Below are 55,749 nucleotides of genomic sequence, written 5' to 3'. Positions count from 1 at the left end.
ATTTGTGTGTCGTCGTGTGTGAATCTTCTCATGTCCGTGTGTTCCTCCTGGTACTTTGGTACCTGTTCACATCTCAGCATGCAGAAGGTGTATTGGCTACTTTAAACTGCTCCTGTGCCCTCTGGCAAGTTGTACTGGACCCACTGTGACCCTGACCAGGATTAAGCACTAAGCGAAAAAGAATAAAGTTAATGTGTGGAGAAAAATATAACAATAACATAATAATAATAAATATAATAATAATAATAATAATAATAATAACAATAATAATAATAATAATAATAATAATGTAATAATAAATAATTCTAATAGTAATATAATTACAACAATAGAATAAACATAATAATAATACCTATAAATATATTAATAATAACAATGTATTCATGTAATTATAAATATTAATAGTAATATAAATATTATAAATACAATAATAATAATAATAATAACAGTAATAACATAATAAATATAAATATAATAATAATAATAATTATTATTATTATTATTATTATAAAAAAGAAGAATTTGCATATATATATATAAACTCTCTTACTCTCTTACTCACTCATTCACACCTAGGCACAGTGTAGAGCAGCTAATCCACCTTTTGCATGTTTTTAACAGTGAGCAGGAACAGGAGTATCTGTAGGGTTAGGGTTAGGGTTAATAAACTACTTTCCTTTGAGCTAAACGTGTGATTTATGCACTGTTTTTAATTAAACAGTAATCCACAGTTCCACAAGAAATCCCTGCTCACTGGTTAAACTGGTCCGTTAAAGACGCACTCTGTCTTTCCCATTCCTCCCAGCTCAGCTCGCTGTGGATGAAGCCACTAAACTGGCGTCTCTTCATGGCCGGTAATGAGGGTATTATAGAGCGAGTTCTCACTCCTCCGTAAACGCACCATCATCCACCGGGAGATTTAAAATTCTAATGAAGCTCCATCAGCCCCTCGGTCCTCTCCAGTTCTCTGTACGCTCCACATCTCCTCCAGTTCCTCATCCTGAAGAGCTCAGCGCTGCACCGCGCCCGCTGATTACATTAACATGTAGATCCATGCGGCCGCCGCCATCGTGTATTCAGTTCTCTGTCAGGTCCACGTGAACGAGACCGAAACTGGACTTTCTTTATAAATAAATAAATAATATTTTAAATTTTCAGGTCTCAGTGTTCATTTTGGCAGCAAAAATACACACAGACTTGGACTGCTGACCGTGAGCTTGTTGGACTTCATGGTCCAAATCGCCGGACACCGTGATGACGCTATAATAGGGAATATCAGACCAGAAGACCTGGCTGGCTCGTCACTATGCTTGTTCCAATTCGTCCCAAACGTTTGCGATGGGTTTGAGGCCAAGGTTTCAACACTGGTGTTCCTCCACACCAAACTGGTCAAATCACGTCTTTATGGACCTCACATTGTGCACAGGTGGATATTCATGCTGGAACAGGAAAGGGCCCTTCCCTAAACTGTTGTTGCAAAATGGGAAGCATAGAATGTATCATATTTAGATTTACATTTGTGGCATTTAGCAGACGCTTTTATCCAAAGTGACTTACATTTATGACTAAATATAGTTTGAGCAGTTCATGTTTAGGGGCCTCACTCAGGGGTCCAACAGTGGCAACCTGGTTGTAGTGGGGCTTGAACCGGCAACCTTATGATTACTAGTCCAGTACCTTAACTGCTGAGCTACAACAAATATTTAATTGATTTGAGAAGACTTTGAAGTACCTCTGTGGGAACTTGTGCCCGTTCAGTCAAAATGAATGAGCATTTCTATGGCTGGGGCACTGATGTTGGTCGAGAAAGCCTCCGTTGATGTTCCAGTTCATTCCAGAGCACAGAGACGCAGAAAGGACCTTCCCTAAACTACTGTTGACACAAAATAGGAAGCATATAATTTATCATATTTACATGTGACATTTAGCAGAAGCTTTTATCTAAAGCGACTTACATTCATGACTGAATACAGTTTATGCAATTGAGGATCAAGGGCCTCGCTCAGGGGCCCGACAGTGGCAACTTGGCAGCAGCGGGGCTTGAACCAGCAGCCTTCTGATTACTAGTCCAGATCTCATTGAGGGTGAGGGATGTTCAGCACACGGCTCTTCTGAGAAAGCCTTTTACAAAACAAGGTTTTGAAGTTCGTCTGTGGGAATTTGTGCCCGTTCAGTGAAAATATGACAGCGTTTGTGCTGCTAAGGGGCGCTGATAACTTCTGTTGATGTTCCAGTTCATTCCACAGGGAAACAGTCATGCTGGAACCGGGAAGGACCTTCCCTAAACCGTTGTGAGGTTAAAAGCATATTTATTACACCTGTTAGCAATTGTGGGCGTCCCAATACTTTTGTCCGTATCGCTGTAGTCCATCACGTGGTAAAAATGCCTACGTCACCAGGGGGAGTGCGGCCAGGCGTCGAAATCTCGCCGTAATTGCTGGGAAAATTCGAACCAGTAAATCATCGTGATTGGGGAGCATTCATGCCGATGACCGTTATCCTAATATTTACACTGGTCCCAGTCACACCCAGCATGGGCGTATTAAAACCCCCATCTATAAACGCTTAGCACCCAGCGACGTGAGCGTCTCATAAACCATCTGAACAAAATAACATGAGCCTGAAGGATGTGCGCTCCCGGGGCGTCTCCTCCTCGCTTCACTTCCCCTCTAAATCATTATGGAAATGCTTTTGGGGGGTTTTTGGCGTGCGCTCTGGTACCCGGCGCTGACATAATTACCCACATGCACCCTGATGTTAAATAGTCCTGTGGTTCGGAGGATGGGATTTGGGGAAAAGGGGGGAGGAGGGTAAAATCAGAGGTTTGAGATGCTCCTCTATACAGAGCAGAACTGATATATGGGTGATCGAGAGCCACAGCTGGAAACTGAACACCAACATCTGGACTGTAATGAGCCAAGAGGAACGGTTCTGACCCTCCGAGAGATCTGGAGGAGTCCCTGTGGTTCATGGTACTTGGATGGTACCAGCCGGTCCTTCAGCTCCTGTGTATCTTGAGGTGGATGGTCCTCGAGTGCACCCTGGCGCACCTCTTCCACGGGTAAACGGTGCACACGTGCCCGGCCGTCCACATGATCGTGGAAAAAATGAATTCGCTGGACAAGTTGACCTTCTTGCATTACTGTGCTACCCGGTTCTGTACCCATGTCCCCATTATAGGTGCTATATTGCAACAACAGACAGTGGTTGAACCAGAGGGGATTAATCATAACTGCTGCGATTATGACCTCTGCTGGCTGATCGATTGTGCTGCACAGAGACGGGGGGATTCTGGGAATTAGGTGCATGACTCTCTGTGCGCGATACGGATCTCCGTATGAACCGGATGTGCCAAATTTCGCCACCACAGATCTGTCCGTGCACTTCCAGTCCCAGATGGATCATCTCCATGGTTTCAGTCCGGGCTTCGACCTGCTGATCAGCCGAACAATTACGCTAGCTGTGCATATCTGCCAGCGGTGAATTACCTCTATTAGCCTCGACGTTTCTCCAGCCTGTTCTCAGATGGACCGCTCAGATCCAGCAGAGGAACGATGATGAGGTTCGACAGATCGAGATGAATAAGCTCCGACCTGTGGCACTTTGTGCCGCTTCCTACACCGCTAATGATGGCATGACCTGCAATTTACGCTCCTGAGAAGAGGGCGTGTCTAAATTCTTAAATCACTTAAAATGCTCCTACTGAGGCGCCTTAATTCTGAGTGATGATCTGACTGAATGACGAGGGAGCGTCCGACACCTTCTCAGTGGCACGACTTTTCTCACAAAAAACTACAAACGTGGTGGACGAATAATATGGTGGAGCAACTAACAGAGTTCTTTTCAAATGTAAATAAATTCTCATTGATGTTTTATCTGTATAAAGCTGTAATTATACAGTTTGTAAATTGGGGCGTCAGGGACAGGGAGCGTTTTCGGTACACAGAGGGAGACGTTAGTAGAGCATCTAAATAATCTGATTATGAGCTCCAGGTCTTATTAGAATCTACCGAGGAGCTGATCAGGTAGGTAGTAGGGAGCAGGGCGGGTCACCAGGTTTTACATGCTGAAAATAAAATCTGAATCAGGCACTTTTCAGTACGTGTGTACGCAGCATATGCGCCGTATGAGGAAGACGGGCTCGGTTTAGACGTCCCTCACGTGCCGGAACACCTCACATCCTGACGTCTGAGGTCCGCGTGATAGAAACGTCCCTGTATGACGGGTCGATCCGGCTCGGACAAAACATCTTCATTTCACAGCAGCACTGAGGAAATCTACGAGGGCGTCGGCTGTCGGGAAGATGGATGGAGGGCATTACGGGTGCGTCAACTTCACCACGATGCCTCTTCGGGTTCTGTCTCCCGCGGAGAAAAATGTCACCGGCGGAAGGTCGAGTCTGGAGGTCGAGTCTGAAGGTTTTGTGACCTTTTTCCACGTGGTGTTCTGTTCTGTGATTGTTGTGCAGTGACTACAGAGTAAGCTGTAGTAACCACTTCATTCTGATCAGGGTTGTGGTGGGCTCTGTGCCACCCTGGATGCAGGGTAGAAATACACCTCAAATACGGAGGCGAAGCACCTGGGGGCAGATAAAGCAACCAACCCACCTTCTGTCATATTTTTATATATTTTTTAATGCATTTCACGTTTAGTTTAGTCGTATCCTATTCCTCGAATGTATTTCCCCTTTTCTGTTGCAGAGTCCTCCTGACCCGAGGAGGGGCAAAACTAACACACACCCCCTCCGACACGTGCGCAGTAGCCAACCACTTCTTTTCACCTGCACCAGAAGGGTTCATTAACATTTATATTTTCAAAGCGACATTTTATCCAAAGCAACTTACACGTTAAGCAATTGATGGTTAAGGGCCTTGCTCAAGGGCCCAACAGTGGCAAACTGACAGTGGTGAGGTTTGAACCAGCAACCTTTTGCTTACTAGTCCAGTACCTTAATCGCTAGGCTACATTTGCCTCATATAGAGATCTGTATAACGCACACAGGCACTGATATCCATTATTCCCCGTCTCTGTGCAGTGCCATCAATCAGCCAGCGGAGGTCGCAATTCACTCAGACGAGCCAATCGTTGTTCGTAGCAGAGATGAGATTCGAACCCAGACAATGTTCAGGGTTTTGGAACGTCGTGTTCAACAAGCTCAAGATCAGGTGTCCACATACTTTTGACCACATTTTAAACGTTGAACATGTTGGTGCTGCTACAGGAATGGATGTGAATGAGTTTACTGAGTGAGATGCTAAACATCGTGCTCACACACACACATTTACGACAGCCCTCGTCTTTTCTTTTAGGTGCATCAATCAAACGGCGCTCAATCTTCAGGAGAAAGCAGGAGCTGATGGATCCCTGAATGGGATCATTGACTCCTCGGAGCAGTTTGGGAAGCTAAATGCTTTCTCGTCGCTATGGAGCCGAAGCGGCGTCTTTGTTTCACCGTTCCCTCGGTCCTCGGGCGAGACGGATGCCTATTCACCCCCCGCGGCGGACGTGTCGACATAAATCACGGAGAAGTAGGCCAAACAGGAGGCGCTGGCTTCGACCCGATGGGAAAAATACATTACTCAGGACTGGAGTGGGAAACGGACGCTAATGGACTTGTTTTAACGCCGTTACTCACCGGCAAATAAAAAAAACGCTTGATTATGATAAAAGTGTCTTTACACGGGATCGAAAGAGCAAAAATTAATAAATAAACATTAATATAGATACGATATACGGACAAAAGTATTGGGTCGCCTTTTCTAGGTAATATATTCATGTGTTTCAGCCACAACAGTTCCTAACAGGTAAAATAAACTAATTATATAAATTATTCTAAATTACATGCATTTAACTTTACAGCAACTGTTTAGGGAAGGCTCTTTCTTGTGCACAAAGCAAGACATGAAGAAAAGCATCTGGGATGAACCGGAAGACCGACTGATCCGTCAGTGCCCAGACATACAAATGCTGTCATCTTCTGACCGAACGGGCACAAATTCCCACAGATGTACTTTAAAGCCATGTGAGAAGTGGCTGTTGTTCCAGCTGAGAAGATCGTACAGACGTCGCTTAATACCTTTTAATAAGTTTTAATAAGTGTCCAACAAGCTCATGATCAGGTGTCCAAATACTTTTGGCCATGTACTCACTCACTCACTTTCTTAACCGCTTATCGGGGGGTGCTGGAGCCTATCCCAGCTTTTCAATGGGCGCAAGGCACACAGTAACACCCTGGACACACACTCATTCACCTATAGGGCAATTCAGTGTCTCCAATTAACCTGACTGCATGTTTTTTTGGACTGTAGGAGGAAAACGGAGCTCGCGGAGGAAACCCACACAGACACGAGGAGAACATGCAAACTAAGCACAGAAAGAATCGAACCCAGGACCTTCTTGCTGTGAGGCGACAGTGCTACCCACCGAGCCACCGTGCCTCCCTCTTTTGGTAATATGATGTGTAATAAATAACAAAAACAAAAGTGCATACATTTTAGGGGACCCTCTTCCTTTAGGTGACAGAATCTGGACCTGAAAAACCGGACCGTCCACCCTAAAGCCGGACACACGGACACCCCAGTCTGTTCTGTTTTTCCTGAGCTCATCATGTTTTGGGTTGCTATTTTCTCCCCTTGGTGCTTTTCACTTCCCTCTTAGCTGCAGATTTTTCTCAAAAAAAAGAAAATCAAAGGACGGATTTGATTTGAGCCTCTTTTATACCCCCCGGTCCTCTCCCGTACCCCCCGGTCCCCCCCCCCGGCTCGGTCCTCCGCGGTTCCTCTCTCAAGGTGCTGAGTGTGATAAAGAGAACCGGACGCTGATGGGTTTGCGGGATTTGCATAAATTGTGTGATCAGTGGAGCGGCTAAACACTGCCACACCCCGGACAAACCGGGGAATTACACACACACGCACACACACACACACACACACATTCACACGCACACACACTCACTTACTCACACATACACACTTACACAAACATACACACACACACACATGCACGCACACGCACATACACACACACACACTTACACATACACACACACACACTTACACAAACACATACACACACACACACGCACACACACTCACACATACACACTTACACAAACACATACACACACACACTCACTTACACACACTCACACATACACACTTACACAAACACATACACACACACATGCACACACACTCACACACTTACACATACACACTTACACAAACACATATATACACACACATGCACACACACACACTCACTTACACACTTACACATACACACTTACACAAACACATACACACACACACACACACACATGTACACACACACACACACTCACTTACACACACTCACACATACACAAACACATACACACACACATGCACGCACACACACACACTCACACATACACACACACACATGCACACACACACTCACTTACACACACTCACACATACACACTTACACAAACACATACACACACATGCACACACACACTCACTTACACAAACACATACACACACAAACACACATTCACACACACACACACATACACACAGAGACACACACACACACTCAAACACACATACTCACACACAAACACACACATACACACACTTACTTACACACACTCACACTTACACAAACACTCATTCACAAACACACTCACTCACACACGCAGACAATGTTTAATAAAAATCCTGCCTGGAAGGATGCTGCTGTTGCTTTTGTCGTATCACATCCAGAAATTTCTACAGATCCAGTTTGGGCTGATAAGCTCAGGCTGGATGTGTGTAAACACGAACGCGCCCTCAGCCACCGTGGTGAGGACTCGCTGAGGGCCGTAACAAATACAATTAGCCGTGTTTAGTCAGCATAAGGTCAGCGGGCATCCTTTTAAAAACAGGCGTACGTAATGAGCGTAGCTTCAGGTTAAACGCTGGACTGTTTTATGCATAATGCAGTGATTCTAAACGGTTGTTTTCCAGTGACCTTATTTTAAAAGGTTGACCATTTTTCACAATCCCACCTCGAACCCTGGTCCTTTTTTTATTCCTGCCTAGTACGTGTTCTGTGGTTCATCTGTCCTCCAGGGGGCGCCGGACTCACCTGTATATCCGTCCAGAAGCTGTTTATATTCTCAGTTGATGATAAAAATATCGCTTTTCCATGACGGGCCGGAGAAAAACACTCTCACACTCGGAACATAGCAGAAGCAATACAGCCAGTACAACCAGCACAGCGCCATCACACCAACTCACACCAGCAATGTGTCGTCAATTCTGTCCTAAATTAAGTTCCACTCACGTATTCGATTATTTCTAGACTTGCCGTTGGTACCATGTCAATATTTATCTAATAAATCCACTTTTGTTCACCACGTTTCTAAAGAAAATCTTCCGCGACCCGATCCGCACCTCCCACGTCACTCCAAGCTTCAGAACCACAGACGTGACGCCTGACGTTTGTTCGTAATTCAACGTTTAAATAAAGTCAACGTTCGGCGAATGATTCCCTCGACACGACAGAATCAGCCGGAAATTTAGTCGCAGGAACTCGTTCGTCTGACTGGCGTTATCTGTTCCATCGATCTGCTCGCTCATTAGGTTTCTACAGAACCGAACCCAAAACCATCAGATAACATTCCTGCACCTCCAGCTCCATTATAAACAACGATGGAGGAACAGACAAAAGGACAGAGAGACTGGAGGGAAGATTTAAAGACTACTAAATAAGTACTAAAGTACTAAATAAGAACAAAATTGTTAGAATATATTTAGTTCTTTAGTTAACTTTATAGCCATGAGTTTTATTACAACCATATGTATGTGTTCGCACCCTGGAACTTCCTACCGTCCCTTTGATCAATGTTACTTCAACATCCTGAAAGTATTCACACATTGTACAACAGCTGCCTGCTTTCAGTGTCTACCAACAACCCCTTTTCTTTAAGTATTTATTCTTGTTAATTCCCCGAATAAAGTTAGAAGATCTTTGGTACTCGGCCGTGTCTGTGTCTCTGTGCCTGTGCCAGGACCGAGCTCAGTAAAGAAACCAAGAGGAATCTATCAAATGGTGGAGAATATTCCAATTAATTAAGAAATGAAGAAGTTGATGCAGGAACGGAGGGAAGGACGAGATAAGAACAAATGAAAGGATGAGAAGAACAGTGGGGTGAAGAACCTGGTGAAGCATGATGGGAAGCAGATGGAACGACAGAGGAAACGATAAGAAGAAGGATAGGAGAGCTGAAGACGGATGGAGGAACATACAGAGGAACGGGTGAAGGGAAGAACGGGCGTGGGGGGGGGGTGCAGGGTGGCACAGAGGGACGGAGGGGAGGACAGAACTCCATCATGTAAAGTAAAGCAAGGGCTTCTGGGTAAAACAGATGTTATGTAACTCCGGCTCCTCCTCACGTGGGCGACTGAGTGACTTCCGAACACCAGAGAGAGGATCAGACCCGAGGGCGGGGTGAGGTGGTGAGGGGGCACAGCAGGGGGGTGGAGACAGAGGAGGGGTAATAAATGAAGGGGTTTTTTTGGGGAGGGGGGTGAGATGTTCTGTCTGATGTGTAAACTGAAGGGACCTTAAAAGCTCTCTGAGGACGTCATGAAGCCGAACGTCTTCATTCAGCCGTAGTTAGTAGGCTCATGTGATTCATGCTGGTCAGGGTCAAGGTGGGTCTGGAGCCACCAGGAAATGAGCTGGACTCAAAGTGGATGCAAGGCGAAACTCTCCCACACGTTAAAAACTCGTTGCTCACTCCACCTCCTGCATGATTACGGCAGGCTGGAAGAAAATTGCAGTACCAATACCCAAAGGAAAACCATGCTGGGCCGTGGAGAACATGTTAAACTCATCGCAGGCGGTGGCCAAAAGCGAAGATCAAACCCAGGTTGCTATTGAGCATTCGTTTCACAAAGCTATGCTGCCCACATGTGGTGAATAAAGAAAAATCCATTATATATTTTCAATGAGGATTTTTAATGAGGTCATCCTGGCTAGGATCGTGGTGGGTCCTGTGCCATCCAGAAACCCTGGACCCAGGGCAGAAGTGCAACCCATGCAGGGTGACAATCCATGGCAGGGCAAATTTGAGCCCGGGGGAAATTCAGTCAATCCTAGGAAACTGGTTATTTAAACGGAAACCACAGAGACATGAGGAGAACATGCCAAACTTATCAAAGCCAATGATAAAAGACAAGGATCTCAGGTCTCCAGGGCACAAGCCAATGTAACAACCTTTCCATTTGGACACAGCTGGCAGAGTGTGCACCACATAGGAACCCACCTTAGGTCTGTCTGGAGTTTCACATGTTCTCCCTGCGTCCATGAGAAACATGCAGATGGTGGATTAGTTGCTTTTCATTTTTGCACTGCATGTGCTCCTGGACCACCTGCTATCCTGACCAGGATTCAACACAGTTTTACAAAGAATATGTAATTAAAGGGTGGCACAGTGGCACAGTGGGTGCTGCAGAGCAACGTGGGTCCTGATGTCCTGGGTTTGAATCGTAAACCTCCCACTGAAGTGCAGAAGATGGACTGGCTGCTCTAAATGACCTCTAGTTATGAGTGAGGGAGTGTAGGTGATGGCCTGAGATGAATTGGTACCTTGTCCTGGCTACGTTTCTGTTTAGTGTTGCTGGATGCCACAGTACCCACTGCGACTCTGACCAGACTAAAGTGGTAAGGAATAAATAAATCACAGTGGTGCTGTAGTTCACAAATCAGCCGCTAGATGTCAGCATTTTTCCTAATATAAAGCTCTGAGGGCTGAATAAGGGAAGCTGCGTATATACCGTCCATGCCGTGTTACATACACAGATTTTGGAACACGTCTGCAGGGATTTACTTCCATACAGCCAGAGGAATCTAAATCAAGCCTTGAAACCTAAAGGTGTTAAGTGCCGCACAGCAACGTGAGTCTGGAGACCTGGAATCAAATCAGTCCTGTCCAGACCAGGTCACTCCCTATTTTTGTCTCCATAAAATGTGCCGAGGGTGGATTAGTAGCTTTAAATTGCCCCATAATATCCTGTGTCCTATGTTTCTAGGAGGTGTTGGACCACTAACCAGAGATGTTCACAAGTCACAAATACGAGTCCGAGTCAAGTCACGAGTCAATATAATCTACACAAAACATATATTATAAATGTAGCATAGAAATAAAGAAATAATCTGTAAATTCAGATAAAAAACAACAAGAGATTAGCGAGTGTATTTAGCCATTTTACTTCGTGCCTTTACTTTCCTAGGTTCCAGTTAAAAGCTTCAACTGACGTTTTGTTTTCATTGCAAAAAATCCATAACCACTGCTTACCTTAGCTTGTGTATCTATTGCGTGTGTTGTGGGTTAACATGGCCGGAGCGAGCCGCTCAGGTGGCGCAGCGGTGAAGTATGCTAGCACACCAGAGTTGGGTTTCTAGATACATCGTATCGAAACTCAGCTCTGCCTTTCCGACCGGGTTGGGCGGCAGTATGAACAACGTTTGGCTGTTGTTCAGGGGCTTAGAGGTAGAGTCGGAGCATAGGTCCTCATAACTGGTACGACTGCGGCCCCTGCTGGTTGACTGACGGCGCATGCACAGGGCTAAGGAATAACATTGACGGGGGTGTGACCCTCCGTGCGCAGTGTCTCTCGGTGTATGAACTCGGCTCGTGCAGGTGAAAAATGCAGGCTGTACTGATTGCGTGCCGGAGGGGGCGCAAGTCAGTTGAGTGGCGTCCTCAGTCAGCAGCAAAAGGGTCGAATCAGTATAGAGGACACAATCAGGGTAATTGGACACGACTAGAATAGAAATAAAAATTGGTGGAAAAAAGTGAGAACAAATAGACAATAAAAAATAAAAAAAACATTGCCGGAGCGTTATTATTATTATTATTAGAGAGCAGGACATGACACGATCAGAATGATGTCAGATCATATATACAGTATATATATATATAAAATTGTCACAAGTAACTTATGTTGCTGACTTGTCCAAAAGTAATTTTTTGAGTCAGGAGTCAAGTCCGAGTCATTTGAAAGGAGTCCAAGTCCATCTCTGTCCAGGAACAAGTTCCATTCTGTTGTTTCTAAAGGCTTGGACAGAAAAAAGTGTAACACATTGCTCAGATCAGTCAGAACTGGTCTTCTGTGCTTCTGATAAATAGAGTTTTACGAAGGTTTTTAGATAAATTTTGGGTTTTATATTTACGTCCACGTGGAGATTTATCAAACCTGGACTTGCACATGCTGCACCTGTGAGTCACTGAGGACGTTCCGTGTGAATTTAATCCATATTTCATGACATTCTGTGAATAGTATGTAATGAAGCTTCGCTCCACCCACGTCGATTCATGCCCTGCTGTGAGGACTATTCTGGCTGGCGGAGGAAGCACGGCGTCACGCCATGACCTGTCATTCTGAGCTCAAATGCGCTCAAAGTGGAAGGTTTTCTATAAATATCACTATTTCACAATTTTCTTTTGAAGTCATGATGCTGAATCGCTCGGTCCACTGATCGCTCGGTCCACTGATCGCTCGGTCTTCACTGATGCAGAATGGTCTGTTGTTTCTGTGTTTAGAGACGCCCTGTTTACCATCCACTTTCATTGTTCCTTTATTCCGATTTTATTATTTGAAAGGCTCGCTCTTGAGTGCTGAATGTTGAATTATCTGTGTATGGATTCTATTCTATTCTATTCTATTCAGGCTGTGTGGGGATTGATGTGGTTCAGGAGCTCCTTTTTGTTCTGGCCATCTCGTGCACTCGCTCAGTGGTTGTCATCTTCCTCAGTGAGACTTTCTGACTCGCTTGTCCTCTAAAGCCGGGTTCTAGGCTTCGTATTCGTACGTGGCTACCAGCCAGACCGAGGTTTTAATCAGTCGTAGCTTGGCGCTGGTGCTAATTGACTTTTCGTCCGTGCGTCCTCAAATTATGCAAATAATAAAGTGAGTAAGTTTGTGACCGCTGCCAAATCAAATCCAGAGTGCTTAATGTTTGAATATTAACTGCTGGACATTTTCCTCATTATGTGTTTATGTGTCAGAGTCGAGGATGGCACTCATGCCCACTCTATTCACACGTTTGGGCACTTTTTTGGCAGCATGTGGACAAGTGTTCGAATCAACTGGTCCTTTTTGTTCACGGTGAAAATTGGATGGAAAATTGACTCTCGTCTGCACACTTTTGCCACACCGAGCTCCCGGTGTCCTCGGGGACGGAGCGGCGGCGCCATTGTCGTGAAGTCATTACAGTTCTGTAAACTTGGCACTAATTGGACCAGCTGGCACTGCGGCACCTGATTTGCATTTTGGAACCAAACTGTGGTTTGTTGAATATTTGTCGAGCACATTTGACAAAGTTTAAAGACGTGTTCATGAAACAGGGACTCGCTGGTGGTGCACAGATCATGAGACCTGGGTTCGAGCCTCTGGGTTGGAGCTGATGTCTGGCTGATCTGGTTTAGCCACACCAAGGGGCAAAATAATCCACCTGCTAACCAAAGAGAACATGCCAAACTGACAAACAGGGAATAGAGGCAAGAATAAAACCCAGGTCTCCAGGACAAGTTATGGTGCAACATGTGGGTGAGTGAGTGAGTAAGTGTAAGTAAGTGAGCGAATGATTAAGTGAATGAGTGAGTGTGTGTGTGTGTGTGAGTGAATGAGTGAGTGAGTGAGGAACTGAATGAGTGAGTGAGTGAGTGAATGATGAGTGAATGAATAAAGGAGTGAATGAATGAGTGAATAAAGGAGTGAGTGAGTGAGAAACTGAATAAGTGAGTGAGTGAGTGAATGAATAAAGGAGTGAATAAGTGAGTGAGTGAATAAATAAAGGAGTGAGTGAGTGAGTGAGTGCGAGTGAATTACTTTTAAATGCTGAAGTGTGATTGAAGGAATGAGTGAGTGAGTGAATGAGTGAGAGTGATTGAATGACTTATTAAATGTGGGAGTGTGATTGAAGTAATGAGTGAGTGAGTGAGTGAATGAATGAATGAATGAATGAATGTGTGAGATGAGTTATCACACTGTCCTTGCCCTCGTACCTGTGATTTTAGATTTCGTCTGACCTTTCGTAACCCCGACCAGGATGAAGAGATTAGTGTAAATGACTGGATGAATAAATGAATGAATGAATGAACTGAAGGATAATTAACGATACTTGTACCATTATGTGAAGCTTCGGTTTCTGATCGCTCCCCCTCTGATCTGATCTGTTTTCATAACACAGGTTGATTTGACAAACACATCAAAGCGACGGACTGATTGCCCTCCGGGCGTCCGGGAACAAACAGTGTTGAAAATCAGGCTAATTTCATTCGAGAGGGCGTCTGGGGGGGGGGTTGTGGCGAAAGAGGCACCAATTATTCAGCAGAAGCTTCAGATACTTGATTATGGAACGTCCGAGAGCCGGAGCTCCTTTATCTCTCTTCAGATCAAACACGATATGGTCAGATCTGCTAAATTAGACCCTCGTATCTCGGCGTCCGGAAGGGCACCACGCCGCGCAGGGTGACACATTGCGATTCAAGAGCTAACCCGATTCATTAAGCCTCGGCGCTCCCACGCAATGCATGCTGGGAGAGTAAACCAGCCTGGATGAAGGGCCCAGGTTTCATTATGCCGCGTTTATTTTCCGATCTTCCGATTACACAGAAGGATCCGACTCATGACTGGTGCAATTACGACCTCTGCTGGCTGATTGATGGTGTCTGCTGAGAAAAGAGTGCTCTCAGGGTGTGTCTCTCCGTACACAGTGCTGAACTGCATGCTAAATCAGGAGAGAAAATGGAGAGGAAATCCATATAAACATCAGTAATGCGCCTTCTGATGCCGCTTGAGTGTCACAGCGGTTAAAACAAAACACTCTGAGATAAGAAGATCTGGAGTTCGAATCTCAGCTCTGCTATCAGCCGGCCGGGCGCTTGCACAGACACACGATCGGCTGTGCGTCTGTAGGGGGAGGGACGACGACTGAAACAGGGTTCCTTGTCGCTGGAGCAATAGCGGCCTCCGGTCGAGGAACAGCATGTGGGCAGGCAGTGAAAAGAAGCGATCGGCTGGAGCGCGAGTGTCCTCGATCGGCGAGGACGCCCCCTCTTGGCAGCTGCAAAACATTAATATCACCCACACCACCCCAAAAAAAGGATATAAAGAGCAACCAGGCATAAAAAATGGACACCTGAGCACTGGCCGAAGGTCAGCTGGTCCAAACAATCCTGTTTTCTTTAAGAACACGTGGACATCCAGACACGTGAGGAATGTATATAAATAAATAAACATACGTCTATACCTGCTGATGGATTCAATGGAGTACATCAAGTGCGATCACACACACACTCACACACACACACACACACACACACTCACACGCGCGCGCACTCACGCAGAAACCTCTCGCACACACACGCGCGCGTACTGGAGCGCTTGTGCGTCTGGAGCGCTCGTCGCTCATCAGTCTGCACGGTAAGTTTATTTATATTCATTCTATCATCGTGTTCTGTCATTAACTGACTGATGAATGAATGAGTGAATGAGTGAATGAATGATTGAGTGAGTGAGTGAGTGAGTGAATGAGTGAGTGAGTGAATGATTGAAGGTGCTGTTGAGTTCTTTGCGCGATCTGGAGCGCAGTTTGTTTCAGCGTTTTGCTCCACAGGTGGTTCAGACCTGCAGACGCAGGAAGCTTCCACCACAAGTTTCATTTTCTTTACAAGATTTAAACCCTGGACTTGTTGCTCATGGTCCAGCATGTGGACACCAGACCGTAAGCTGGTTGGACATCCTGTTCCAAAACCATGGACACCTTCACACACCCCTGTTTCTCCTAGAACGGCACTTTCTCTTCCGGGAAGATTTTTGGAGTAAGGCTGTAGGAATCTGTGCCCTTTTGATCGGAATTAAGGTTCTTGAGGTGCATCTGACGTTCTTGAGGCTGTTGGGGTGCATCTGTGGGAATCTGCCGTTTTAGTTAAAATTAAGCTTCTAGAGGTGCATCCAGTTATTTTAATTCGTTTATATGTCTCACTATTAAATAAAGGTATAAATGACGGTTATATTTAAAGTAGGTACATATATATATACAGTATATATATATATATACAGTATATATATATATATATATATATATATATATATGTGTGTGTGTGTGTGTGTGTGTGTTTGCTCCAATCCGAAGATTTTTGGACTGTGGCTGTAGGAATCTGCGCCCTTTTAGTTAAAATTGAGGTTCTTGAGGTGCGTCCAATTATTTCAATTTGCTTTATATGTCTCACTATTTAATAAATCAATGTTTTTATTGATGTAATAATAATAGAAGAATAAATAACGTTTATTTTTAAACAGTAATCTGGGTTTGATCCTTGGAGTTTGGTATGTTCTTCTTTTGTCTGCATGACTTTCCTTACACTTTTCCACTACATGTTAGAGGCATGTGTGAATGAGTGAATGGGTGGATGTTTTTCTCGGGGTGCGTTGCTGTTTTGAGCTCAGTGTTTCCGGGTGACACCAGACCCACTCCAGTCCAAAGATTTTTGGAGTGTGGCTGTAGGAATCTGTGCCTTTTTGGTCATAATTGAAGTTCTTGAGGTGCGTCTCCCAGACATGAAGAGAACATTCAAATCCACACAGAAAGGACCCGGACCGCTCCACCTGGGAATCGAACCCTGACCCTTCCTGCTGTAAGGCAACAGTGCTAGCCACCGAGCCACTGTGCCGTTTTCCTTTCCCCGCAGGCACAGCCGACCCTGCCTGTGCAAAGTGACTTGTGTGTGATCTTTTCGGCTCTAACAACAGCCGCTCTTCTGCCTGGTCATTGTACAGTAGTTGTTCCAATTCATCCCAAAGGTGTGAGATGGGGTTGAAGCCAGGGTGCCGGTGTAGGCACCCGGCCAGGTTTATAGCTCCACCTGGCATTAGAACTCGAGGGCCAGACCCCTGCATCACTAAAGCGCCCCAAACTGTGTGAAACAGGATGTTTAACAATCCTGGTCCTGGGCAGGCGTCCACATACTTTCGGACACGTGTTATAGATTTTTGCTGCAGGTGTTTAATTGTGGAACGGCTCTCATTATGCACGAGTCTGAATACGGCGAGAGGAAATGAAAACGGCAGGTGGAATGAAAATGAGCTGGAACAATCAGGCGGCGTCTCCGTCCTCCGTACCGTCGTACAGACTTTTCAGATCCAGCTTTATTTCAGCACCTTGGTGTCATGCTGCTATTGCTTTTAAAACCCCACTGTTCCACGCCGCCTCCTGTAATTTCGGCGCTGCAGACGAACGGCGGGTGTTCACAAAAAAACGCCCAGCAGACATCATAAACACCGTATGGACAAAAGTATCGGGACGCCCCTTCTAATCATTGAATTTATGTGTTCCAGCCAATGCAGTTGTTAACAGGTGTAGTAATTTAGTTATATCAAGGAAAAGACATGCTTCTTGTTTGCAGGAACAGTTTAAGGAAGGCCCTTTCCTTTTTAAGCATGAGCACGCTCTATGAAGACATGAAGAAACTCCAGTGTCCTGCACAGAGCCCTGACCTCAGCCCGTCTCTACAGCTCTGAAATGAACTGAAACATCAACTGATCAGTCAGCACCCGGAAATACAGCGGGCACAGATTCCCACAGACATACTTCTAACACCAGCACTGACTGCACGAGTCCCGTGCTTATTATTTACATTGTGACTTGGGTCCTGACATTGTATGTTATTTCTGCACACGCATCAAACACATTATTGATCATTACGATCACAGAGTCGCTGGATAAAGGTTAACAGCGATCGATCGCAGTTCGATTTCATAATAATGCGGACGCACCGGAAATACGCCACAGCCAAACCCACCGGGCTCCATGAGTGCAGGCGCAGGCATCTTTCTATTCTTTTTAAAGTGGGGTGTAAGTGGGGGTAAGGTCCACAAACTTTTGGCCATTCACCTTATCAAGAATGTACATACCTGACCATGACCTTGACCATTGTTGGACATGATATTAAAACAGAGCGACCTATCTTTTCGGCTATAACAACAGCCGCTCTTCTGGTTTACTTGTCCTTGTACTTGTTCCAAACTATCCCACAGGTGGACAGGAAGACAGGAAGAGGCCTTCCCTAAACTGTTGCCACAAAATGGGAAGCATGTTACTTATTGTATGGAGTTGTTTTGATACACCTGTTAGCAGTGGGTGTGGCTGAAACACCAGAACTCATTATTGGTGAGGGGCTATAGACACTTTATGGCCAAAAGTATTTGGACGCCTTACCATGAGCTTGTTGGACATTACATTTAAAAAATGATTGGTATTAAAATTTAAATTATGATCTTTTCAGCTAGAACAACAGCCGCTCTTCTGAGAAGAACACAAGACTTTGAAGTATTTCTGTGGGAACTTGTACCCCATTTATTCCAAAGAGCTCTGTGCAGGACACTGGACTTTCTTTATAGAGCTTGCTTCATGCTAGAACAGAAATGGGCCTTCCCTAAATTGTTGCTGCAAACACCTGTTAGCAACTTTAGTGGCTGAAAACACATGCATTCAGTAATTAGAAGGGGTGTCCACATACTTTTCTTTTTATTGTGTATAAAACCCTCTTTAATTGAACAGAATTAATCCGTTACATTAATATTCGCTGATTAAAAGCAGATCTGATGACGCTCAGACTGATTCTCTCTGTAAGTAGTCGTGAATAAAAGCTGCTGTCTGGAGAATCGCTGAAATGTCACGACTTTTCACTAAACTTCTTGATTCTGAGTAAAACGGTTTTGAAGAAAGAAGCTCTCGGAGCAGAATTCCATCCAGCCGTCATTTATTATTCATCGTTAAAATGTCGCTCTCGAACCCGAGCACAATGAGAATGGAAATCTCTCTCTGTGTGGAGATACTGACGCTGTCAGCGGGAAGAATGCGTCTGAATAACGGGCAGAATCGAAATGTGGCATTTAAAGCTTTTCACTCTCGATCGCGGCTCTACGCATCTCGAACCGCATCTCGTCCGCAGATCTAACAGACAAAGACTGACCTGAAACGGTGCATCGGCATCAGATCATATTCAACCAGATTTGTGGTCAGATATGCTGATTAATACATTGTGAAAGGTGATTGTCTGTGTGCAAGCATGTATTCACTGATACATTTTTCATGGTTTTGGTAGATCTGGTGCCAACCTGAAACACTGGGTATGTGGGGGTCGAATATAATATTGTGTGTGCAAGTATGTATTTGGTGCTGGTGTGAATACCTTTGCTCAGATAGGTGATTATGTGTGCACAAGCATGTATTTACTAATTAATTTTACATTATTACATCATCCTGTGCAAAATTATGGCAGATCTGGCACACGCAGGTATCACACATTCCATCACAGGGCACACACACACACACACACACACACACAGGGTCATTTATAGTAGCTCCAGTTATCCTGACTGTATGTCTTTAGACTTGTGGGAGGAAACCCGGAGGAAACCCACATGGACACAGGGAGAACATGCAAACTCCACACAGAAAGGACCCCGGTTGCCAAGTTGGAGAATCAAACCCAGGCTTTTTTTGTATATCAAGTGCTAAAAAATGTGGTGTTTTTAAACCCCACTTCAGTTCCGGAGGTGTTTTGATGCACTAATGTCGTGTTTTTACATCCTCTCTGATGCTAACAGCTCACCACTCAGCTCCAGCGCACCATTACTGCAATTTCCATACTGTACAGACATTTCTTTTGATGCTGCATAGCAGTCTGCACTTTATTTCTTTATATCTTATATAAAAATAATAATAGTTTGTTTTTCTGCATCATGAGAAACAACTTCAGATTTACCTGTCATCTGGTGAGCTTTACTTCGGTGGATAATATTTACACACCATTTCCACGCTGTGTCTCAAATTGAACCAAACTTTATAGCGTGTAGCAACCATTAGTGCTAATTAGACATGACGTCCAGTACAGTGGTGTGAGATTTGAGACGCAGCCGCTTAGAATTCTGTTGAAACTTTAGGCTCTGAGGTTAGGAGTCACGCGGAGTAAAAGTCCGACCCCGCGTCACTAATCGTGATATAAAATCAACAAATCAATGATTTTCTTTATGCGTAGTGATTGATGTGAAGGTTGTGGGTTTAAATCCCAGTGCACTGAAGCTTTGTGCTTATAAATGTCGCATTAAAGATTTTTTTGTTCGATAATCCGACCCACATAAAATCAAACCCTGTAAGAGCCGCTGGCACGAACCCGGCGACCGAGTGCTTCATCATCACATCTGAGAAACCTCCTGCCGTTAATTATGTTGGCACAAAGTCGAAAATAAACCCTTTAAAAATGACCTAGATGCCCTATAAACCTTATAAGCAACCCCATAACATAGCCAATTCAATACAGCCAAAAGTATTTGGACACCTGACCGTGATCTTGTGACTTCTGTGTGAGCTTTTCAGCTAGAATAACAGCCGCTTTTCTGAGAAGCTTCTCACAAGAATTTGAAGTACGTCTGTGGGAATTTGTGCCTGTTCAGCATTTTTAGAGCTGGGCGCTGATGATTCAGTCGATGTTCCGGTTCATCCCAGAGCTGTTGAGTGGGGTTGAGGTCAGGGCTCTGTGCAGGACACTGGAGTTTCTTTAAACTGAGTTTTTCTTTGTCTTTATAGAGCTTGCTCATGCTGGAACTGGAAGGACCTTCCCTAAACTGTTGCTGCAAAGTTGGAAGCATGTAATTGCCTTAGGAACTGTTTGGCTGAAAGACACAAATTCAGTAATTAGAGGGGGCGTCCCAATACTTTTGTCCATACAGTGAAGTACACACTGTTTGATGTAGGCCAGCTGTAGACTAGTGGTTAAGGTACTGGACCAGTGATCAGAGGGTCGCTGGTTCAAGCCCCACCACTGGTTCAAGCCCCACCACTGCCAGGTTGCTGCTGTTGGGCCCTTGAGCAACGCCCTTAACCCTCAATTGCTCAGACTGTATACTGTAACTGTAATGTAAGTCGCTTTGGATAAAGGCGTCTGCTAAATGCTGAAAATGTAAATGTAAATGATGCTGACGTCATATCCAAATATGAACCCACACGCCACATTAAGGACGCAGGAAGGGCACATCAGAGTCCTCACAAATAGTGACGGGGGGTAGGGATCAAACCCAGGTCTCCAGGACTACAGTGCTGTGTGGCACTCACGCTACCTGCTGCACCGTCATAAGACGTTATAAGTAAAAAACGGAGTGGATGAATCTCACGCTCGTGATCAATCCTTCTCGCCCGTGGTGCAGCTTCATCAATCACTCTGTCTCAGGATTTATTACTCTCTGAAGGTCCCGGAGTGGCTACGGAGATACTGAGACACGTCCAAAACTCCTAATCTGGACTTCAGCTTTCTCTTTTTACGATTTTTGTCGTAGCCAATTAATCTTCCACTGCAGGGTCCCTGATCCCATCTGAGGAGGGTATATTTGCATAACACACACTCCCTTTGATGCATGTGCGGTCCATCGAGCACTTCTTATTCGCCCGCGCTGATCTCCACGTTCCTCCACTTCTGTACAGGCGCCTCGGCTTCTACCCAGGGTTTTTACACAGTCAAAGACCCCGCCCACTTTTTAGACCGGTCTTTACCCACCCAGCAGACTAGTGGCCAGTTTTGTCTGGCCGATTGTGCCTGCTAGGGGGCGCTAAGCCAACCAGAGAGTTTAGAAACCCAGGTGTCCCTAACCCTTTTTTAGACGTTTATACGTTTCTCCCGTATTGAAAAAGAAGCACCTGGAATTGCTATTGTCACCCCAAATATGGCTAATATGTGTCTGTGTGTTCGCCCGGCCGGCCGATAGCACCGCTGAGATTCTAACCCAGCTGAGTCACAGCGTCCGGCAACACTACGTCTGTTTACATTTTCGTCAAATTACCATCCAAACATGAATCTGTGTCTGCGGAAAACATTAATTCCATGTCTGTTTTATCACCGCTTTATCCTGGTCAGGGTTCCTGTGGGTCTGATTTATTAGGTGAAGGGCAGGAGACACCCCGGACAGTCCATTGCAGGGCACACACACACACACACACACCTACACTAGGACAATTTTAGCATCTCAGAATAACCTGATTGCATGTTTTTGGACTGTGTGAGGAAACCGGAGCTCCCAGAGGAAACCCACGCAGACATAGGGAGAACATGCAAACTCCAAACGGAAAGGACCCTGACCTTTCAGCCCGGGAATCGAACCCAGCCCCTTTTTGCTGTGTGTTTGTGAATTATAAACCTAACCTGAGCTGAAACTCCTCTGACGTTTGTGTGTGGATGTAAAGCGTGTTGATTTCGTGATGCGGGGGAGCAGAACCAGCGCCTCATCTCCAGTACTCAATTTGCAACTTTGGGTTTTTTTGCATTTAAGAGGGGGTGGTAAAGACCCCAGGTACGACACAACACACAGGGGTGCCAGACAGGGCGGAAGGGTGCCAAATTAAACACCCCGATGAGTTCTGTAAACAGTGACTGTGTGTAAGTTTTCACTTTACATTGATTTGGATCATAAACAAACACAAAGGGCGTGAAGTGCGGCGGGCAGAGGGTAGAGAGGAAGGTGACTGCCGGCGTTTTCGTGGAGGGTGAGGGGTGTGTAGAGACCGTTCCTTAGCAACCAGACCAGGTCTTGTTTCCTTTCTGTGTGAGGAGCGCTGATGAGGAACGGCGTCGGGAGGCGAACTCGCCGTAATTTCATTGAAAACGATTTTGAGATGCTTTCGACGTTTGATCTTTCACATGTACAACCTGTACCGACTGTATGTGGGGAAAAGTTTGTGAACCCCAGGGGGCGGGTACAGTATATAAGATCAAAAGTGTGTGTATATCTCTCCTAATTCTTATATTTATTGCTAACTTTATATTAATGATATTATTTTAATTATGTAAAACAAACCATATGCTTCAAAATGTATGGTCGACATCGCTGGTCCGCTGTGTACAGAGTCCTGACCTCTGCAGTAAACACTGATGGGATTAACTATAATGGCTCGGTGGGTAGCACTGTCACCTTATAGCAAGAAGGTCCTGCGTTCGATTCCCAGCCTGAGCGGTCCGGGTCCTTTCTGTGTGGAGTTTGCATGTTCTCCCTGTGTCCGTGTGGGTTTCCTCCGTGTGTGTGTGTGTGTGTGTGCCCTGTGATGGACTGGCGACCTGTCCGGGGTGTTTCCTACCTTTCGCCCAGTGAACTACCTTTCGCCCAGTTTAGTTTGGGGAAGGGGGTGGGGGGGGGATTAACTTTTTGACATTACTGTCTCTGGGTGGAAGATAGGTCGTATCATGATCAGAACTGACGTTTATTCATTGCTTTTTTCAGGGGACTGTTATTACGGACATGTCTGGGTATGACCAGCTTGTGAACGGCACTGTCCAGACCTTCGACATCAGGTGACTGGAGCGACAGGATCAGATGGAGTCCAAGACGGGCGGCCTGGTCGACAGAACCCTGTGTGAGCGTGCCAACATCAGCCTCGCCACGTACTTAAACACGTCCCTGTCGCTGCAGCATCATGTGAATAATGCCGTGCTGGGCATCATCCTGGGCACGCTGTGTCTTCTGACCGTCATCATGAACATCCTGGTTCTTTTTGCTGTCAGAAAGGAACGCACCCTGCACACGGTGGGGAACCTGTACATCGTGAGCCTTTCCCTGGCGGATCTTATCGTCGGTGCCACCGTGATGCCGCTGAACCTGGTGTACCTGCTGGAGGACGAGTGGAAACTGGGTCGCGTGGTCTGCCAGTTCTGGTTGGTGATGGATTACGTGGCGAGCACGGCGTCTATCTTCAGCCTGTTCATCCTCTGCTTGGATCGATACCGCTCGGTTCGGCAGCCGCTGAGATACCTGAAGTACCGGACGCGAGGGCGGGCGACGCTGATGATCTGCTGCGCGTGGCTGCTCTCCATGACGTGGATTGTTCCCATCCTGGGCTGGCGCATGTTCGCCAGGGTGGATCAGAAGCCGGAGCTGGAGAGCAAGTGCGACACGGATTTCCGCTTCGTCACGTGGTTCAAGGTCGTCACGGCGATTCTCAATTTTTACATCCCGTCGTTCCTCATGCTGTGGTTCTACGCGCAGATTTTCATCTCCGTGCGAGAGCATTACAAGCAGTGGGAAAGCGTCACCATCGCCAAGGTAGCGTTGGACGGCAACCTGCAGGACCTGGAGCAACCGAAAACGTTCTGCCAGTCCGCCCAGGAGGAGGACCTCACCCTGCAGGCGTTCTCACGGAATGCCAACCTGCTGGATCAGTACACTCTGGAGCAGCCTTGCAACTCGAAGGACACCAGCGAGGGAACACTAGACAACAAATCCAAACATCGCAGGACATCGTTCTTCAAGATCGCAAAGCACATGAGGAAAACCTCACGAGAACCCAACGAGATTTCCTCCATAGGTCCTGACGACAGCGTGGACACGCCGTCGAAGCAGCCTTGCCAGATTTTGCACCATGAGGACAACCCCGACCTCAAGATGTTCGTATCCGTAAACGACTGTAACGTGCTCGTTCCAAACTCGGTGGCGAACATCTGCGAGATCGCTCCCAACGCGGACGTTCACCAGCACGCCACGGTTCTGAGCAACGACGACCCCATCGCGCGGCCGAGGCAGTCCTGGGGACCCGACGAGGGTCCGACCATGGACAACAGCAACACCCTGACGCTGCGGCAGACGTGGCAGAAGTTCTGCGAGCAGTCCCGACAGTGCGTCCAGAACATGCGCGTCCATAAAGAGCAGAAAGCCGCCCGGCAGCTCGGCTTTATCATCGGCGCGTTCATGGTTTGCTGGATCCCGTATTTCATCACGTTCATGGTGATGGCGCTGTGCAACACGTGCGTCCATCACGACCTCCACATGTTCACCATTTGGTTGGGCTACATCAACTCCACGCTCAACCCCTTCATCTATCCGCTCTGCAACGAGAACTTCAAAAGAGTCTTCAAGAAGATTTTTCGCCTCCAGAAGTGACGTTTCTCGTGTCCGACTTTTTAAATATCGGTGTCAGTGTGAGGGTGAAAGGCGTGGCGTCTGTTTTGTGTCTGAAAGCTTCTCTGTTCCACAAGTTGTCCCCAAAATTTTTGTTTTGAGTCTTTGCTACCAATCAAAGCCAGAAATGAAAGATACCAGAATTATTAGACTGAGGAAGTTTGGGAGAAGCTTTGCTGTCATATTTTTGTTTTTCGGTTCTTAAAAATACACTATATGGACAAAAGTATTGGGACGCCCCTTCTAATTATGTAATTCATGTGTTTCAGACGCAACAGTTGCTAACGTGTAATGAATTAGTTATATAAAGGATTAGGGAAATGTTAGGGAAGGCCCTTATGTTCCTGTTCCAGCATGGCTGTGCCCCTCGGTTTTATGAAACTCCAGTGGCCCAACTCAACAGCTTTGGGATGAATTGGAACATTACCTGAGGCTTTCTTCGTATGGCTTCTTCAGTGCCCAGCCATACAAATACGGTCATCTTTTAATTGAACGGGCACAGATTCCCACAGACAAAGTCTTGTGAGAAGCCTTATTATAGCTGGTCACTCAATTTTAATAAAATTGGTTTTTAAAATGTGATGCGCCTTAAGCTCATGGTCAGGTGTCTACATACTTTTGGCCGTATAGGATACAAACCCTGCATTTCTAAACCCTGCATTACGACCGCTTTATCCTGGTCATGCAATCTAATAACAAATGCCAGTCCATCAAAGGCTCTCGTTTGTATGTGTGTGTGTGTGTGTGTGTGTGTCCTGTGATTGGCGACCTGTCCAGAGCGTTAACTGCTTTTTACCCAAAGAATCAGCCCCACTGCGACCCTGACCAGGATAAAGCAGTGATTAAACAGACAATGAATGAATTAATAAAGTACATGACGTTCTGACAGCTTTCAGACAAAAGACGTGTTGATTTTTGACTCGTAAACTGTATTTGTGTTATTTATTAAAGCCGCGCTGTGTGACCACCGTAGGTTTTACGTTCGGCTCTTTGTGTTATCGTGTGTGTTTGGTTACGGCTCATATTTCTGGTGCTCTTGGGTGTTTTTGTGCTTCTGATGGATGGTAAAGGATGTTCGTAATCTGCATCAGATTAAAGCATCTCTACAAACGCGGCCTGAAGGTTCAATAAAATTAAATCTAAATTTCATTTGGTCTGTTTTTATTCTCTTTCGTTTGGTTCTTTCAGGCGAATTTCTGCTTTTTAAAAATTTATTTCTTCTTGTTTTCTTACTGCAATTGAGAAATTGACACAGAAAAACATTCCTGGAACTGTGAGCGGATGCAACAAATGTGTTTACTCTCAGAGCAACTATCGGCATGATTTTAAAAGGTGGGGGGGGGGGATTGATTCGCAAGTGAACTCCTCCATCTCCTGACTGTGGAGCGATGGAACTTGTGTCCACAGGAGCCCTGTTGCTGTACGCCAGCCACCGTGCCACCACATACATTACAATCATTTCATTTATTTAAGTGTTTTTGGCTCCTCTGCTGGACTGTGCGATTTCCTGGCCGGTCAGTGTGTGTCCGAGCCTGCCGTTTATAAAGTCACCATCTGTTTGCGCTCCACACTTCCCTATTTGTGTTGCACGTATTTGCTGAACATTTATTAGCCCCCCAGTGTAGGAAAACATGACCTCCTGCACCAGGCTAATAATAACCAAATATTCACTCTGTTAGAATAAACACCAGATTTTTTTGTTCATGTGGACAAAAGTATATAGACACCTGACCATGAGCTTGTGGCGTATCTACTATATCTAAAGTGGTACAGCTGTACCAGCCTCCACTCTTCTGGCATGTCTTTTCACAAGGTTTTGGAGCATACACGTGAAAATCAGTGCTCATTTAGTCATTAGAGCACTCGTGAGGTCGGGCGCTGATGCTGAACGAATAAAAGGCTGGCTCATAATTTACGTTTCGATTCATCTGGAAGGTGTTTAATGGAGTTGAGGTCAGAGCTCTGTGCAGGCATGTGGAGTTCCTTCTGAGTAGTCGATTCATCACTCCAGAGAACACGTTCCACCGCTCCAGAGTCCAGTGGCTTTGTATTTAGACCACAAGAGCTGACGTTTGGCATCGTTCATGGTGATTTTGTTGATCTTGTTTTGGTGCTGCTTTTTAAATTAGAGATTATTTTTACGCTACACTTCTGTTCTGTGAGCTTGTGTGGCTTTGTGGCCGAGCTGTTGTTGCTCCTAGACACTTTTTACTTTACAACATAACTGCACTTACTGTTGTCATTTCAAACTGTACAGTACGCTTGATTAAAACAGCCTAGTTAGAGTGTGTCCACATATTTTTGGTTTCGTGGTGTACGTCTAGTTATTGACTTTTTCTCTTACACTATTTGGCCAAAACTATTTGGACACCTGACCATAAGACTCTGAAGTATGTCTGTGGGAATTTGAGGCCATTTAGTCAATAGATGAAAGCATTTGTATGGCTGGGGCACTGATGTTGGTCAATAAAGCAGGCTAGCAGAATCAGGACAGTCTATTTTATGTGAACTTTGCTAAATTTAATTATTGAAAAACTGGTGATGCCAATGAAGGTCAAGAATTGCAATCTGGTAAAGATGCTGTACGATAAACCTGCCAATAATGGATTTATTACCACTCCAGTTTCACCTCAGATCAATGCTTTTTTAGGTGAACGTGTCCCTCAGTTATATTGATCGACAATTGCTGTGACTTTCATTCTGTGGAGGCGGTCGTTATTTTGCACAAAAAAAGGCTGAAGGATTCTGAAGAGGAAAATATTAAATGTAGGCTACACATTTTTATATTCTCATTTGTTTGTTGTTTTTTCTTGGACAGGGACACGTGTTCCATTTATTTAAAATACAGTTTTCATTGAAACCCCAGAAATGACATGACGTACAGTACCACGTCCCCTGCAAGTGTGTGTAAACATACACATTTAACTGCACAACCACCAAATACAACTGAACAATCTTTTACAGTAAAAATATTAAAAATATGGTGTTTTTTGTTGTGAATTGCTAATAGCAATATTATAAAGTGCTGCCAACACTCTCAGGCTTTCTGCCACGTTTGATGCCAAGCATTCCTGCCACTGTTAAAGCCTGGTGTATCATCATTTTGTAAGCTACATTGAGTTTCGTTCAGGCTGTTATAACACGTTATGACAGATGTTGAGTGTATGAAGTGTTGAGGCTGATTAAGGTTGACTAACTCAATTTCACAGACTCATTAATTATGCCTACATTAATTATATTAGCGTTACGGATTCACATCTGCCTGATCAATCTTAATAGGGAACTTTACACTGAAATTATGTGAGGAACTGATTACTTTAAAGGGGGCATTTTAATCTTGTCATTATGTGGACACCCTGTTTGACTACCATTTGGCTGTTTTAGCCAGTCGCTGTGCAAACATTGGCAGAAAAATGTGTAGTGAAGGTCAATGTCAGTGGCCTTAAACATGGTACTTATAGAGGATTGTGTGCTTGAGACTTTGAGATTAATGAATGCCCATTCAGGTTTCAGCATGGCAATAGCCTTGTGCACAAATCAGTCTATATAATGGTTTATAAGGTATAGTGTGTAGGAACTTGCTTGAGTCGTGATCTCAACACTATTCAGTTACATAAGGGTTTTTTGGAACCACAACTGTCCCAATATCAGCATTCTACTGTATGGTTTTTGATGGTATTTGATCCCAGTGTGGTGGGTGATTACAGTCTGGCCATGACACTCCCATTAGCCAAGTATGTACTTATAAATACTCTGGAGTGTATATAGACAATACATTTAAATAGAAAGCTCATGTGCATGAGTTGTGCTACAGGTTACACTATATTTTTTTAAAAGGATCTGCCAAGAAATTATATTACTGTTCTGGAATCATAGGGAGTTTGATTAGGTATGGTATACAAGCATGGTACATCAATTAGTTGGTTAATTTAAAATCTTAATTTGCCCCATTTGTAAATACTGCTATGAAGATTATAGGCAAAAAGTGCAAATCTCCTCAGTTGATTCATGAAAGGTCTATGCTCAGAGAAGCACAGAAAGTGGTGGCTGACCCATCTCATACGCTTCATGCTGAGTACCAGCTCTGGCAGAAGATACAGGATGGCAAGGTACAAAACTAAACTGTTTAAAAATCCTTTAAACAGTAAGAATTGTGTAATGTGGATTGAACTTGTAATATGTTTGTTGTATGTTAATTTGAAGCTTTTAACAGAGACTGTACAGTTTTAAGTATGTTAAGCCAAATTCCTAAACATTGCAGTTATTTTGATTATGTCTTTCATTCATTCATTGTCTGTTTTACCACCGCTTTATCCGTTTCAGGTCGTGGTGAGTGCAATTCACTGGGCAAAAGGTAGGAAACACCCTGGACAGGTCGCCAGTCCATAACAGGGCAAACTCACACTTATTCACACACACACTCATACCTGTAGGTAATTTAGTATCTCCAATTAGTGTGACTTCATGTCTTAGGACTTGTGGGAGGAAACTGGAGCACTCACACAAAATACTCACACAGGGACAAAGGGAGAACATGCCAACTTCACAAAGAAAGGACCCAAACCGCTCCACCTGAGTATCGAACCCAGGACCTTCTTGCTGTTTTTAACAGTTTTGTGTTTGTGTATAAAAAAGACTACAATAAACATTTTCAGCATTTAGCAGACGCTCTTATCCAGATTGAAACTGATACCAGTCCAGTACATACATTTACATCGCATCAAATCACTTTGTCACGTCACATTAACACAGGTGTGAAAGGTGAGGAAAAATCTTAGGTACATAGTCCCTCACAGTTGCAATACACATTAATTACAGAAAATATACACATTAACATAAAACTTACATAAAACTAGCACCATTTGTTCAATATGTACAGATATTGATTAAAGACTCTTTATGTACAGATGTACAAAAATTTTGAAATGTGAATGAATATAAATATATAACATTTGGAATAATAAGTCCGGGATGTACAGTTATTGTACAAGACATGAATTTACATGGTATGTGTGCAGGTGTGGTGAATATAGTTCGAGTGAGTAAAGTGTGGAGTGCAGAATGGGTTGTGTGGGGTGTGTATGGTGGGGATTCCTGTGGAGATCACTGTGTTGATTATGAGGGGTATGCACGTCCACTGCTGTTCAGCAGTCTGATGGCAGTATATTGTTTAAGCATTTGAGGGTTAAGGGTCTTGCTCAAGGGCCCAACAGTGGCAACCTAGCAGTGTTGAGGTTTGAACCAGCAACCTTTTGATTACTAGTCCAGTACCTTAACCACTAGACTACAACTGCCCTCAATAAACACAAAGATCTGATCATTAAAAAAAACTACAACGTTTTCTTATTGCAGTGATATGTGTAATAATTAATCATTAATGTTTAATTACTTGTAGGATAAAAATGATTGACATGAAAATGTGATTGTGCATCCGTAGCAGTTTAAGAACGTTTGTACACTAGTTAACATAAGTTTTATATTACTTTTCTTACAGGTTTTACGTTTGCAATGTTAATAAATTCTCTAATAAGTTAAATAAAACTGTATGAAGGTTTGGTGTTGGTGGAGCCGAGCTTGGCACCTCAGGGAATGTAGGTCCAGTTTTTCTTGATACACCTGCCCTGCTCTAAACCCATGAAAATGAAAAGAAAGGGAGCCTATAGGTTTCTGTCGGTCTTTTCATGCCTTGCTGTGTGCGCTTTTATTTTCATATTTTGGTTTTTTGTCTTTTATTCGATGCTCCTGGCACCTGAAAACTGAAACTACAATTAAACAAGATAATGTTCGAGGTGCTGTGCGAAGTGCTTGCTTAGCTACAATGCTAATCGGCTTGTGCTAACGGTTTAAGTGAAACGTTTTCGGTTATAAATTGTGTATCAATTGTTTTAGCTCGTGTAAAATTAACCGTTTTCAAACTTAGCGTCACAATATTGTCGAATTTGACGAACGTTTGTGATATTCGGACACTTCGGGGCAAGATAGGAAGCTTGTTAGCCGCCGAGCTAAAGTACGCATTTCACATACTCCTTAGTACGCTAGTATGCGTATTGAAACGTAGGTTGCGCAGCCTGTATGCATACTCTGTAGTACGCTAGTATGCGTACTGCGTCTCTGCCTGTAGCAAAGCAGGGACTGGCTCGTCTTTAGTCACATGACTCAAACAAGGAACTGAGTGTCTGTCTGGTAAGTGTTTCATATTGAAGCAAATTTGTCCTCTTTAGTGGTTTGTTTTTATTTATTTACGTTTTTACTCGTTTTTTAAAGGTGTGAAAGAGTGCATCTCATTATGTGTTCGGTTGTACTGCTCATATTGTAATAAAAGCGATATTTAAAGGTATATATTAATACTGCTCCAGTACTGTGTATATTTAACAGAATACAAACCCACATTCCAAAAGCTAGGACACTTAAATTATGATATGTTTATTGTTGTTTTTATTAGTAGATATTAGTAGATAATGTACTAATGTCAGCCACTGACTTAATCAAATGCCTTAAAGTGCAAACTTTTTAGATTGCATGTTTCTGCATGCCTTTAAAATTGTGACTTGTTCTTAATTAAAGTTAAAAATGACAGACAAACTATTTCTGCTTGTATTTATAACACAAACTGTTGTACTATCTGTATCTTTATTCAAATCACTGATTAATCATTTACATTCCTGGCTCGAAAAAGGATCTAAACATCCAGACTATCAACTTCTCCAAAAGTCGAGTCGAAACGAGACAAGAAAAGACAAAAGTGGAAATTATTGGCAGAAAATGACAAGTGCCAATGTGGCAGAAATATAATCATGAGTGTCAGCTCATGACTTAAAGCTTAACCCCTGAAAGACTGAATAATATTCCTGGAGATGTGTCCACACGCCAAGGTCTTGCAATCATCCTGGACAACACTCAACACACATAGCATAATCTGAGAAAGCTAGAACCTTGGTAAACGGTGGTGGATTTAAGTCCTGGACTTGTGATCGGAGGGTAATGGTTCAAGAAGCTTGGAAACTTGGATTGTATCCCATCTGAATTGAATAAAATTGGCTTTTGGCTTATGTGGCGAAGCTGCCCTGATCATGCAGGGTTTCTCTTCTACAGCATCAAAATGATTCAACCACTAGTCTGCACAGTAGGTGCTCATCCAGTGTCTTCTTATTTTAAGAACTCCTTTCTGTCCATCATCTGAGCTGTGAAGCCGGGTTTCTAGCTCAGCGCTGCCACATCACCATACTACTGTGCTCTCTAATGTCTTCCAGTATTCGGACCCCATCCCCAGGACTCAAGGGAGGCGAGCAGGCTCTTGAGGCTTCTCTCTGTACTAGTGCCCAGCTGGGGAACGAGCCTCCTTTAGATGTCCAGCTGAGCCTCTCGCTGACTTTAAACAAGGCCTTTAACAGGAAGTGAGACATCAAAAGACGGCTGTAAACATTTAATGCGGTGCTCATTTATTTGCACTTGTCTTTTCACACAGTTTAAAATGGCAGCTGAATCGGCGGATAAGGGTTCGGCTCTTCAGAAGCTCCAGTTTGCGCCGTTCTGCAGTGCTTTAGAGGCCGGGTTCTGGCACCAGCTCACCCAAAAGAAGCTCGATGACTACCGTCTGGACGAAAGTCCAAGAAGCATCAAGGGTTTTTATTATAATGGTAAGGAAACCTGAGTTACAAAGAGTAACAGTTCAGCAAGAAATCCATTTCTCATTTCCTATTCTTGTGTAGTAGATCAGCCAGGTTTTTTGACTGTCCAAGACGTTTGTAAACAGCAAACTCCAATAATTAAACCAGAATATTAAGGCAGCTGGATTTTAGCCCAGTATGTAGAAAATTTAATGCACCAGGCTCCATATTATCAAAGTTTTTAGCTTGGCAGTAGAGTCTGTGCATCTTTAGGCCAAAACTAACAATTATTTTAGATATCTGTCGTCTATTTATGGTTATTTTCTGAGTGAGTTACACCTACCACAAGGATGAGCTTTGTGGATTCACAACCAGTTACTCATCTGTTGCTCTGTGCACTTAGTCACATTCTCTTTATTATGCTCAATAGATCTCCAGAGGACGCCTACCGAGCAGATATTATTAGTGATGGACCATTCCTAGCACTGCAGATACACTAAAGTGGTAATGACGTTCTAGTGGGGGTTGTACTGGGACCACAAGCCTATCAGAAATCCCCACAGACTTAGCCAGAACGTATCTGCTGTGACTGTGGCTTGGATCGGCCATTAAACAGGCTGGACATTTTTATCCGTTAGAAGGATCATACAAAGCTTGGCACCATCAGGCCTTCGAATGTTTACGTCACTCGCTTGTTGATGGTCAGCTCGATTAATGTAAAGACGCGAGCATCTGATTAGTATCCGTATTCAGAGCTCTGATCTCGAAATCGAATCAGAACGTCCCTGGACTTTAACGATCCACAGCAGCCACAGAGCTGAAAGGACAAAAGCCAGCACGTGTTTCCTTATGGACTCCTGAGGCCTGAGACCCTTTTTCAGAACTGAGACTCTGCCGTTATCATTTATCAGAGACTCAGGACTTTAAATAAATCAATAAATAAATAGACAGAAGAAGTCTTGCCAGCACCCCAGCTTAAATGTAAACCTGTTTGGCCTAAAGTATTTGGACACTTGATCATGGGCTTGTTGGACATCCTATTTTTAAACTATGGGAATCAACTTCTTTTGTTGAAAGAACAGCTCAGTTTTTTGAGATCAGACATTGGGGCCTTTCGCAAACTGTTTCCAGATAGTTTTAGGCATATAATAATTTTTATAAAGGCATTCATATTTCAGTTCCTTGACCCTACTAATACAGATTATACCTGTGTAGTTTGACAGTGAGATCACGTCTCAGAATTGTAGGGTTGTGGGTGTGTAGAATTTATGATCAGTTTTACATAATCTTATTTTTGCACACTCATCGTCTGATCAGACACGACGATGAACTCTAATCTTGGCACAGGCCGCGCTGTAGCATCACCGCTGTCATTCCTATTAATCAGCGCTTTAATAACTGTACAAGCTTTTTATATGTAAATTAGCTGTCATTACTAAGTGATCTATTTTGTTTTAAATTAGGTGACCCGTCTGGCCTGCCAACTCGCCTGAGCCTGGAGTACAGCGCGTTTGATGAGTAAGTCATTAACGTTCTCTTTGAAATGGTCTAAATTGCAGATCGGCTGATCTTTCTGTTCGTATCTAGTGCTGAATTACCAGGTGATGGGTGCTGAGTAGGTCATAACGTCCTTGAATTTATTTATTATTTATTTGTTTAATGTTTAAGATGCATTTTTCCACAATTTTCCTCTCAGTCTAGTCGTATTTAATCACCCCCCTGACCGAGGAGAGTCGTGACCAACACACGCCCCCTCCGACACGTGTGCAGTAGCCCACTGTTTCTTTTCGCCTGCACCAGACAGGTTCAAACGGGGATCCGTAAAGCGCAGAGAGAGTCACGCACCGATCTCCATTATCCCCCGTCTCTGTGCAGTGCCATCGATCAGCCAGCAGAGGTCGTAATTGCGGCAGTTATGAGCAACCTCTTTTGGCACTCTCACCCTCGGGCCAGCCAATAATTGTCCATATAGGCAGTCTCATGCACTGGTGTGCCAGAGTGTTTTACCACTGTGCCACCCAGGCACCCAGTTTTTGAGTTTAGAAGATGCAGACGTGTACGAACCCTGTATTTGTTTATTTTTTTAGCATCTGATCACCACAGTCCTCCTTGCTCCCTACCTCAGTATCATGGACAGCAGTAGCCCAGTGGGTATCGAACAGAAGGTTGTGGGTTCAAACCTGCCACCTTCGGGCTCTTAAGCAAAGCCTTTAACCCTCTATGCTCCAGGGGATGATTGTACTGGACACGTGTATCTGTACGTATGACAAATATAGGTGTCATAGGAACTTCATACCCCCCCTGGCCTTATCACAGTTTAGATATATCCAATTCCACTCTGCACACTTTGCTGTTAAGCACCAGGCCGATGTATGTGATATATACCAGAGTCTTCCTGCTGAATAAACGCGGTGTATCTGATGTTCCTGTACAGTGACGGACCCACGCCGGCTCACTGCTGCGCTGCTAAAGGAACTCTGTACAACACCAACACGCTGGAGGCCTTCAAGTCTACCGACAAGAAAGCGCTGCTGGACACAGCCGCTAACGAGGTGGGTTCGACTCCTGTGATTTGTGCTTATGGGGAAAATTGCATTTCTGATTTGGAGAAACGGATTGAACCCAGCTTCCCGGAACTGTGTATTGCTGCAGGACCCACACAGCCAGATTTACCACTGTGTAATCAAAAATAATGTGTTTATGACGGGGACTTCTCTGTTACACTTGCAAGACTAGCACGCGTCTCCTTCAACAATGTGTCTAGCCATCCGGTCTAGATCTGTCTGTCTGTCTGTCTGTCTGTCTGTCTGTCCATCTGTCTGTCTGTCTATCTACCTATCATCTATCTTTACCTACCTACCTACCTACCTACCTACCTACCTACCTGTCTGTTGCTTGGTCGGTCTGTTGATTTGTCTTTCTATCTATCTGTCTGTATGTCTGTCTGCCTACCTGTTTGTCTATCTATCTATGTATGTATGTCTGTCTGTCTGTCTGTCTGTCTGTCTGTCTCTATCTATCTATCTATCTATCTATCTATCTATCTATCTATCTATCTATCTATCTATCTATCTATCTATCTATCTATCTATCTATCTAGCTGCCTGCCTGCCTGCCTGTCTGTCTGTCTGTCTGTCTACCTATTTGTCTGTCTATTTATCTATCTATCTGCCTGTCTGTCTGCCTACCTGTTTGTCTATCTATGTTTGTCTGTCTGTCTGTCTGTCTGTCTGTCTGCGTATCTCTCTGTCTATCTATGTTTGTCTGTCGGTCTCTATCTATCTGTCTGTCTGTCTGTCTACCTGCCACTCTGTCTATGTGTCTGTCTAGCTGTCTGTTTGTTTATCTATCAAACTATCAATATCTCTATCTATCTATCTATCTATCTATCTATCTATCTATCTATCTATCTATCTATCTATCTATCTATCTATCTATCTATCTATCTATCTATCTATCTCTTCTCTGTCTATATGTTTATCTATCAAACTATTGATCTGTCTGTCTGTCTGTCTGTCTGTCTGTCTGTCTGTCTGTCTATCTATCTGTCAATCTATCGATCTGTCTGTCTGTCTATCTATCCCTTCCTCGGTCAGACCAGGCCGGTGGAACCCAAACGCCCGACCACACAGAGTTTAATATCCGTTCTTTTGTGCCAGATCTGGAGTGCCATACAGTCGGGTGCTGCGGTGGAGGACCCGTCAGTCCTGACCAGATTCATCCTGCTGACGTTTGCGGTAAGTTTTCCCATGAAATAAAAAAATACTAAAGTAAACAGTGGAGGGAGAATTCCAGCGGATTCTCATCACCCATCTCTCCGTTCAGGACCTGAAGAAATACCAGTTCTATTACTGGTTCTGTTTCCCCGCTCTGTGCTTTCCTGATGGAATTCAGCTGCTGAAGAGTCCTGCGTTATTAGAGGAGAAATTCAGCCCTCGACAGGTGAACCGAACAATCACATTACACTGGCTGAGGAGCCCCATTACACAGTAAATTAGGTTCAAATCTCTTTATGGAACTGAAGGTGAAGATGTTTGACTGAAATTAGAGGGGAAATAAAGGGTATAACGTTAAACCATAAAGGATGGCCAAAACAAAACACACTACATGGCCAAAAGTATGTGTACTAATTACACACACACACACACACTTATCAGAAGGTCATGTCTGGATGGGTTCTGTACCTCCTGTTTTAGATTTCGGCTCTGCAGGCAGCCTACGACGGCCTGCGTTCCTCCACTGGAAGCACGGCCGTGCCGTATTTCCTGCTGAAGTACTCGGAGGAGAAGGTCGACGTGGCTCTGCTGAAAGACTGGAGCTCGTTCTTCTCCGACGCGAACAAGGTACGATTAGGATCGGGGACGCGTCTGGCGAGGGTGTTTTATTATTTCACACGTTTCATTTTATTCCGATCTATTGCTGTTGTGTTGTAGGTAACGGTGGGCGTGTACGATCCGTGTACTCTCGCTCAACACCCCGGCTGGCCTCTTCGTGATTTCCTGATGCTCATCGCCTGTAAATGGTGAATATACGACACTAATGATCTTATTATCACACCGATCGGCTCGTTTATGTAGGATAAACGAATTCTCTCTGTCCCAGGTGCTTGTTCTTCTATCGTTTGGTCACGGTTGAGTCTCAGATCTGGTTTATCGATGCCACATGCATTAAATTATTCAAATTATTAAAGATATCCTTCCCCTCCAGATGTGGGGAGTCACATGGAGCCTATATTATAAATAATACACGACGTATTTACTTTTTATAGCCAGCAAATACTTTTTACATAGCAAATCTTTTTAAGTGAACCATTTAAATGAAATGTTTTTATTGTTATGTTGTGACTTTCATGCTGTTAATCCACCTATATTGAAAACGAGCATGCAGCTTTTACATTTCCTGCTGTGCTGGATTGTTTGTAATGAATTTCGGATTGTTTGTGCTTCCACCGGTGTACGTAATGTATTTATATTAGAAAATACAAACACAGAGCCGACTCCTTTCTTCCTCCAGTAGCCGCTTCGTCTCCTTTTTGCTCTAACTCTATCCTCTCTGTGCTTTTCCTTTTGAGGACATGTCCTCCAGTGCGGTCCATATTTATATATTTGTGTGTGTGGGTGTGTTTTGTAGGGCTGACCAGCTGGACGTGCTGGAGGTGGTGTGTTTCAGAGACCGGACGCTGCAGGGCTCTCGCTCGGTGCAGCACAGCCTGGTGCTTGAACTCAAGCTGCCCAGTGTGTCCTCATCCGCAGGTAATTCACCTTTCCTGCACACAGTGCCCGCACTTCAGACGGGCACACGCTAGTGAAGTGTTAAAACAGCATCCTGGTCCTTTTCATTGGAAAGCTTTTGATATATCCGGTTCCTTTGACCGGAGGCCTTGAGCCGTGATGTGAACCTCTGGAGAATTCTGGAGAACCTTTTCCTCCTCTGTGAAAAGGAATGTGGGGGCGCGGGGGGTAGCTCTGTCGCCTCACAGCGATGTGAGTTCTGTGTGGACCTTGCATGTTCCTCCTGCTTCCGTGTAGGTTACTCCGGGCGCTCCGGTTTCCTCCCACAACGTCAAAGTCATGCAGCACTCTTTGATCTTCAAGAAAATGGTTCAAAGCTTTGAGGTTTGAGATTTGTTATCAGAAAAAGAATGTGGACACCTGAACAAGAGTACACTGGACACCCTGTCCCCTAAACAGGCATTATTAATATGGAAAGTCGGTTTTCAAGATTTTGAAGTCTGTGGGAATTTATGCCCGTTCAGTCAAAAGATCATGACCTGAGTGATGGTGTTCCAATTCCGTGTTCCGAGGTCAGTGCACGTCTTTATGGACCGAGCCTTCACCAAACTGTCGAAGTAAGCAGTGGCTGTGACTGAAACACGTAAACGCTGACAGAACAACCTCCACTGTTACTCAAGTCTCCTCTGTCTGTATAGGACAGAAATACCAGAGATAATTCTGCACTCAGTGCAGCTGTAAAAATAAAAATACAAAGCTAACCATTGAGTCAGAAATGAGGATTAAGATTTAATCTGACACTAATGAGGGAACATTTAAGGGATTCAGGACTGTTAGGTCTGTTGGGACTGTTTTCAGCTCATTTTTGCTTTTACATCTCATCACGCTCCGTTCAAAACCACACGGTTTTGCTTTAATGGATAAATATAATAATAATAAAGTATATGGACGCCCATAAGCTTGTTAGCCATCCTATCTCTAAAAAAGTGCTTTTATATGTTTATTTTGGCAGTAAACAGCATAAGTGAGGGAAATAAGGGGCCCGTGGGGTGCAGAATCACGGACACCGAATATTTTAGCACGGAACTCGCTGCATCAAGCACGTTTTGGGATATTTTCACCGGATATTTCATGTCGAGTTATTACATGAACTCAGATTTGATTCAGATTGTTTTTTATGTTTATGCATTTCCACCTAATTTTCTACCAATTTAGTCGTATCCAGTTCCCAGATTGTATTTCACCTTACTGCTGCAGATCTTCACTTATGATCGAGGAGGGCCATGACACATGTGCAGTTCTGACCACTTCTTTTCACTCAAACTCAAAAGAAGCTTTATTGGCATGACAAATAAGGACATTCGTATTGCTAAAGCTCAGTTACAGAGAAAAAGAACAATAACTACAAGAACAAAAATATACAAAACAGTTACAGGTGCAAAAAATAAAATAGAATAAAATAATAATATAAACAGTGCAAATAATAACAATAAAAAAGGAAACATTCACAATAATGAGGTAGTAATAAAAATTAGTGTTTGTGTGCATGCATGCTTGTGTATGGGACATGGTCACCCACTGTCCCTCACCTGGTGGCAGGTGTGTGTATAGAGTGCTGCTAGTGTGCAGCTCTCTCTGTGCTCCCCCAGTAGGTGGGGCAGTTTGTCGGGATCTGCCAGGGAGTTGAAGTTGGGGATGACGGTGTTAAATTTGGGGAAGAATTGGGAGCGGACGTGGTGGTACTTGGTACACCGGGTGAGGAAGTGCAGCTCTGTCTCTACTGTACTGAGAGTGCAGTGCTGGCACAACCTCTCCTCCCAGGGCACCTGCATTGCACACAGAGGGTCACGCACGCTTTCTTTCGTCCAGTCGTGCAGCAGTCTTCCTGTTTCAGCTATTGTCCCGCCCCCTACAGGCACACAGCCAGTTGCGTGTTGGCTGATATCAAAGCTGAGATTCGAACAAGCTGCGCCACTTGAGCACCAGTGACGTTCTATCATGTGCATTGCGTTTGTTTGTGCATGGCTTAATAATTTTGCATTCAGCTGGGAGCGCCCCCCTCGACCCCCACGAATAATCGCCCGTGTGCTTGTTTAGCAGAGGCTTTAATCATTAATGCTATTGTGACCGAATGCGATCGAGGATTAAAGGTTTTGCTAAGTGGCCTAAAGCAGCGACCTTCTGATCAATAGTGCAGCACCGTAACGTACTAACAGATGAGATGAGATCAAACTGGGTGTTTGTTCCTGCATCTTTATTACATACATAGTCTCATGAAGTGACCGCATGTGATGGACGTTCACAGTCCGCTCCCTATTATCACTCCCACACGTCCCTAATTACCACATCAGGAGCACAAATACACACCGCAGTTATTCTATTAATAAATGATTTGTGTCCGTGATCCCGGACCACCACGTCCTCGGTCTACAGGGTTTCACTCCATCGATTTTGCCTGGAGATTAATCCAGGAGCCAGAATGTTTGATTGATTTATTTACTTTTCACCTGTCATCCTCGCTGACCATAATTCTCTCCCTCTCACACAAACACACACGTAATTGGAAATCTGCAGTCCTCCAGGGTGTAAGGGGTAAACATTCTGTGTTAATACTGAAACTGTGGACAGTTTATTGGTGTATCGTTCCAAAATCTTAATACACCGGGGGTCTGTAAGGGAACAGAGCTGAACCCATCAGGTGCCAAAATATTAGCACCACCCCGTAAAATGTGCATGGCAGTGACTGTTTCGTAATAGTTCTTGGGCTGAATGCAGCAGATCTGATCAGTGACTTTGATAATGGCCAGACGACTGGGTTGAGGCATATCCGAAACAGCAAGGGGTGTCGCAGGCAGCCGTGGTGGGTACCTGTCCACGGTGGGTCCGAAGAAGGACATGAAGGCTGTGGCGTCTGGTACAAACTGACAGAAGATCCACTGTGGATCAAAATGTGGATCATTTTAATCCTGGTTAATCCAGTCGGAATGGGGCAGCTGTAGCCTACTGGTTAAGGTATTGGACTAGTAATCAGAAGGTTGCCAGTTTAAGCCCCACCACTGCCAGGTTGCAGCAGCTAAGGAAGTTACAGTTGGGGAATTGGACATGACTAGGCTGGAAGGAACAAAGAAAACAAATGTAAAAATAATAAAATGCTGGAATTAAAGCAGTCATAAACCCTAGGGTTAGGTTGGCACAGTGAGCCACCACTGTCCCATATTTCTGTGGGTTCTCAGAGTTCTGCCACTGTCCGAAAAGATCCAAAAGGTGAACACATGAACTAAAATACCCCTAGGGGTGTGTGTGTGTGTCCAATCTGCCTAGTGAACGAACCTTGTGTAAACATTATGACGTGGTTAGTAGAAATGACACGCTGAGGATAAAGAACGTCTAGACGTGCTATTTTTGTAGGCTGTATCACCCTCAGATGCATCACAGGAATTCGTCCTTTAATCCTATATGTCACCACGTCTTTTATTTCCCCACAAATATAAAGAAAAGCTCGACGTCTGATGTTATGCGAATGCGCACGCGGTAGGTAGAACTTCATCGATATTTAATAGAAAGCAGGAGCAGAATGCTGGAGAAAAGCCAGGACGATTAAACCTCCCCCGAAAGATAACGGACGACTATTGATTAGAACCCGAGGAGCCGGAGGCGTCCTGATTACATAATCGGGGGTCGGTTTTTTCCTCGCAGCAGGCAGATGAGCAGCACATGCAAATCAAGAGCGAGAAATCAGGAGGGCGACACGCCAGTTGCTGGCATTATCACTGACGATGCGTTTCGCGGCGCATTTTAAGAGCGCAAAGGAACACAGGATGGCTGAGTGGGTCTGTACCCCTCTCCCAATCCCAAAAATTCACCTCATTTTCTCTGCAACAGGTCTGGTCAAGGCTCCTGCATAAGTGGTGGAAGAGTACTTAAGTGTAGCGTGTCTTTATTCATAAGAATCTGATGGGAGGGGTGTAAGATGGGGTGTATTGGACATCCGAAAAAAGCCAGATTGATGACTTTTTTAAAGTCGTAATGTATAATTAGTCATAAAGAGGAACTTTCTCTGTTTTTAATAGTGTACTAATTTGGATATACCCAATTACCCTGTACTCTGGTCCTTACATTGACATTTAAAGCACTTAGTGGACACAAGCACTTGAGGGTCAAGGGCCCAACAAAGGCAACTTGCGAGAGCTGGGTCTTCAATAAGTGACCTGATTCTAATCACTAGTCCAGTGTCTCAACCGCTGAGCATGTTTCTGGACAGCGGCGGCCCTCGTGAGCACGTACGGCCGCTGCCTTTTCGTCTGACTGCGTTTCAAACGGACAGCAGGATCACGCTCGGCCATCCGTGACGGTAAGCCAGCGTGTTAGACCGCAGCACAAAACAAGCTCATCCCCCCTGGAATGCTTTGGAATGAATCGGAACATCAGCTGATGCTTTCTCGACCATACGTACCTATGCTGTCATCTTATGACCGAACGAGCACAAATTCCCACAGACAAGCTTCAAAGTCTTGCCATTTGTTTTTAAAACAGGTCCAACCAGATCACGGTCCGAATACTTTTGGTGGTATGGTTAATAAACTCAGATCAGCTTGATTTAAGTAAAAGAGAATTGTAATAAAAGCTCTGCATATTTTTAGTCCAGGTTTCAAGGTTGTAGTTGTTTCGGAGCCATGAATGCCAGCAGGTGTCTTATTCAGACGCTCTTTTGTGTGGTGAGCTCCACAGTTCCAGGTACAAATGAAGAATCGGCGGTCCGAGCTCCCTCCGGTTTTCTGTAGATCAGCGGTGCTATTTCACGATCGATACAGAATGGAGCTGGCGGTGGGACGGCTGGAGGTGATGCGGGTACGGACGGCGTCTCTACGTCATGCAGGATAAAAGCTTATTTTCTTTTCTTTTGTTCATAGGAATGAATGATGGAGCTGAAAGAAAAAAATCTGGGGTTTTTTTACAGCTTCATTTGATGCTAATGAAAAGCGTGTTAGACTTGGACACTTTAAGATACATGACAATCCTTCTCTCCTGTTGCTAACGGGTCTATAAAATCGTTCAGTAAAACAAATTTGTCACAACAGTTTTCTAGCGAGATCCGTAAGTTCGGTCTGGTGGAACTCGTGAACTAGTGATCTGCACCGAACACCTTTGGGATGAATTAGAATGTCGATTGTGAACTAGGTCTTCACATCCAGGATCTGACCTAAAAAAAGTGCTTTTTTTTTTTTACTAAATGGGCACAAATTTTCTCAGACGCACTCCGAATTGGTGGTAAAGCTTTTCTAGAATGGAGTGGATGGCAACTTGTCATTATCAGGTGTCCACATACTTTCGGCTATTAAGTGTACTCTGGGTATCGTGCAGACTTCTGAACGCGACTATTTCCCTCCCTCTCCTTCTGATTTCCTGATCAGTTAATCATTTTTGGTTGCACCTCGTCAGGGAACTTTAGTATCAGAATATACGAACCTCGGTCCCGGAGAAGTTGGGACGGGGTGTGCAATGCTCGTTTTGACCTGTAATTTAATCAAAACGCTACAAAAACCTTTTGATTTTTTTCTGTAATCGAAGTCTCAGCATGTTTCTAACAAGTCTGAGACAGGGCAGTGAATATAAAACGTAATATCGACTGGCTTTAATATAAAAGAAGCCTCCTGTCATCTTGAGACAACTTGAGACGGAGTGTGAGAAGCTTAAATTAAGTCTCTTGTGCTCTGGTCAGCGTTCGGATCATCTGTTAATCAACACGTGTCTACAAATAAGCACTCAGGATAGAAGAAGAAGAATAAAAGACCTTGTCCTTGCGAGTCTAATGAATTCTGAACGAGAGCCGCCACTCGTGCTGAACCCTCGTGCATCCGTCCATATAATAACGACCGTAATCTGAGGTTGAACTGGGATGCCTGCAGAGCACATTATTATGGACACCTGATGGACCACAATGAGCTTGTTGGATGCTTCAACTGTGGGAATTTGTACCCATCTAGTTAAATTTGGAGGTCATCAAAGGCTGATGTTTGACAAGGAGGCCTGGCGTGCACTCGATGTACCGGTTCATCCCAATGGTCTTTAGGGGGGTCAGATCCGACTTCTTGTCTTTTTTTTATTTACCTGAAAAAGGTGAGGGCCTTCCCCAAACTGTTTCCATAAAGTTGGATGCGTATAATTTTATTTTATATAGTTGATTTTATTAGCATAGTGAATATCCTGGTCCGTATACCAGACTTGGCACAGTTTTTATGCCGGATGCCCTTCCTGATGCACCCCTCCTATTTCTACCCGGGCTTGGGACCTGCATTAGAGAGAGCGCACTGACAAGCACCACTTCCCATTTTTGTCATTTACTATTCTGTAATCAGTCTGCCGCTTGCACCACCCCCCTGAGGATGCCTGCAGACTAGCACCCGTCCCTTCCAACACGCTGGATTCTCACAGAGAGTCAAGCTGTGCCTTAGTGTTCCTCCACTTCTCGTTTCAGCACCTGAAACACACAGCAGGTCGCTGTTGTCGCCCTGTCCGGCCCGCCCTCCCTCAGACGCAGCCCAATGGTCAATTGAACCATGAACGCCCAAATCCCTGCCCACCATTACAGACTTCAGCTTTTAAAACTATAAATAAACTGCTCTGTAATTGACATTTATGTTTTTAAACTATTTTTTTAAGCTTGTCCGAAGAGCGTGGGCTGGGAGAAGAACTCCAGAGGAGCCATGGGACCCAGAAGTGTCAACCTCAGTGACTGTATGGACCCGAAAAGGTACCACGCTTCTGTTAAAATGTGCTTCCCACGTTCGACACATCTAATAAACAATACAATACCTTTGTTGTGCACGGTGATGTGTATTTGGTAGCACTGGTGCATGTAGGGGTGAGGGATCTGTTAGATGTCGGGCTGGTGGAGGTTCCTCATAGTTCTCATGTTGAATTCTGTAGATCTGATCAACATAAAGATCCGAGGGACTTGAATATGGGCCAAATCTTTATGGCTTGACAATAAACAGACAGTAAACCGCTGACAGGTTGATGGGCAGCTAAGACTCATCGATGACCAACAGAAGATCTACTGTGGATCAAACTGCGGATCATAAATGCACCCGAACACGCAGTGCACCAAACCCTACTGTTTATGGTCAGAAACCTCCTGTCCACTGTTGATAGCACCTACAACGAGCACACAGGCGTCAGAACTGGACATCGGAGCGATGGTCCAGTGCAACTGGTCCCATGAGTCCTATTTTCTCCAATATCCTGTGGACAGGGGAAGTGAGCATGTCCAAATTGGTTGCAATTTCTTTGTACACGGCTGTACTTGTTCAGAGGATTTCCTTCTGACCGAAATTTAGACTGACCCTCTGAAGTACCCCCGATGGCAGCACGTCTTTATTGGGTTCATGCTCATGGTCAGGAGTCCACATACTTTTGGCCGTGTGGTTTTTACTGTATGTGTGTGTGTTGTGTTGTGTGTAAGACTTGCAGAATCATCGGTGGATCTGAATCTGAAGCTGATGCGCTGGAGACTCGTTCCCTCTCTGGATCTGGACAGGGTCGTGTCCACCAAATGCCTCCTGCTGGGAGCTGGAACTCTGGGCTGCAACGTGGCGAGGACGCTCATGGTGAGAGCCGGCCGTCTGGGTGTGGTCATGCTGGGTCTGTCGAATAGTGATGCTAGGGTTCGGGAATCGCTGGGGCCGCCAGCCTTCTTCTGGCTGTGACTGGCAGAGGGAGGGCTGGACGAGGAATCATCATGTTACCCGTGCAACAGCGACTCCTACTGGTCAAGCAAGGCATTTACAAAAACACAGGAAGAACATTTAAGCTTTTCTGTAAATAATTTAAAAATAATAATAATAAAAATTCGCCATTGGCTGGCAGCACACGCGTCTGATGAGGTGCGTGCCAGCCTGCCACCCTCCACACAGCCAACAGGGTAATTGGGCATATCCAAATTGTGTGCAAAGAGTGGAACTCCAAACAAAACTTACAGTGTAGTTCCTTATTACACTTACAGATTAAGCTTGAATTTGATGCCTGTCAGACACTAAAGCAGGCGAATCGGTAACAGGTGAGGGTGTCATGATTGGGCCCTAAACAGGGGCCCTAAACAGGTGCCCTAATGAAGGTCCAGTCTTTGTAAGCGAAGATGGGTCTTGGCTTACCACTTTGTTAAAAAAAAAATTTTTTTACGCAAGATTGCAAATAATTTTGATCTTTTACCAGCTACCGTACATAATAGTGTGGAAAGATTCAGGGAATCCTTGAGAAATCCTAAGGCTGCAACAGTGCCTCCTACTGTCTGGACGAGGCACTGGAACAAGTTCCACGAACATATAGAGTACATCAAAGCTCTCGGGAGGAATCTGTGTTTTCCTCAGCTTGTTTCGGAGTCGCCGTATCCCAGCCTGCGGCGCCCTCCTCAGTCAAGAAGGGTGTTCTGCATGCATCCTCCAATGATTAATTTGTCGATTTGTCCATTTCAGGGCTGGGGGGTGAGACACGTCACGTTTGTGGACAACGCGAACATCTCGTACTCGAACCCGGTGCGTCAGGCTCTGTACGAGTTCGAGGACTGTCTGAGTGGAGGCAAACCTAAAGCCCCGGCTGCCGCGGACAGACTGAGGAAGATCTTTCCTGGCGTGGTGAGAAGATTCATGTGCTTATTTACGTACCAATATCAGTGAGTAGGTACAGAGTAAAGCCAATCGTATGTGGACGCCCCTCATAACAACTGAGTCCAAGTTGTGTTTATGCTTAGTAGCTTTATTTGTGTGCAGCATTTAGGACAATATGTGCTGTTTTGAACAAACTTCATAAATCACAAATACACTATATGACCAAAAGTATGTAGACGTCTCACCAAAAGCTATTCCTAAACCGTGGACTTTTGGTTCCTCCAGGCTAAGCTCGTTAAACTTTGACGTTATGGACCTTGCTCGTCAGCCACAAATCTGCTAAAACCCTGTTAGAACAAATCCCGGGAGGAGAACTGAAGCGTTTTTTATTTGACCGGTAGGTGCAAGGTCAGTTTCCATTTTAGCACGTTGTAAGGAGAGGTGGTGATGACCTTTAGAAGGTGGCAAGAGACCCCACAGAGGAACATCGTTCCATCGCCTGGGTGCAAATACAGAGCGGACCCTCGATGCTCGCCTTTCTCGAGTCCTGAAGGGTGGATCAAGATCAGTTAAAAAGGAAATGCATTTCTTTAGAGCGAACGTTTGCATAATTGCAAGTCATTTAGGTGTTTCACCATCTACCGTACATGTTATGGAAAGATTCTTTGAGCCCTCAGGTGGGATTGCATGAAACACTGTCACGTTACTGGGGGTAAATATAGCCACATGGGCTTGGGAGTGCTTCGGAAAACCGTTGAACACTTAACACAGCCCACCGCTGCATCAAGAAATGCAACCTGATTGACGAGTGGGAATGTTCTGAGGTCTGATAAGTCCACGTTTCAGTTTGTTTTTGAGAACGTACGCTAGTGTGTTTTATATTTTTGGCCACTATTAAGACAGAAGGCAGTTTTGGTGTGACATTAAGATGAGTATTTTTGCCAGTAATTAAGGTGTCACCATCTACCGTACATATTATGGAAAGATTCAGAGAGTGAGAGAGCCCTCAAGTGGGATTGCATAAGAAACTGTCATGTTACTGTGGTAAATAAAGCCACGGGTGTGCTTCGGAAATACCGTTGTTACCTAACACAGGCTACCGCTGCGGCGCAAAATGCAACCTGAAACACTGTGCAGGCTCGAGCTCATTTCAGACAGATTGAAAGACAGTGGGAATGTGCTGTGGTCAGATGAGTCCAGGTTTCGGCCTGTTTTTGAGAACGTATGCTTGTGTATTTTATATTTTTGGTCACTATTAGGACAGTGAGTATTTTGTGACATTCGGATAAGGATTTTTGCAAGTAATTTAGGTGTTTCACCATCTACCGTACATATTATGGAAAGATTCAGGGAATCTGGAGCAATCTTAGCAACCACTGCTCTCAACTAGAATTCCATGAGAAACTGTCTTGCTACTGTGACTGAGGAGTGCTCCGGAAAACCGTTGCTACCGCTGCAGCACAAAATGCAACCTGAAACACTACAGACTCGTCTCAGATGGACGGAAAGACAGTGGGAATGTGCCGTGGTCACATGGGTCCACGTTTCGGCCTGTTTTTGACTGTGCGTGAGTGCTTCGGAAAACCGTCGTCACTGAACACAGGTTACCGCTGCGTCAAGAAATGCAACATGATGGACAAAAAGACGGTGGGAACGTTCTGAGGTCTGATAAGTCCACGTTTCAGTTTGTTTTTGAGAACGTACGCTGGTGTGTTTTCATATTTTTAACCACTGTTAGGACAGGAGGCAGTATTTTTAATGTTGTGCCCTTAATAAAAAAATAAAATAAGAGCTGGTGTTTTATATAAAAGTACTGTACAAAAAGCTTCTTCCTGTAATGAGGTGTTTTTGGAACCGAAATGTTTCCTCCATGCGTCTAATTTAAAGTTCTCGACTGTGTTTTAAGAGCAAGCCGTCCCAAACTTTCCGCTCTCGGAATAAAACGAGGGTTTCGTCTGAATCCCCGCACGCTGGTTCTCTTTCAGCCGGCCGTCCTGGTGCGCGGCGGCTCTCTCATAACCGCGCGGCAATTTTCTCGGCATAAATGAGATGCCGTGTAATTTTGTTGCCGGGCAACGCGGCCGTTTCCAGCGTGTCAGCGGCGCTCTGGTGTCCGTACGCATAATCTGTGCGAGGGTGAAGTAACACTTGTCTGGTGGGACCGCCATGCCGACCGAGCCAGGCTTTGTGTAGGAATGTAGTTTACGTCCCGGACTCGGCCTCTCCGTCCGCCTCCCCGCTGCGTCCCCGTCTGTTCTATTAACCTCATACTTTCTTAAAACCTGCAGATGAATTGTTCTCAACAGCTCTGTCGTCTAACCGGAGACATTTTCAAGTGCCCGGGTCAAATAAACATTTAATCAACACTAATGAGTATTATAATCACAAGTGAGCCAAAACGTTTACGTTCATATTTACATTTTCAGCATTTAGCGGACGCTTTTATCCTAAGCGACTTACACTACTGTGGCAGTATATTGTCTAAGCAATTGAGGGATAAGGAACTTGCTCAAGGGCCCAAAAGTTTGCAAAGTTTGCAAGCTGGCATTGCTGGGGACCCTAATCGTGTGGACATATACTGTGTGGGTTATGAACCTAATGCCTGGTTCACACTTCATAATTTTTGCCCTGATTTTTGCTCGCCACTAGATTTTAATTTGTATAAACTTGCACAAGTGTCATTTATTTGTAAATTCCGGCTCGTCAGCAAATTTAACCGTTTTGGGTACACGGAGGGAGACGTTAGTTGACATTCTAGCGCGTTGTGCCACCCCATCCTATTGGTTTGAATGGCATGAGGCTAACCGTGTTAGCTTAGTTAGTGAAAACTGATGGAATCGCTGTCTAAGTAGTGCGTTCAAATAACCTGCCTTATAAGTCAAGGACTTATTAGAATCCTCTCTACTGAGCCAGCTGCCTGTGTAGGCAATAAGACAGCAAGGCAGCTCACTAGGTTTTCGAACACACCCATAGTTTCTATTCTGATATATGGCATGCACACAAGCTTTACAGTATTTGTGACTTATCATTCATGTCAAAACATCATACCAACATATTTATTTACCTTCAACCTACTTTTTCGCTGCACATCAGCACACAAATGACTTTGATTGTCGTTTCTTGTTGACGTGCATTTTTGGACATTGTATAATTAAATCTAAATACTTTAAATGCTATTGAAGTTATTGATATGCTAAATACTTTAAATGCTAATAAAGTTATGAGTAAAAAAATCAGTTATCATGTAAAACAAGGTAAAAGTGTCAGTTTAGGAGGTGTAGTGTGTAATGTGGGTTACACTTGATCAAATACAGCTTGTTTTGGAGCAATTGGATGCATTAAAAGTAATTGAAGTTATTGATATGCTGAATACGAAAATCCACATCACGAACATTTTAGCCTTTCTGACTTTAGACTCATCACTTCTCACGTGTGTTTTCATTACCAGACATAGTTGGAGAGACCGGACAGACTCGTCTGAGATTCCTCCTGCTGATAGACGTGTGGTGTGTTTTCAGCAGAAAGTCTAAAATGTTCTTGATGTGGATTTTCGTTCAAAAGAAGATGTCACATTTAATTTTCTTGCCACTTTGCATCTAATTTGGGTGAATTTCATTTCTGCTGATGCATGACACCCTCATAATATTTAGAATTGGGATGTTTTCTTACAAAATGTACAAAACATGGCATTTATCCATTTACATTTACATTTACATTTTCGGCATTTAGCAGACGCCTTTATTTAAAGCGACTTACAGAACTGTGACAGTATACAGTCTGAGCAATTGAGAGTTAAGGGCCTTGCTCAAGGGCCCAACAGCAGCAACCTGGCAGTGGTGGGGCTTGAACCAGTGACCTTCTGATTACTAGTCCAGTTCCTTAACCACTAGGCTACGACTTACCTATAATTGATTTATTACACCTGGTAGTAACTGTTGTGGCTGAAACACAAGAATACATTCATTAAAAAGGTGTCCTAATACTTTTAATCACATAGTGTAGGTAATCAATAAAAAACACCCAGGTAAGATGGTACAACCAGCGTAGCTCTCCAAAATGCCAATCTACCTACCGTATAATCCAGGCTCATGATGTTGAACCGATGCTGCGCTTTGTTTATACGCCGTTCATTATTTATGGATGCGTCCTGTATCGATCCTCGTCCCCTCCTGCGCGGCTAATGAGCGCCGCATTCTTTACCTTTATACAGCCCCGCGTGTACAGCGCTAATTAGATTCCGCTCCCCTCGCTAAGCCATGGTTCATTAGCGTCCTCCTCACCCCCCCACACGCTCGCCACACACACTTCCCGAGTGGAAGGAGAACGCCGTGCCAGCGCTCCGTGAGTCACTGCTCACTTCGGGCTGATTTGCGTCATCGCTTCAGATTTTTCATTTTAATATTTTCATTATTTTTCAGCGTGATATGGAATGAATGTCATTTTCATTTTGGAATCCGGAGCTAATGAAAGATAAGAGTTCTTTCGCTTCGTTTTCTGCTTCCTTAAAATATCCGGCCGATAGAGCTCGGCGGAATTCGAGTTCAGGCACCCTTACGCCCAGCTGGACGGGCGTCGCTGGTTAAAATGAGCCTCCGAATTAATTGGCTCGGTTGAAAGAGCCGTGCCGAAACTTTTTTGCTTTGATGTGATATTGGGTCTGTGTGAACCTAGTGAGCTGCCTCGCTGCCTACTGCCTACCTGATCAGCTGCCTCAGTAGAGAGGATCCTAATAACACACAGATCTCATGAGGCAGATAATTTAGACGCTCTACGATGAAACAGTAGCAGCTACAGACTCCAAAGGCGTTTAAAGACTTGGACGCTTGGACTTGGAAGCAAAGATGTTCACAAGCCACAAAATACGAGTCTGAGTCAAGTCACGAGTCATACATATAACATATATTGGAAATGTAGCCTAGAAATAAACAAATAATCTGTAAGTTCAGATAAAAAACAACAACAGACTAGCGAGTGTATTTAGCCGTTTTACTTCGTGCCTTTACTTTCCTAGGTACCAGTTAAAAGCTTAAACTGACGTTTTGTTTTCATTGCAAATCACGGCACAGCGGCAAAAATCCCAAACACAGCAAAATATCCATAACCGCTGCTTACCTTAGCTTCTGTTCTTCCAGATGCTATTACATTTATAAGCGTGCGTCCCATCAGGAATAGAATCCGTTATTTTGTAAATGTGCTTATAATTAAAAACCTCCAAACTTTTCCCGGTTGTGAAGTAAAACAGGAAGTGGTTAGAAAGCCGATCGAGCGTTTCATTACCACGTCATCTGTGTGACGCAAACTGAATAAATGCAAATAACAGCATTTCTTACTAACAATTACAATCAGAAGCTCTGATTGGTTCAGAAAGCGGTTCTTACAATTATTAGCGCCGATTCTGTAGGAGCGTTCCATTCACATTATCTGTTCCTGTGAAGTGCACTACGTAGGGTATTCCACCATTTTAAGTAGGGAGCGACGCTTCATCACTACGCCGGAAGCTGGCTGGAACATTTACACATTGTGTGTGTTGCGGGTTAAGACGGCCGGAGCGTTCTTATTATTAGAGAGCAGAAAATGACATGATAAGAATGATGTCGGATCATATACAGTGTATCACAAAAGTGAGTACACCCCTCACATTTCTGCAAATATTTCATTATATCTTTTCATGGGACAACACTATAGACATGAAACTTGGATATAACTTAGAGTAGTCAGTGTACAACTTGTATAGCAGTGTAGATTTACTGTCTTCTGAAAATAACTCGACACACAGCCATTAATGTCTAAATAGCTGGCAACATAAGTGAGTACACCCCACAGTGAACATGTCCAAATTGTGCCCAAATGTGTCGTTGTCCCTCCCTGGTGTCATGTGTCAAGGTCCCAGGTGTAAATGGGGAGCAGGGCTGTTAAATTTGGTGTTTTGGGTACAATTCTCTCATACTGGCCACTGGATATTCAACATGGCACCTCATGGCAAAGAACTCTCTGAGGATGTGAGAAATAGAATTGTTGCTCTCCACAAAGATGGCCTGGGCTATAAGAAGATTGCTAACACCATGAAACTGAGCTACAGCATGGTGGCCAAGGTCATACAGCAATTTTCCAGGACAGGTTCCACTCGGAACAGGCTTCGCCAGGGTCGACCAAAGAAGTTGAGTCCACGTGTTCGGCGTCATATCCAGAGGTTGGCTTTAAAAAATAGACACATGAGTGCTGCCAGCATTTCTGCAGAGGTTGAAGACGTGGGAGGTCAGCCTGTCAGTGCTCAGACCATACGCCGCACACTGCATCAACTCGGTCTGCATGGTCGTCATCCCAGAAGGAAGCTGACGCACAAGAAAGCCAGCAAACAGTTTGCTGAAAACAAGCAGTCCAAGAACATGGATTACTGGAATGCCCTGTGGTCTGACGAGACCAAGATAACCTTGTTTGGCTCAGATGGTGTCCAGCATGTGTGGCGGCGCCCTGGTGAGAAGTACCAAGACAACTGTATCTTGCCTACAGTCAAGCATGTTGGTGGTAGCATCATGGTCTTGGGCTGCATGAGTGTTGCTGGCACTGGGGAGCTGCAGTTCATTGAGGGAAACATGAATTTCAACATGTACTGTGACATTCTGAAACAGAGCATGATCCCCTCCCTTCGAAAACTGGGCCTCATGGCAGTTTTCCAACAAGATAACGACCCCAAACACAACCTCCAAGATGACAACTGCCTTGCTGAGGAAGCTGAAGGTAAAGGTGATGGACTAAACCCAATTGAGCACCTGTGGCGCATCCTCAAGTTGAAGGTGGAGGAGTTCAAGGTGTCTAACATCCACCAGCTCCGTGATGTCATCATGGAGGAGTGGAAGAGGATTCCAGTAGCAACCTGTGCAGCTCTGGTGAATTCCATGCCCAGGAGGGTTAAGGCAGTGCTGGATAATAATGGTGGTCACACAAAATATTGACACTTTGGGCACAATTTGGACATGTTCACTGTGGGGTGTACTTACTTATGTTGCCAGCTATTTAGACATTAATGGCTGTATGTTGAGTTATTTTCAGAAGACAGTAAATCTACACTGCTATACAAGTTGTACACTGACTACTCTAAGTTATATCCAAGTTTCATGTCTATAGTGTTGTCCCATGAAAAGATATAATAAAATATTTGCAGAAATGTGAGGGGTGTACTCACTTTTGTGATACACTGTATATATATATATATATACACGTCACACGTAACTAATGTTGCTGACTTTTGTTGTGCACAAGTCATTTATTGCGAGTCACTTTAATAATAATGAGTCTGAGTCATTTGAAACGAATCCGAGCTTTTTTCAAAATGTTTTATAGATCCTGTTTGGTGCACAGGGGTGCAGATCTTCTGGAACAGGAAAGGGTCTTCCCTAAACTGTTCCTGCAAAAGTCAGAAGCATACAATTCCCGGTGGAACACGACTGAGTAATCGTAAATACCTGTGAAGCTGAAGGTCTCAAAAATAATGGTGCCCTGATATGGGGGAGGGGGGGCGTATCAGGGCAAAATGTGTCCCAAATATTACGGAGAGCGCTGTACGTCTACAAAACCAAATTAATTAAAACAATAAACGAATAAATAAATAAATACACCCATCTTTTCTTTTTCTCCGCCCCGTTACAGAACGCTGAGGGCTTAAACATGAGCATCCCGATGCCCGGCCACCCGGTCAACTTTTCCGAAGTGACCATGGCTCAGGCGCGGCGGGACGTGGAGCAGCTGGAGGAGCTGATCTCGGGACACGACGTCGTCTTCCTGCTCATGGACACTCGGGAGAGTCGATGGCTTCCGACGGTCATCGCAGCCAGTCAGAGAAAGGTGATGCATTAGAACGCCTCAGTAACGTACAGGTGAAAAGGACACTTACCAGCACACACCTCCTTTCCAGTAGATTGACAGTTAAAAAGTCTATTTTCTTTTGACAACAATCCCTACTAATACATTTCTGTATTCATTTAAGTAATTTGAGAAATTAAATTTTAATTTTTTAATAAAATTGTTGTTCTTCCAGTTGATAGTTAATGCTGCTCTGGGATTCGATACCTTCGTGGTGATGAGACACGGCCTGAAGAAACCCAAAGACTTAGACGCGGGCGACTCCAGTCCTTCATCGTCCTCGTCTGTTTCAGACTCTTCATCATCCTCCGCTCCAGCAGCACCGGGTACGACACGCACCTCAGAACCACACAGTCAAAAGTAATAATCAAATCATTTCATTCGCATTGAATTTAGATGAAGTTTTACCACGCCGTTGTCCTGAGAGAGTGCCCATCCATAACAAGGCATCAGCCACAAAACACATAGCCAGTCACATCTGTATATGCGCCTGGCTGGGCGTTAGCACTTCGAGAAGCACCTCAACATTCGAACCGTCATCTCAGCAGAGGCAGGCTGGCGCAATAGACCTTCTTCTCACAGAGAGCCGCATTACGTACGGACAGTCGCACACAAATAGCCCGGCTTGTACTCACAAGGTGCTGGATTAGGCTTTGTTTGCCGTGATTTCAATCCACCGGTAGTAAAATGATTTAAGAATTAATTTCAATTCTGAAGCCATTTATGCACTGGGCTGAGCTCACATGGCTAAGCAGCAGTTTAGAATTCTTGCTAAATGTGGATGTTTTCCTTTTCATCAGTACTGTGTGTTTATAATGTTTAGATAGTGTTTTTATAACACTGTAATGCACAGGAGGCATCCACAGGCTGAAAGACATGTGCTGCGTCCTAAATTACATACTACAATGCTCATATTATAGCTGTAGTGACTATTTTAATGAATATTTATTATGAGCCCTGTAATAAATAATAATATATGTAATAATAAACCTTTTGTTTAACCACCAGCGTCTCTGTTCTCCAACATACCTGGTCATCGACTCGGCTGCTACTTCTGTAACGATGTGGTCGCTCCTGGAGATGTGAGTTCCCACGTGTGCAATCATCACTGAATAACTGACATTAAATTCGGACTGAATCGACTGTGGACAGCGCCACCTATGTTCCATTAGCTTTTTTTACTTATAAAAAAACTTCTATTTTGGAGGTTTGGAGAACAGATGAAATCGGGGTGGGAAAAGACCGGACTAAACAAGTGGGCGGGGGCTTCGACGCCGTGTTAGGACCCTGATTGGTAGCCCGAGGCGCCTGTACATAAGTGGAGGAACGTGGAGATCAGCGTGTGACTCTCCATGTGCAAGACTGGCCTCGCGCGTCAATCCACCGAAGTACGGGCGAATAAGAAGAGGTCGGTGGAGAGCGCAAGCGTTGGAGGTAGAGTGTGTCAGGCAATTATACCCTCCTCGTACAC

At 44.5% G+C, this 55,749-nt stretch overlaps 2 protein-coding genes across 2 annotated transcripts in view; both read left to right on the top strand.

The window, feature by feature from the left end:
• The first annotated feature begins 23,399 nt into the window (after window positions 1-23,399).
• On the top strand, window positions 23,400-24,959 carry hrh1 (histamine receptor H1). Its single transcript, XM_062987174.1, has one exon. The coding sequence runs from the start codon at window positions 23,400-23,402 to the stop codon at window positions 24,957-24,959; it is 1,560 nt and encodes a 519-aa protein (XP_062843244.1).
• A 6,185-nt stretch (window positions 24,960-31,144) lies between these two features.
• The window catches only part of atg7 (ATG7 autophagy related 7 homolog (S. cerevisiae)), a 43,793-nt gene continuing 19,188 nt past the window's right edge, over window positions 31,145-55,749 (top strand). Inside the window, exons 1-15 of the mRNA XM_062986336.1 lie at window positions 31,145-31,160; window positions 32,443-32,614; window positions 34,048-34,102; window positions 35,019-35,136; window positions 36,244-36,321; window positions 36,410-36,526; window positions 36,781-36,927; window positions 37,018-37,106; window positions 37,715-37,836; window positions 44,476-44,566; window positions 45,278-45,422; window positions 46,287-46,445; window positions 54,066-54,260; window positions 54,454-54,604; window positions 55,287-55,360. Coding sequence (XP_062842406.1) covers window positions 32,449-32,614; window positions 34,048-34,102; window positions 35,019-35,136; window positions 36,244-36,321; window positions 36,410-36,526; window positions 36,781-36,927; window positions 37,018-37,106; window positions 37,715-37,836; window positions 44,476-44,566; window positions 45,278-45,422; window positions 46,287-46,445; window positions 54,066-54,260; window positions 54,454-54,604; window positions 55,287-55,360 — 1,707 coding nt within the window. The 5' untranslated portion in view covers window positions 31,145-31,160; window positions 32,443-32,448. The remainder of the gene's footprint in view (window positions 31,161-32,442; window positions 32,615-34,047; window positions 34,103-35,018; window positions 35,137-36,243; window positions 36,322-36,409; window positions 36,527-36,780; window positions 36,928-37,017; window positions 37,107-37,714; window positions 37,837-44,475; window positions 44,567-45,277; window positions 45,423-46,286; window positions 46,446-54,065; window positions 54,261-54,453; window positions 54,605-55,286; window positions 55,361-55,749) is intronic.

The sequence above is a fragment of the Trichomycterus rosablanca genome, chromosome 24 (assembly GCF_030014385.1).
Source record: "Trichomycterus rosablanca isolate fTriRos1 chromosome 24, fTriRos1.hap1, whole genome shotgun sequence".
NCBI classification, from domain to species: Eukaryota; Metazoa; Chordata; class Actinopteri; order Siluriformes; family Trichomycteridae; genus Trichomycterus; species Trichomycterus rosablanca.
The sequence above is the reverse complement of the archived record's forward strand: the minus strand, read 5'-3'. Positions and strand labels throughout refer to the sequence as shown.

Coding starts and splice junctions, on each gene's coding strand:
- hrh1 (XM_062987174.1), top strand. CDS start 23,400: ATGGAGTCCAAGACGGGCGGCCTGGTCGACAGAACCCTGTGTGAGCGT.